This window comes from Sciurus carolinensis, chromosome 11 (assembly GCF_902686445.1).
Source record: "Sciurus carolinensis chromosome 11, mSciCar1.2, whole genome shotgun sequence".
NCBI lineage: Eukaryota > Metazoa > Chordata > Mammalia > Rodentia > Sciuridae > Sciurus > Sciurus carolinensis.
The window spans coordinates 34,436,031-34,504,798 of NC_062223.1; the positions used below are offsets into that span (position 1 = coordinate 34,436,031).

The 68,768-nt window shown below is 62.4% G+C and overlaps 1 protein-coding gene across 2 annotated transcripts; it reads right to left on the bottom strand.

The window, feature by feature from the left end:
- Positions 1-6,033: 6,033 nt before the first annotated feature.
- Positions 6,034-44,686, bottom strand: Cd82 (CD82 molecule). Of its 2 annotated transcripts, none has more exons than XM_047519228.1 (9): positions 44,536-44,686; positions 20,003-20,084; positions 17,205-17,277; positions 13,907-14,031; positions 13,751-13,825; positions 8,177-8,278; positions 7,465-7,668; positions 7,251-7,334; positions 6,034-6,758 (listed from the first exon to the last, which is right to left on the bottom strand). In XM_047519228.1, the coding sequence occupies exons 2-9, from the start codon at positions 20,063-20,065 to the stop codon at positions 6,681-6,683; spliced, it is 804 nt and encodes a 267-aa protein (XP_047375184.1). In that variant the 5' UTR covers positions 20,066-20,084; positions 44,536-44,686; the 3' UTR covers positions 6,034-6,680. The 2 variants fall into 2 exon arrangements, with proteins under 2 accessions (XP_047375184.1, XP_047375185.1); XM_047519229.1 differs by lacking the exon at positions 44,536-44,686 and adding an exon at positions 34,294-34,353.
- Between the last annotated feature and the right edge of the window lie 24,082 nt (positions 44,687-68,768).

Sequence of the window (68,768 nt, forward strand, 5' to 3'; positions counted from 1 at the left end):
CACCGGGGCCCCCACAGCCACGCCAGGAGCTCCGGGGGAACCCATGACCTGTGCCCCGTGGACTGACCGGGTGGAGACCTGCCACCCACACCCGGACAGGCCCGGCCTGGGAAGAGTCGTCCTGCTCACGGGCAGCGTGCAGCGGGAGGCCCAGGGCAGGCCGGGGCGGGGGCCGTTCTGCTCGGATGCACTTCTGACCGGCTCCTGCGCCTCCTGGAGCTCTAAGCCCCCAGCCCCTGGGACTGGAGTCTGGGGCCCTCCTGGAGGAGGGGCTGCCCTCTGCTCCCGACTCCGCACACAGCTGGCTCCATCTGTTTACTGCCCGGGCCCCTCCCCTACTCGACGAGCTCCTACTTCAGGGACCCGTCCTCCTTTCTGTGGGGTCAGGTACCGGGATTGAACTCAGGCACTCGGCCACTGAGCCACACCCCAGCCCTGTTTTGTATTTTATTTAGAGATGGGGTCTCGCTGCGTTGCTTAGAGCCTCGCTGAGTTGCTGAGGCTGGCTTTGAACTCGTGATCCTCTTGCCTCGGCCTCCTGAGCCACTGGGATGACAGGCGTGAGCACCATGTCCAGCAGGGACCTGTCCTTTGTGACCCCGTTCCTTCCTCTGTGCCTGGTGTCCAGTGGTACCCAATCATTATGGCATGACTGACAGAGGGAAAGCGGACTCACTGCCCCGTGCCTTCCCAGAAGGGCTCCCTCTACTCCTGTTCTGAACCAAGGTCTTCTCTCCCCCGGCCTTGTGGCCTAATGGGAAGGATACGGAGTCATCGGTCCCCATTTCTCTCCCTACAGCACGATTGTGGGCATGTGCTGTTGTTCAGGTTGCGCACTGCCAGCTCCAAGGGGAGCCATTTATTTAGACTATGCTGTGAAGGGCTCCTCTTGGATTTTCACAGCGGGGCAGACCTGCAACAATGGTCTCCACCTTTCCAAGCTTTGGTTCCCCAATCACAAGGGGCAAAGGTCAACACCAAGATGGCTCCTGTCAGGAGAGACTGGGCCCTAGGAGGACGCACTGTCCATGCTGGCTGGGACCACAGCGACCTCTGCAGTGGCCTCTTCCCTCTGTCCTCTTGCTGCCTGGCTGTGGCTCCTCTGGAGAAGGGCCTCTCTCCTCCGGTCCTAAAACCCCACCAACCCACCAGGCGGGGTCCCGACTGGCCTCCCCACAGAACGAATCCCCGAGCCACACCAAGGGCCTGGGCCTCCCTGAAGGACCCCAGAGGACTGGCTGCTGGGACCCAGGGTTCCTGTCCAGGTGCATCCAGGTGGGCAGAGGAGGGGAGGAGGGCAGGCCCTGCCCGTGGCCAGCTGCCACCGCACCCCAGCCCCAGGCTGCCGGTCCCCTGCCCCGGGCCTCCGGTCCCTCACCGCCCTGCCCTTGGGCTGCTCCCCTGGCGCTCTGCACGCCTGGGCTCTGTGTCCCTGTCCCCAGTGGCTGCCGCCTGAGGCTCCTGGGCTCCCGTGGTGGGTGCCGGTGGGAGGCTTGGCTCTGGGCCAGCGGCAGGTGCTGGGAACGACGCTGGGGGCGGCCGGGGTCAGCCACGCTGGCAGCTCAGTCCCCGCGGCCCTGCCTGGAGGTCCGAGGCCCCGCGTCCCCGACTGCCTCCTTCCTGTGCAAGCAGGGCGGCCGGGAGGACCCCACTGCGGGGACCCGTCGCAGGACGGGCCGCGGGGCCCCACGAGCCGCAGCCCCCGTTTTCCAGAAGAGACTGAAGAGAGACCCGGCCTGCCCCTGGTCACCCTGCCCAGCTGAAGCCCCGATCTGCGCTGCCGAGCCGTCCGGGGCAGGGCAGTCCTGGGGGAGGGCCAGCGGCCAGCACTCCGTCCCTTCCTGTTTGTCCCGCTGGCCGTTCATTCTTCTACTTCCTTCCGCAGGATGGGCCCCAGCAGCCCGGGCTCAGAGGCGCCGTCAGCCGCGGGCAGTGGGTGGGGGTGACCAGCGCGCTGGCCCGGCCTGCGTGCAGAGCGCTGGGTGCAAGGTCCCTCCTCACGGGCCCGGTGGCGGCGGGCGTGCTCCTGCCCCGTCCTCTCTAAGAGCCTGGACTGCCACCTAGTTGGTGTCCCCTAAGCATGCCCAGGAAGAACCAGGGAGTGGCCTCAGTCCACGGGTTCAGGAGACCCGCAGGACAGCCAGACTTTGGTCCTGAGGCTGGGTGGTGACTCGGTGTCTGTCCCTCTGCAGGGGAAGGAGATGGTGGCAGCCCTGGCTGCTGGATGTCCCAGCAGTGTCTCCCGCACACCCTGCTGTCCTCAGCCTGGGGCAGTGGCTCCTCTGGAAGACGCCAGGGCAGGAAACGGGCTGAGGTGGGCAGCTGGGGTGTCCCGCCAGGCCAGCAGGCCTCGGACTTCCTGCACATCACAGCTACCTGCAGCCACGGCTGAGGAGCGTAGGTGGCTAAGGAGCTTAGGTGGCTGTCCCTGGCCAGGAGCAGACTGAGCCCTTAGGGTTGCCAGGGCACAGTGTATGTGCAAGTGCGCCGGCCCTTTCAACCACATCCCAGCCGCCCACGCTAGTAATTGAAATCGCCAGATAGTTCCACACTGCCTACCCCTCGGGGACCCCGTGCCTCCTGAAGTCCACACACGAGGACCCGTTCCAGCCCAAGCCCTCCCTCCCCATGGGTCAGCGTCCACAGCGGTCAGTCCCCCAGCCCTGCTTCCTGAACACTGGCAGGGCCCCTCCAGGGAGCCCCCATGGCACTGCTGGCCCCGCTTCCTGCCTGGCCTCAGGGAGCAGAGGGTGGGCACCAGCAAGGACACTGGTGCCAGTGCCTGTCCTCTGCACAGCATGTCCTTGAACTGGGTCTCGGCAGGAGACATGGCGGTGACCCTGTCCACTGCAGGAGGCCAAGCGGCAGCTCAGAGGGCCCGGCACGCCCAGAAGGCGGGCAGCAGGAGGGAAGCCCAGGCAGGACCGGCGCAGTGGTCACTTCAGGGATTAGAAAAATGTCTCTACGCCCCCTCCCCACCCGCAAGCCGGCCTCCCAGGGGCCTGGTGGAGAGGGAGGCTGGCCCTGGTCCTCCCTGGAGGCTGACGAGGCCAGCGGGCCAGGGCCCACTGCCACCAGAATCCAGGACGGTGGAGTGGACTTGGTGTGGGCCTTCAGCGGTCAGCCTGCAGCCTGGGGCTGTGCCCGCTCCCTCCTCCTCTAGTGTGGCCGCGTTCTGAGCCCCGGGTCCCCAGGAGGATGCAGTCGAGCTCACTGAGCTCAGCACATCCCTGGGTCCCTGGAATGGAGGCCCCAGGACCCCTGACCCCTCACTCGACAGGGCCACCGTCCCCGCGGGACCTGCGTTTGGCCCCACTGCCCCCGCCGGCCGCCAGCCCATAGGCGCAGGAGCAGGACGGCGCTCACGCCAGCTCCCCTGCTGCCCTCAGGGCGCCGGGCTCCATCCTGGTCCCTGCCCGGGTCTCAGCTGCAGGTCCCCAGCGCCGCTGCCTCTGCCCCCGGAGGCCACGCGGGGGTGGAGGAGGGGAGGTGGGGTAGAGGGAGGAGGAGGCCTCACCCGGACTGTCCCCAGCGCCGGGGCTGAGGGACCCTGAGGGTCACTCAGGCCCCGCCTGCTTCTCCCCAGGTCTCTGGGATGCGCGGGCACCGCTGGTGGGCAGTGAGGCTCCTCTGTCCCAGCCCAGGCCCTCCCGCCACCCCCAGGACACTGCGCTCCTGGGTCCCCACCTCTCGGCCACTCAGCCCCGCACCCAGTGCCAGGGTCTTGTGCCGGGGCCTGGGGTGTGCGCTGCAGAGAGCGCTGGACAGCACAGCCTGGGACGCAGGAGACCCCGGCGCTGGACCCGGGCGTCAGGCACGCGGGGCGGGTCCGCACGGCCCGGTCACGGGTGGCGCGCAGGGGCCTGAGTGGAGCCCAGCCTGCCCGGCCACCTCCTGAGACTTCCTCGTGGCATGGAAGGGCCGCCGAAGCCTCCTCGAGGCCCGCTGCGGGCGCCAGGGTCCCTCGGCTGGCCTAGCCCGTCCCCCAACGCCGGTCAGCGGAAGCCCGGGTCCTCCTCATCTGGGACGAGGCCAGGGACCTGAGCTCTGATCCTGCCGCTCCTGCAGGCCGTCCTCAGGGCAGGGCCAGCACCCGGGGTCCCACCATCCAGCGGGCAGTCCTGAGGGGGCAGCTCCCAGCCGCTCTCCCATGCCTATGCTCTCTCCTGCCACAAGGGGGCGGCAGGGTGCTGAGGACACGGGCTGTGCGCGGTGGCTGGGGGGCCCGGCAGCAGCACGTTAAGATTAGCGCACCTGTCCCTCTGTTGCTTTTTCATTTCCTTTTTGGCACCGGGGATTGAACCCAAGGGGGCTTGACCACTGAGCCACGTCCCCAGCCCTTTTTAACATTTTTTTATTTAGAGACAGGGCCTCGCCCAGTTGCTTAGGGCCTCACTAAGTTGCTGAGGCTGGCTTTGAACCTGTGATCCTCCTGCCTCAGCCTCCAGAGCTGCTGGGATGCCAGCAAATTCACCTGTTTCCCTTCACTGTCTTCATCTGTAAAGTGCGACTAATAACCCACAGGCAGCTGTGGACTCCCCAGGGCCGCGCTGGCCAGGGACCGGCTGCGAGGGGCAGTGCCTCGCGTGCAGTCACGGGCCTCCCCTGCTCCTCCTGGGCAAGCAGCACGTGGTGGGCACATGGGGCTTTCTGCTGGGCCCAGTGCCTTTTCTTGTTCAACAAGAAGGTCCTTGAGGTTCGTGTCTGGGGTGGGCATGCACTTTAGAGTCTAGCCAGCCATTTCCCAGCAGGTAAACAGGAGGACAACTCGGGAAAGGAGAGCAGTAGAGCCATCAAAGTCTCCTCTTCCCGCCCCGCTTTTTGCTTTGGCCACCGGGAAGCTCAGAAGCAAAATTCTGATTCAACCTAACAGGGAGGACTCGAGGATGGCACTCACTTTCACCTCGTGTCCCACCCAGGTTGGTGGGTGGTGCCGAGTCGAGGAGGCATCCGAGGCCACAGAGCCACGCGGGCCGTCAAGTGAGGTCGGGTGCTTCTGGGCTAAGCAGTGAGCACTGGGGTCCGCGAGGGAGCCCACTGTGGGCGGCTGGTGGCGGCCACCGCGGGATGAGCAGCCGGCTCTGCTGATGGCCAGGCCTCTGCTTCCTCAAAGCTGTACACTTTCCCTCTGTTTCATGTTTTGAGACATGTGCTTTCTTGTGGGAAAGGCAGGAAATCAAGGAAACAAGCCGACCGGCTTCACCTGGAGTCCCGGCTCTGGGGCAGGACAGGGGGCGGCAGGAGGTCCAGGTGTGGAGAACTGCCCACCAGCCTCAGGTCTCCCCGACCCCAGCGCTGGGCCTGCCCTGCACATCTCTGTCCTGCAGGAGGCGGGTTCAGGTCAGGGCGGGGACGCGGCCTCCTTGACAGGACCAGGCTTGCTGGCACTCCCACCCCATCTCTCGGGGCGACATCTGCCCAAGGCCTGAGGATCTACAGCAGGACGAGTCAGGGGTCGCTCCAGAGGGCTGCAAAAAGGCAGGTTCCTGTCCCCACCCGGGTCTGCCCACCAGAGTCCACTTCCACAAGTGTCCCCAGGACATGACCGGCCCACAGGCTTGGGGCTGGCCGCAGCCAGGAGTGGCGGGAACCTGGGCTGGGGCAGCAGCGCCCCCTGCTGGGCGCTTCGGAAACACCTCCCGTCTTCCGCCTGGGCACCCAGGCTGGGAGACCCCTTCCCCAAAGACCCCTTCCTCCTCCTCCTGGGACCCCAGGGGTCAGAGAAGAGACGACAGCAGGCAAGTGCCCACCAGCTGCCCGCCAGTGTGGCAGCGCCTCCCGGTGGTGTGCCCTGAGGCTGAGCCTGAGCCCCCTCGGGCTGCAGGACGCTGGGCAGGACTTTCTGGGGGCAGCTTCCCCTGGTCTCAGAGGCAGGACCCCAGACGGTGACCTGTCTTAGCACATGAACAACTGCGGCCACTGCCGTCCTGGGCGGCGGCCTGCGTGGTGCAGGGCTGCCCCGGGGACAGCAGCAGGACCTCCACCCTCCAGCAGGCGGCCCTTCCCAGGAAGAAGCCTCCTCGGGCTGGATGGTCGCAAATCCTGTTTAATAGTCAGCCTTCAACGTTCCAGAACGTCCTGCAGAACTGGGCCGCGGCCCCTCCCCGCTCCCGCCAGGAGGCACAGCCCTGCCCGCCCGCTGTCCAGCGGCAGAGGACGGCGGCTCAGAAAGGCCAGCCAGGGTTCTGGGTCAGTCCCTGGAGAACCAGGGCCAGCTCTGCCCATGCCCGTGGGGGCTCCCGCGGCCCTCGTGGCTGGAGGCCCCCCAGCCGGGCTCACCGCACTCGGGCAGGCCTGGGGCAGGAGCGCCCAACCTCCCGGCTGCCCCCAGTAAGATGTGAGAAACCAAAGACAGGAGCGTCCAGAGGAAGAAAGCTGACCCACCGGGGACAGTCCCGAGTCCCAGGGTGCCCAGTCCAACCTCCCGCAATTCTTAACACAGGCCCAGGGCAGCAGAGGGGCAGCCTGCCCTGCTGGGACTGCAGGAGCCCAGAGAGCCCTCAGCAGAAAGCAGGAGACCAGAGCCACCAGGGCTCAGTAAGGAGGCAGAGAGGGAGGCCCCGGCCCCGGAAGACCCCGCTGCCAGCCAGCTCAGGCAGGAGGGGGCCTTGGAGGGAGGTGGGGCCGGCCAGAAGGAGCCAGGAGTTGGGCACGCTGAGGAGGTGGGAAGAGCAGCTGCCTCAGTACTTGGGGACCTTGCTGTAGTCTTCAGAATGGATGTGCCGGCACAAGCAGATGGACAGCAGCATCCCCAGGAGCTGTAGGGGAGAGACGGAGGTCAGGGAAGGATGGAGGCCAGAGAGGGATGGAGGTCAGGGAGGGATGGAGGTCAGAGAGGGATGGAGGTCAGGGAGGGATGGAGGCCAGAAAGGGATGGAGGTCAGGGAGGGATGGAGGCCAGGGAGGGATGGAGGGCAAGGAGGGATGGAGGCCAGAGAGGGATGGAGGCCATGGAAAGATAAGAGGCCAGAGAGGGAGCCCATCCGGCAGCCAGTGGCCGGCCCACTTTCCAGGTCAACACCTAGCTTTCCGCAGCCTGTGCCTCACAGTCACCCTGCAGTGCAGGCCCAACAGGGAGACCCAGAGAGGGTCAGAGCCTTGGCTGAGGTCACAGAGCCAGGCAGGACTCAGGCCACAGGGCCTCTGGAGGCTCGTGGCCACCTGCCCCGCAGGTCTCGGCCTTCCGAGGACATGGGCAGGGCAGAGATGAACCAGGAGGCGGAGCATGGGGGGGGCGGGGCGGGGCAGACCTCGATGACAGCGACGCCCACGCAGACTCCGAGGACGACGCCCAGGTTCTCCTGCAGCCACGCCTCCACCTTCTCTATGCAGCCCTGCAGGGGGAGCCCCACCGTCACCGCACTGCCCGCCCGCCAGGGGGCCACCCCGCGGCTCTGCCGTCCGGAACCGGAGCCGACTGCCGCGGGAAGGCCGGCGCGGTCGCGGTGGCGCAGGCGCACGCACCTCCTTGTGCACAGGCCAGCGCTCGGGGTCGTTGCCGCCCTCGGTGCCGTTGCTGGGGGCCTGGCAGAAGCCCGTCTGCTGCGAGAGCCCGTCATCCTCCTCCCCGCCGTCCTGGCAGGAGCAGGGGTAGGTGACCTCGGTGCGGTTCATGAGGTCCGCGTTGTCGGTCCAGTTGTAGAAGCTGACCCAGCCGCAGCACTTCACCTGGGCAGCGGGGACAGGCTCCTGGTGACCACCGCGCAGCCGGCGGCCCCTCCCGCAGAGGCTCGGGTCTGCCGCTCACGGGCCCCTGGGGTCCCCGAGGGTCAAAGGGACAGCTGGGCAGGTGGCATGCCCAGGTACCCAGTGGCGGTCGGTCCCAGCTGCCTCCTGCCCTCTCGGGGGGTGAAGTCCCGCCAGCAGCCATTGGCCAGCAGGGGGCGCTCGGGCTCGGCTCCTGGGTTTCTGCACCCGAAGGCCTGGGCCTCCCTCCCTGGGCCTCCCTCCCGCAGAGCAGGCTGACCCCACAGGGGAGGGGACACCCGCAGGTTCCCGCACCCGAGCAAAACGAGGCGGTCCCCCTCCGCCCCTCTAGGGCACAGCGCAGGGACTCCTTTCCGAGGCCCACCACGAGGCCACGCCCCCGGGGGCCCTGTGGCGGCGCGGGTGCCAGGGAGGCCGGGGCGCGTTGCGCAAGCTCGCCAGCCGCCTCCAGGCGCGCGGGCCAGCTCACCTGCGCCTGCACGTAGTCCCAGGCTTCCTGCAGGCTGTCCTGGCTGCTGGCGTTGTAGTTGCGGATCAGCTGCGTCACCATGTCGCCCATGTCCTGCTTCAGCTGCGGAGGGGAGCGCAGGCTGGGGGTCAGACTCCTGGAACCCCAGCCCGCCTCCGCTCGCACCCCTTAAGCCGCCCCCCAGCAACCTGCTCCTGCGTCCACATGCCCAACCATTTTCTTGACACCTCCTGGGTGCCCATGGGGGTCAGTGCTGGCCTCTCGTGCCCTACTATTTTGCCCGCAGTAACCGCATGGCCTTTTTTTGCCGGGGGGTGGTCCTGGGGATTGAACTCATCCGCACTAGACCCCTGAACCACGTCCCAGCCCTGTTTTGTATTTTATTTAGAGACAGGATCTCACTGAGTTGCTTAGCGCCTTGCTTTTACTGAGGCTGGCTTTGAACTCTTGATCCTCCTGCCTCAGCCTCCCCCAGGCTGCTAAATGCACATTTTTCCATGTCACTACTGCAAAGCTTCTGGTGGCCTCCCACCACTCAGGGAAAATGCCAGCGTCCTCTGAATGACCCATGGGCCCTACGCCATTTGCCCCTGCTCTTCCCAGGTGTCTTTGCTCTCTTCTTGCTTCCTCTGCTTCAGTTACACAGGGCTCCTTGCTGTCCTCAGGCTGGGCATGCTCCTGCCCCAGGGCCTTTGCACTTGCTGTTCCCTGTGCTGGAAGGCTCTTCCCTAGATGTTAACATGGCTCTGCTAAACGTCACGGCAAAGCGTCAACCCTTCCCTATCCCCCACCCGCTTCAGCCACCCTTCCCTGGCCCCCTTATTCTATGGGGTAAGTGTGGGGTGCTGTCTTCAGGCACTGATATTACATCCTCCTGCTTCCTGGCTCTGTCACCCCTCTCCTCTGCTGGACTGTCAGCCGCATAGGGACAGGGTAGCCTCACTAGAGTCCCAAGAGGCTGGAGCAAAGCCGGTCAGAGTCAGGCACAGGGTAGCAGGTGGCACAAACCCACGAGTGGCCACTGCCCTGCCTGCACCCTGCCCCCGCCCAGGATTGACCCTCTTGGAGGCCAGGTGCCAGGACCCGCCTCAGAGGGCAGACGGGAGGAGCTGGGCCCACCTGCCTTCTCCCCTGGACAGGTGCAGCCGCAGAGAAGGGCCCCGAGACTGGACACTGGAGGGGGCAGCCTGGGCCCTGAGAGGGTGGCGGGACGGCTCCCCTCCCCTCCCCTCCCCCGCCAGCAGGGCTCCACAGAGCCCACCTCTGGCCTGGACTGGTCGCCCACCCTGGTCAGGACTGGTCTCGGCTAAACCGCAGAGAGGACAGACTTCGAGATGAGGCCCAGAGCGGCCCGGGCACCACGTCCACCCGAGGCCGCCCGCACCAGCCTGAGCTGAGGCTCTGCAGGAGCCAGTGGAGTGCGGGCAGCAGCCGAGCAGAGGACAAGCCAGCGGGGCTCCCTCCTGGTCCCTGTCCCAGGCCCAGGCCCCGCACCCCGGGCACCTGGCATAGATAGGCTGACTGTGGCCACTGCTCAGCCGAGGACCCACGGCAGGACCCAGAGAGGCCACACACCCAAGGGGAAGGGCACACTGGCCTTCCCGGTGCCTGAGGCCAGGACCTGGGGCTGAGGCGGTGCCCCTGGGGTGCGGCCTCGGGGGCTGGCCCTGCCCCTCCAAATGACCAGGCAGCGGCCCCAGAAGGCGAGGCCCTGGGCAGGGTCGTTTTACGGTGCAGAGTCCCGCAGCGCCCGCTTCACCCGCTGTGCCCACACGCCCGTGCGGGGCAGTACCTCGACCTGATCCTCCCGCTGACCTACGGCCTAGGTGTCGGCCCTGTTTCCTCTTTACTAACTCACAGGACACAGCCCAGAGAGGCTGTCACTTCTCCGAGGCCACACAGCCAACGTGAAGGAGCTGGGCATGGGTTCAGGCTCGTCTGATTCCAGAAACCACATTTTACCCTTTAGGCTCCATCAGCTCTAAGCCCCGCGGCCTGCCTTGAAGAGGGTCAGGAAGTTCTCGCTGGGACCCCGGGAAGCTAAGGGTCGCCTGCGGACCCTGGGTCTCTGTCCTGAACCGTCTCCAGGGAGCAGACCTCCCTGGGGCCGAGAGGAGGGTCCCGGCTGCCGCTCCCCACCCCCCCGTCCCGCTGCCCACGACCTCAGCTCTGCTCACGCCCAGCGTGGCCCGGGGACCTCCCCAGCCCGGAGACGGTGGCGGGCAGGCTGGCGGTTTCCAGGGGGGCTGAGACGCGCCCAGCCGCAGGGACCCAGGCCGCAGACTGATGCCTCGGGATCCCAGGGGCCCAGGGGACCTGTGTGGAGGCCAAGGACATCACCATGGCAACCAGGGTGTGCAGGGACAAGAGGGAGCGGGAGGGACCCGGCCACCCTCGCCCGTCCTGTGGGGCTCTCGCTGTGTCCACGTCCCCCCTGGCGGCCGGCAGGCCCGGTGCTGCCCGGACACTGTGGCACAGCCAGGGGTTCCGAGGACGCGTCCTCAGAGCCTCTTAGGGACGTGGCAGGACACGGACCTGGCGTCCAGCTCCTCTGGGGACCCAAGAGGGGCGCGGGCAAGCGACAGAGGCCTGTTGTGCCCTGGAACCAGCACCCTGGGCACAGGGGCATCTGCACGGGACTGTGGGCTTCCTGGTGGGGGGTCCCGGGTCTCCCGAGGGACCTGGGCGAGTGGTCGGGCCCTTCCAGGCCACAGAGCCCTTCCCTCCAGCCTCTCAGCCCCCAGAACAGCCTCTCGGAGCCTCCACAGCCAACCCACGTGGGCTGCTGGGTTGGTAAGCTATGGCCGTGTGCACCAAGCCCAGCACCCAGCACCCAGCACCCAGCAACCCAGCATGCTCACTCCCCTCCTCTCCTTCCTCCCACCCACAGCCGCCAGGGAGGATGATGTCAGAATCCCAGAGGAGGATGAGGATGAATCCCCAGACTGTCAGAACTGGCCAAAGGTCATGGATTGGCTCGAGAGGCTTGGTAACTTGTCCAAAGTCACACAGCAATCACTGGCAGGCCTGCCCCAGAAGCCAGGGCCCCTAAATTACAGACCTGGACCCTGACAACAACAGGAGGCAGAGGAAGCTCAGACAGCTGGACAGCCAGGAGGACGGCACCCGCACACCTGAGGCCAGGTGCCCCGGCCCCTGCTAACACCAACAGTGAGGGCAGCAGCCCGCCTCCCTGCACAGAGCCCGCTTAGCCGTGGGTGGCAGCGACACTCAGCCCTGCCGCTCCTGCCAGGGCCCTCGGCTGGGCAGCCCTGCCTGGTGCCCCCGCGGCTCTGGCTCGACTTTAGAAAGGCGCGGGGGAGGTGCCCGCCCCAGCGTCACACCGTCCAGCCTGAGGGCCACCTGCATGGAGTGGACCAAGAAGCCTCTCTGCCCTCAGGGTCCACGCTGCTATTTGGGGACTTTGAAAGGACTTTTTTAGATTTCAGAACTGCAGGTCCCAGACGGGGGGGCCTGATGTGAGGTGTTGTTTGAGGAGAGGACACTGAGCAGAGAGAGGCTGGGCGACGCTCCCGGGGCACAGAGCAGGGCTGGACACGGGCCTCCTGGTGCCAGGGTTGTGTCTTAGCCACCGTCTGTGTGCGCAGGCAGCTGTGGCCTCTCCCAGAGGCCAGGGAGCCGGGCAGGGGTGCTGGGCAGGGATGGCCCGTCGCCTGCGAAGGCTGCTTGCCGGCCTCCCGGCTGGGCCTCGCCACAGGGGCGAACGGTCGGCGGGCTGCCTGGTCTCCCGGGATCTGCGACGTGCCAGTCAAAAAACCACATCACTGCGTCCAGCCGGGGACCCAGCCACAGAGCTTCCCAGAGCCAGGAAACGTGCCCTGCCTTCCAGAAAGGCACGCGCAGCAGGGCCAGGAGGGGAGGCCAGGAGCCAGAGGAGGGACCCTGCGCACGGAGGGCAGCCCATGTCCCGCGCGCCCTGCCCTGGGGCGGGCCGGGCTGGGCTGGCCCCTGGGTCCCAGCCGCTGCTGGAGGTGCCTGGGGACAGAGGGGTCGCCAGGCCTGGCTTCTTAAGACGGAGATTACAGCCTCGCTCCCGGCTGGTCCCAGTGCCATCTCTACTGGCACGAATCACAGGCGGGAGGCAGGCTGCCCGAGGCCCGGCAGGGGCTCTGGGCCTGTCACAGAGGCCAGTTCTCTGGGGCCTGGTTCCTGCCCACCCGACTGCAGCGTGCCATGACTGGGCCAGAGGGGGCCTGGGCCTGTGACCCCTCTGCTTGGAGGAGTGTCTCTCGCTGACCACAGGCTTCCAGAGCCAAGCAAGCGCGCTTTCGTTTATCAAATCCCCATTTCCTCTTTTGCCCTGGCTGCCAGGAAGCTCAGTGTCAAGTCAGCCCTGAGGCTGAGGGGACCTGCAGCCCCTGGTTTCAGACACAGTAGTTTTCCTGGAGAATGGAGACTGTTCCCATGCTTCTGAGAAACAGTTTGGGTATGGATTAGAACAAGTAAAGCAGATTCATGTCAGAATTCCCCTGGGGAAAACTTTGCCAGCATAAACTCAAACCAGGACGCCTGGCTTCCAGCCCTGGTTCTATTACGTACTCCTGTGTGAGCTTTGGCAAGTTGCTTAACCTCTCTGTGCCTCCACTGCCACTTCTGAATATAGGGATTTTAATACCGCAACCTCACAGGACCGTTGTGAGGGGTAACTGAACACAGAGCGTGTGCACCCAGCTGCCCCCCACGCGCGGTGTGTGTGGACCCCGGCAGGGATGGGGTCCTGGTTACTGGTCCTGACGTGGTCAGTGTTGGCCGTCTCTTTGAGCATCTGTGTCCCATCTGTCAACATAAACCACCCTGCAGAGCTGCTGCAAGGACAAGACCACGCAGGTAAAGCTTCTGGAAGCTGCCACGGGCACACAGTAGGTGCTCAATTCCCAGCAGCCACCCTGGCTCTGTTCTCTCTTGCACTGTCTTTATAGAGTTTGAGGCTCAGCCCCCCGCGAAGCCCTGGTGCCTCTGTCCCCGGGTGGAGGATCTGTTGGAAGTTTTCTTTTCTGAGTAAAAGAATGGCCCTGGCTGGCACTGCCCCTTTCCCCCTCTCTGGCCCCAGCAGTGCAGATGCTATGGCGGTGCCCTGGCAGCCATTTTGTGACTGTGAGGTAGTGGCATGTCGCAGAAAACCCATCCCAGTGAGGATGAGGCTGCTGAGGAGCCGGAACAGGGCCTCCGAGCTCCCAGACCAGCCTTCTGTATGAGTCACCAACAGACGTCCCCCGAGTTTAAGCTGCACAAAATCTTTCTCTTCCCGAACACTCAGACCTCCCTCGGACACAGGACCCGTCTCTCATTAGCGGCCTCCGCCCTGGGCCTCGCCTCTGGAAGTGAGACGCGGGCTTTCACATATGCTAAGGTGTCTTCACAACAGCAAAAGCGTCACTTAGTGAAAGTGCGTCGCGCCGCAGGCCGGCTCCGGGCAGGGTGAGCCTAGCTGGCTCCTCCGGCTCCCGGGACGCGGGCTTCAGGACATCCTGGTTCAGGGAGGGTCCGTCAGGCCCAGGAGAGGGCAGCAGGAGCCCCGCAGCCCGGGCCGCCCAGCCCGAGGGCGGCGCTTACCTTGCCCACGTTGAAGTAGAAGAGGGTCCCGGCAGCCACCTGGGCGACGAGGAGCAGGAGCAGGAAGGCAAAGTACTGGGGACAGAGAGGCTGGTCAGCGGCAGCCCGTCCCTCCCTCCGTCCACCCGGGGCGCCCGAGGGAGGGGCCGCACTCACCAGCCCCAGCAGGCAGCGGACCTCGTTGACGGCGCCCACGCAGCCCAGGAAGCCCATGAGCATGGTGACGGCCCCCACGCCCACGAAGACGTAGGCCCCCACCTTCAGCGAGCTGGAGGAGGTTTTCTGGGAGGGAGGAGGAAGGAAACCGTGAAGGACCAAACCAGGGGGCCCAGCAGGGCGAACACCAGGCCTCAGGCCCAGGCTGGCTCCCCACACCCCCTCTTGGGAGTCAGGGAGCCAGGGTCGCCCAGCAGGGAGCTGCCTCCCTTGGATAAGCCGCATCCTCACGTAAACTGCAACCCGCACCCTGATCCAGCCTAACTGCAGCCCTGCCGAGGTTTACTTCCTTTGCCCTTCTCGGATCAAACCTGTTCTGTGTCTCACCGATTCTCCTCACTCATTATCTGCCCCGACCCCCCAAGAACGCGAGCGGCAGGAGGCCGGGGCTCGGCTTTGTTCCTGCTGAGCCCCAGCTGGCAGGACGGTGGTCTGGCACAGTGAGGTGCCCCACGGATGTCTGTGGGATGCGTGAGCAGCGGGCGCCTGGGGTGGACGGTGCTGCAGGGCCAGGGACTCGAGAGCTTCCTGCCCCTCGACACGCTTCTGGGGCGCTCCACACGCAGCCTCCTGCCCTGGCCTCAGCCTGCCAAGCCTGGCCACTTCACAGAGGAGGAGACCGAGGTTCAGAGAGGCACCCTGCAGGGGCCAGAGCAGGGATCTGGAAACACGATGCGTGGGGCCCTTGTCCACCCAGCAGACGAGGCCACCGGGAGGCAGAGGGAGGGCCTCTGCCATGACCCTGCCCACCGCCCCTCAGTGCCCCACTGCGTGTCCCCAGGAATAACTGCCCAGCGGGGCGGGCGGAGGCTCATCGCGTCACTTCCTGGTCACAGGCAGCGGCCTGGAGCTCAGGGAGAGCCAGGCCCACCCGCTCGCTGCCCACCCGCGTGGTCTGGGGTTCCTGGCGCGGGCCCGTCCCCACAGCCCTCGGGTGGACAGGAGCCTTGGCTCGCGTCTCCTTCCTGTGACTGGGTCCCAGTGCTCCTCCTGGGGACGGCTCCCGGGGACAAAGCAGCCAGCTCGGCCCGAAAGCCACCACGTGCCAGCCCGTGCCGCCCTCTGCCCAGGCCACCGTGTCCCTGTGACCTTGGGCTGGGGAGGCCGTCCCTCTGCACAGCAGGCCCGTGGTGTGGAGAGCACGGCGGGACGAGGCCAGGTGGCCCCTGGGCGGCCGGCCCCGCGGGCCACCTGCTGTCTGCTCTGCGGGCCCAGGTGCAGCTTCTGGGAAGCACAGCACGAGGTTCTCTTAAAGCCCCTGTGGCCACACCACACGGGCCCGTTCACCAGACCGTCCCTCTCTCCACCCGGAGGGGACCACGAGTGTCCCGCGTGACCTCAGGAGGCCGAGAGACGCGCCATCATCTCCCCACTATCTTTGGTTCCGGGGATGGAACCCGGGGCCTCGCCACTCAGTCCTGTCCCCGGCCCATTTAGAGACAGCCTCGCTGAGCGGCTCGGGGCCGCACCGTGCTGAGGCTGGCCTCCAGCTTGCGATCCTCCCGCCTCAGCCTCTGGGATCGCAGGTGTGCGCCACTGTGCCTGGCAGTTATTCCTGTTCTAGAGCTGCGGTGGCTCAGAGGTAAGTGACTTGCTGAAGGTCACACAGCAGTGAACAGCAGAGCCACGATGACTCGGTCCCCTGCATCTAGCTCTTCACCACAGTGGGTCGCTTTTCTCAGAAAGCCCTAACTCAGGGCACGGCAGAGCCGGGTGGCGTGGGGATTCTGGGCACAGGCTTGGAAGCCATGTCCCCTGCTTTCTGCCTTCTGGCTGTGTACCCTTGGACAAGTCACTTCCCCTCTCTGTGCTCTGATTTCCTCTATAACATGGGGATGGCCCAGCCCCACGGGCTCAAGCAAGGATCCCACTGGGTGTGGAAAGGGCGGCGTCACGCGGGCCCAGCACGCAGCAGGCCGGGCGCTCCGGTTCCCCGTTCTGACCCTGGCCGGCTGCGTGACTCTTAGGGAGCTGCCCCCCGTCTCAGTTTACCCAAGTGTTCGGTGACCAGGTCAGCGGGTTCCGATTCGGGCCTCTGACCCCGGCCACCTGAGGAGTCCAGGCGGGTGGGGAGTGTTTTAAATGACAAACAGAGCTGGCCCACGCCCGCGGCCTCAGGTCTCCCTGGCGGGTGGCCTGTACTCATGAACACCCGCGCTCAGCCAGCCGGGCAGTGCGCAGGGCAGGTGCAGGCAGGACTTCGCCCTGAGGCTCGGAGCCTGCTGGGCGTGGGAGGTAGAGGCAGGGAGCCTGGGTCTGATGGAGGCCAAGGAGGCTGTGTCCCCCGGGAGGGCGCAGGAGCCTGGGGACTGTGCAAGAGACCCAGCTCTAACCCCACAGGAGGCCGGGGGCTGACAGTCCCAGGCCCTGTGGACGGTGACTGAGGGCCGGCCGCACTGGCCCATCTCCTGGAGGGAGGCCCGGCTCCCAGGGCCAGTGACAGGTGTGGCCCTGCCCCACTGCCTCCAGCCAGGTGCGGCTTTATTTAAATCAAGCATCTGTCCTGGGCCAGAGTCCAGACCGGCTGCCCGGGCGGCTGCCAGGAGAGAAGGGTGTCCCCGCGGAGCCCAGGACAGCCAGGCAGCCAGCCCCGGTATTCCCTAGGAGACACAGGAAGTCTGTCGCCAGGTGACAGGACCCCAGGCTGTGGCTCCTCCCCCTCCACCCCGCCACCTGCAGACTTCAGGACCAAAGCTCTCAGACGGAGCCCTGCACCTGCTGATCAGGAGCTGGGTGACCTCCAGCCGGTGCCTTAACTTCTCTGAGCTGTTTCTCCATTTGAAAGGCCGGCACAGGCTCGCCCCACCTCCCGGGCTCTGGGGAGCTGAGGCAGGTCACGTGCACCCCGAACCAGCACCAGCCAAGGTGGCCCTGCCAGAACCTCCCTCCACCACGGAGTGCCCAGCAAGTGCCCGGCCACGGCAAGTGCTCCACCAGCACCCAAAGGCTGCCCGCAGGCGCCTCCTGCCTCCATCTGAACCGGGAAGGGGCAGGCAAATGAGGCCGGGCCGGAGGGAAGGGTCGGAGGACCCGCCTCCTCATCTTCTCCCGCTGCCGCTTTTCTCCAGGCAACAGCCGCTTGGCCTGTCCTCCTGGGAGCCCTGGGGAGGGACCCTCGGCACCAGGTGACCATATCCCAGGGGACAGCTGAGAAGCGGCAGGCACTGAACCCAAGGACCCTGGGGAGCCGCTTGGCCTGCGTGGCCCCGACGGACTCCGGAGGCGGCGGGCTCCTTACGCAGGACGGAGATGAAACTGCTCCTGTCGGCCAGGATCCATACCCCGAAGCCCAGGATCACCGCGCCCAGGATCTGGAAGGAGAAGACCGCAGTTAACGGGAGTCCCGAGGGGGCGGGAGGCCCCGGCCCAGCTGCCCCTGGAGCCCAGGGAAGGGAAAAGGGCAGGGGGCACGAGGCTGCCACCTCCCTCGCCCCCCAGCCCAGGGATGTCAAGATGGCCCCTCTCCCAGCAAGAGAGCGAGCAAGTCACGGACCTGGGAGTCCCCGGCCCCAGCCAGGGCAGCCAAACCCACGGGGACAGCATCCTGCCCCACCCCCTGGCCCTCGCCCAGGTCCTTCCCCTCCATCCAGCCCAACTCAGGCCTGAGGTGCCAAGCAGGCCAGGTCGGGGGAGACCCTCCGAGGACCTGAACATCGAAGTCTAATTTGTCCTTCGTTTCTCAGCAAGGAGGCCAGCCTCCCTGACTCCTGCAGGCAGACTAAGGTGCCCCATCCTGCTGTAGCCACTGACTGACCCTTGTCCATTGCCAGCCCCTGGGGCCTAACTCCTGCTGGGTCTGCCTCTCTCGCTGGCCTGCAGCTCCCAGGGTCAAGGCGGGGGGGGGGGGAGGGGTGCAGCTCTGTCGCTGGGTGGCCTGTCCCCAGGCACTGGACGGCGGGGGGAGGAATGAGCCCTGAGCTGGACTCCACAGGTGTTGGTGGCCAAAGAGCCACCTGCCTCTGTCCCCTCTGCTGGGTGATGTCTTTGACCTGAGCTCAACCCGCAGGGGGTCCCAGCCAAGATCCACCCCGCCAGGTGGCAGAGGCTGAGGGCCCCGGCCCTGGGCAAAGGCACCCGCTGGAGGACAGGGCGGCCCTGCGTCGCTGCTGGGCCCACGGGACCCTCCTGCAGGTGACGCTCCTGCAGGGCCCTCCCTCTCTCCAGCCCTGGTGCCAACTCAGCCCAGTCAGGTCCAGGGCCAGCGGCCTGTTCCCTTCCATTGAAGACCAGAGCCCACAAAACCCTGCTGCGCTGTCAGACTCCAGGTCGACTGGACACGTCCCTCCAGAAGTCCTCGAGCCGCGGGCTCCGGCGGCTCCTGCCCCGGGGCCCTCCCGCTCAGCCCAGACCCAAACACCTCTGGACAGGCCGGCAGGCCCTGGTGGTCCCAGGGCAGAGCGCCCGCCCCGGCCAAGTGTGCTCAGGGCGGGCAGGAGGGGACAGTCCTCCTGGAAGGAGCAGGCCACGGGCAAGAGACCCCTGGGTGGACACAACCTCAGCAGATGAAGACCCCGTGCCTGCCCACCCCCAGCCTGCGGAGAGGAACCAGGGAGGGAAGCCCCCGGGCTGCTGTGCAGCCTGGTGACCGCAGTCTGACCCTCAGGTGTGGCCGGTGCGGCCACCAGGCCATGGGGTGGCCAGGAAGGAGGCCAGGCCGGGCTGGGCGGCCTCCCTGCAGGCACGGCACCCTGGCGCCCCACCCTGTGAACCAGGCCTGGCACCTGGGCCACGCTCTAGGCCCACCAACCCTGCCTGCTCTGCCCTGGTCTGCAGACCAGGCCCAGCGGGGAGGGGGCGGGCCCTGCACGGGGTTTCCTGGGCAGTTTGCCAGGGCACGTGGCGTTGGGGGAGCACGGGCAAGGACACCGCGCTGGTGCACGTGCTGGGCCACAGCAGAGGCCACTCCAAGCCCCAGGCATCTCCTGACCCTTCCCAGGCCCGAGCCGGCACCAGCGTCCTTCCCCGGCAGGTGCCCCGTGGTGTCCTGGAGGGGCCCCGCCCAGCGTCCCTGCTGGGCTTTTGCCCCTGACCCGGGACCCCCAGGGCTCTACAGGAAGCCCTGCCCACCCCAGGAGGCAGGTGCCCACCACCCGCCGGACAAGTCACTCCCAGCGCCGCCGTACGATCCACCCGGGTCGTCACTGGACGGAAGCCCGGGGCCTCAGCGTCCGCCCCAGTATGTGACCACGCGGAGGAGCCCAAGGCAGACTGCGTGGCGTCCTGGGGGACTGGCCCCAGAACCCTAGGGCGGGGCCCCGGCGCTCACGCCCCTGTGTAAAGTGGCAGGAGGTCGGCGCCTGCCTGCGACCAGCCATCGCTGGATCGCAGTGACACCCGATGGTGACGCAAAGGCTAGGTGCACAGTCGCCGCACAGCATCGTCACGTCGGTGTGGCGACGTGGGAAGGCTGAGCCGTCACGTCTGCGCGACTACGTCGGGAGGCCGAGCCGTCACGTCGGCGCGACGACGTGGGAAGCCGTGCCGTCACGTCGGCGCGGCGACGTCAGGAGGCCGTGCCGTTACGTCTGTGCGGCGACGTGGGAGGCCGTGCCCGCTCCCTGCAGACACGACTAAAACCGAAACCTTCCTCTGCCGTCGGCTGGGTCCACAGGAGCACAGCCCTGGAGGCAGAGGGCAGCCTGCAGGCCAGCTGTGCGTAGGAGTGACAAAGGGACCAGCCGGCCACCTCCTCTCCTCTCCTTCCCTGTCCTGAGGGGTCAGCCTGGGCCGCACAGAGGCAGTGCCGCCTCCCCCTGCCAGGGCCCTGGAGGTGCGGGGAGGAGGCCAAGACCAGCCCAGGGCCCTGGCCAGAGGCTCCAGTCTTCGTCCACAGGGGCTGGGATGGCCAGAGAGGGGGCCGGCCTTTGCAGAGAGCCACCAGGACATTCTTTCCGCCCCCACTGATTCCCCCGGGACTGTCCTCGGCTCAGCAGTCACCCCACCAAGGTGCCCATGACCCTGACCCTCCACAGGGTCTCAATCTGGAAGACCTGGAGGACCACCTGTGGAGGGGCGGGTGGCCGCGGCCGTACTTACGAAGAACAGCAGGTTGAAGAGGAAGAGGAAGTATTTGGTGACCTTGACACAGGCCGCCCCCATCCTTGGGTCCTGGAGTTCCCTGGAGAGAGGAGAGAGCGGGCGGTCAGGGCGAGGGCTGGCCCTGGAGAGGGAGCCAGCTCAGTCCACCGGAGGAAGCTACCAGCACTGTCCCTGCTTTAGGGAGGGCTGAGGCCCAGAGAGGCCGGATGAGGGTCCAGAGTCACACAGCTGGATGTGTGGTCCTCTGGGTGGCTGCGGCCCCTCGACGCTGGGCAGCCAGGGCCTGGGACCGCTTCTGCTCTGGGCCAGAGGAAGGCCCTCCCCTCCTCGGCCAGGCCCTGGACTGGCCCAGGTGGGCTCTGGTTAAAGTCAGAGGCCAGGAGCTTAGCCATCCACAGACAGGCCCAGAGCACAGACCTGTGGCTTGTCCCTCTGCCCGGCAGACTCCGCCCCGGTCCAGGGCCTGGGGCTCTGGGGATGGCTAAGGCCACAGAGTCCTGGCTTCTCAGAAAAGGGACCGAGAGACCCCCCCCCCCCATCACAAAGGGAATAAACGGGCACCATCAAGTGTCCAAGGAATCCAGAAAACATGACCACCTCACCCAGGGCTGAGATCCGCGCTCGGCCGCAGCGCCGCACTTCCCGCGTGTGTGACAAATGGTTTTAAACAAAATCGGTCATGGTGCATGCAGCGTTTTGTGGCCTGCTGTTTTCATTCCACAGGATGTCAGCTCTGGGCCACCAAAACTGTCCCCCTATGACATGATTTCACGTGCTGCACAGGAGTCGGTCCTCTTGGCTGGTACTTATCGTTACCAATTTTGGGGTCACAGACTCAGCTAGAAAATCCACATATAGGTAACACTTTGCAAACGATTTCTGGGGGTCCATGGACCCATGAAACCCACCGGGAAATTCCATTGACCTCAGGTTGGAGCCGCAGATATGGACAGGCCACAGAGAGCCCAGCTGATGGTCTATGATGGGACGCGCGGGTCATCTCCAAGGTCCCTGTCACCCTGGGTGGTGGACGCTGTGCCCCTCCACACAGAAGGATCCCCAAGAGGGGGACCCAGGAGGGACAGGAACAGGCAGGCGGGCTGCCCTCGCCTCCCCGCTGAGGCCAGGCAGCCCTGGGGGCGGGGGAGCCAGTGCCCAGCAGCTGGGTCTGGACAGCTGGCCTGGGACAGCTGCACTGGCAGAGCTGGGGCGGGGGCAGGGCCAAGCCACAGGCCCAGTCTCCCTCCTGCTGCCCCCTGGAGGGGAGGGAGGCCGCAGAGCAGAGGGACAGGAGGGAGCGCCTGGCCAGGCTACATGCAGGCCCCCCCCCCTTCTGGATTCAACAATGTCCTGTCCTCCCTGTCGAGCGGGGGCTTGACTTGTACGCCACATAGGTGCCCTGGCGGGGTTGGGGACAGGCTGAGGGAGAGGCCCGGCCTCCCACGAGGTTCGGCCGAGCTTGCTGGATGGCACGGCTGCTTCTCTCCCGGAGAGATGGGGGCAGAGCAGGAAGCGGAGATGCCAGGGAGGGGCAGGCCACCTGGGGCAGGAGCTCCCGGCCCCAGCAGGGAGTGGAGGGCCACCAGGAAGGGGCGAAATGGCCTGAAGCCTCCCAGGACCCAGTCTGGGGACACAGGGGAGCCGCCGGGGGCAGGCAGGTGGCCTGAGCGGCTGCCCGCAGTCTCCCCGAGAGGAGCACACAGGACTCGCCGCATCAGGAGAGCCCAGAGCCACGCTGGCCGGGAAGGGGAAGGCCTGCGGGGCTGGGACACAAGGAGGCCATTGTGCTCCCTCCCCTGGCCGCCAGCGCGCCTGGCAGGCCCCAGGCCTCAGAACCTGCCAGAACAAAAGCAAGAGAGGAAGGTTCTCTCCCAGAGCGAGGCCTGCTTTTCTTTCCTGCCAGGGACCTGCTTTGTTCCAGCTTGGCTGGGCCTCTTCCCAGGGCGCAGGGACGTGGGGCACACTCAAGGGACAAGCCTGGCTCTGGTCCAAGCAGCCCAGATAGGGCGTCTCTTCCCCAGGAGGACCCGGCGCAGCTGCCTCTCTGGGTCCTCGTGAAATCGGAGAAGCGAGGACATGGCCCTTGGCAACCCGAGCGTCCAGGGAGGGTTCCAGCCCCGGCCGGCCGCGGGTCCTCTGAGTAGCGGGTCTCCCGGGGGCCTCGCGGGGAGGGCGGGTGTCAGCAAAGTGGCGACTCTCACAGGAGAGGAGATGGGCCACGGGGACGGCCGCCTTCCCTGGCTCCTCGACCAGCCTGAGAGGGGCGTTCCTACCCCGGGGGCCCCTGCGGCTCCCACAGGCCAGGTGACTTGACCCGCGCAGCCCACAAGCCCTGCCACTCAGGGTCCAGAGGCCCAGTTCCTTCCGCCAGGAAGTGCTCCCAGCTGGGAGCGCTGAGACCATAAGGGCGTCGGGGGACAGCACAGTCCTTGTCCAGTCAGCGGGCGAGCGCCAAGGTGACAGCTCCGGAGCTCTGGTTTGCAGGCAGAGAGGAGGCTGGGAAGCCAAGGCCCAGCCCTTCCTGCCAGGCCGCACCCTAGGCTGGCGACCCGATGCTCCAGACCCCGGGGCACCCCTGGGGGTCTCCGTCACTAACACAAAGGGTATAAGGCCTTAGGCTAGAGGCCCAGGGGGGTAAAGGTGTGTGCCCAGGGCCCCCAGAGACCCCATCCCAAGCAAGAGGCTGTGGTCTCCACGCTGAGACAAGAGCAGGAAGCCCTCGCCTGGCAGGCGGCTCAGGCAATCGGGAGGAGCCTGGAGGCCACAGAGACCCACCTAAGGGTGGAGAAGGGAAGACTGGGCATGAGGCGGGGGCGGGGCAGCTCCAGGGCAGGACAAGGTCCAGTCACAGGCAGCAGGAGACAAGGACACTCTCCACCCTGAGCCAGAGAAGAGCTGTTCCACCCAGGCCAGGGGCCAGCTCGGCTCGGGCGGGGACGCGCCAGCTCAGCCCACCGTGGAGTGCGGCACCAACCTCAGAGAACCCCCAACCACCACCAGGAGGAGAGGCTGAAGCTGGACCCGGGAGCCCAGGTGTATCCCAGCCTGGCCTCCCACGCTGAGGGCTGCGCCTCTGCCTCCCCCAGGACACGGAGCTCAGGGGTGGCAGAGGCGGATCAGCAACCACAGCCTCTGCACAAACCGGCTCGCTGCCTGTGGCTGGAACAGCTCCTCAGCTACCAACAGATTTCTCTTTTTTTTTTTTTTGGTACCAGGGACTGAACTCGGGGGCACTTGGCCACTGAGGCACACCCCAGCCCTATTTTGTATTATTTAGAGACAGGGTCTCACGGAGTTGTTAGCGCCTCACTGTTGCTGAGGCTGGCTTTGAACTCCCGATCCTCCTGCCTCAGCCTCCTGGGCCGCTGGGATTACAGGCATGCGCCATCACACCCGGCCAGATTTTACATTTTTGAATAGTTGAAAGATTAAAAGGACATTAAGTCATGGAAATGACATGAACTGCAAATTTTCGTGTCCATAAACAAAGCTGTCTGGGGCACACACAGCCACACCCAGCAGCCTAAGACTGACTCCCTGGCCCTTTACAGGGAAAGCCTGTGACCCTGGCGTAGGGCATCTGATGGGCCCATGCCAGGGCCAGGCCCACCCTCAGCCTGGGGTCTGGGGAGACAGGAACTGACTGCAGGGGCCCTGGTCCAGCGCTCACATCCTGGCTCTGCAGCCACACGGTCCCGGGAGGGGCTCCTCTCCTCCCCGTGGAACGGGCACTGGCACCTCCTGCTGGAAGAGGGAGTGAGTCGGTGCCTGGCACCACTAGGGCCCAGTGGGCAGAGCCAGGCTCGGCGTCTGGCTCGCCGGCGGCCGTTGGCCGGGTACTTGCAGACACGAGGGCTGGGCATCTGGTCTGCCGATGAAACGGAGCCAACTGAACGTCCCCAGGTTGTGCTCTCTTCTGCACTTCCTGTGAACTTCGGAGGGGTGCCCACGCTTTCCTGCTGGGGTGCGTTACATACTCTGACAGCACAAGGGGACACAGCACGTCCTGGGGGAAGGTTCCGGAACAGCCATGGAGTGCCAGTCGGCTCTACTCTGCAGCAGGTCAACTGGCCATTTCTAGGCAGCGATTTCAACTGACCAAAGGTATCATTTTCTGCCAGACCACTCGGCACAGTGAAGTGGTTATCTGACCTCTCACTACCTTCTCCAGGAAGCTCCTCCTCTGGCCGCGCGTGTCCACTGCCCCGCCCCGACCCCAGGACCACGTTGGTGAAGGGCTTGCTTCTGAAGGTGCCGCCACTGGGCAGCTCAGGACAGGCTGCAGCAGCACGGGCCCAGCTGGAATGCACAGTTCCTATCACCTCCTAGCTGCTGACCTTAGACAAGCCACTTGATCTCACGAGCCCCACTTGACTCCTGTACAAATGAGGAAGGGAAAATATATGTTGCAAATTTTCCAGACACTAAACTAGACAGTTGGGTAGAACGCCCAGCATGGGACAGGGTATCAAACGCAGCGGCTGAACAGTAACTTCCTACTCTGTCCATCTCCCCTGTGGACCACGAAGCCTTGAGGGAGACTATGTGTTCTTCATGAGATCAAAGTAGGCACCCAACGGTGTGGCCAAGTGGAGGACTGGATGGGCGGGTGGATGGGTGGATGAATGGGTGGACGGGTGGATGGGTGGATGGGTGGACAGGTGGATGGATGGACGGGTAGGTAGATGGGTGGGTGGATGGGTGGATAGATGAGTGAGAGGTTGGGTAGGTGGATGCGTGGATGGATTAATAAATCGATGAGTGAGTGGGTGAGTGGGTGGATAGGTAAATGGATGGATGGATGGATGAGTGGGTGGGTGGGTGGGTAGATGGGTGAGTGGATGGATGCATGCGTGGATGGAAGGATGGGTGGATGGATGGATATGTAGATGGATGGATGTGTGGATAGATGGATGGATGGATTAATAGGTGGATGGATGGATGGATGGATGGATGGGTGGATGGGTGGGTGGGTGTATGGATGGATGAATGGGTGGATGGATGGGTGGATGGATGGATGGGTGGATGGGTGAGTGGGTGGGTGGATGGATGGGTGGGTGGATGGATGGTTGGATGGATGGGTGGATGGATGTGTACTGGTAGAATGGAGGTTAGATGGGTGGGTGGATGGATAGGTGGATGGATGAATGGGTGGATGGATGGGTGGATGGATGGATGGATGGATGGGTGGATGGATGGGTGGATGGATGGATGGATGGATGGATGGGTGGATGGATGGATGGATGAGTGGGTGGATGGATGGGTGGATGGATGGGTGGATGGATGGGTGGATGGATGGGTGGATGGATGGATGAGTGGGTGGATGGATGGGTGGATGGATGGGTGGATGGATGGGTGGATGGATGGGTGGATGGATGGATGGATGGGTGGATGGATGGGTGGATGGATGGATGGGTGGATGGATGGATGGGTGGATGGATGGATGGGTGGATGGATGGATGGATGGATGGGTGGATGGATGGATGGATGGGTGGATGGGTGGATGGGTGGGTGGGTGTATGGATGGATGAATGGGTGGATGGATGGGTGGATGGATGGATGGGTGGATAGGTGAGTGGGTGGGTGGATGGATGGGTGGGTGGATGGATGGATGGATGGATGGGTGGATGGATGTGTACTGGTAGAATGGAGGTTAGATGGGTGGGTGGATGGATAGGTGGATGGATGAATGGGTGGATGGATGGGTGGATGGATGGATGGATGGATGGGTGGATGGATGGGTGGATGGATGGATGGATGGATGGATGGGTGGATGGATGGATGGATGAGTGGGTGGATGGATGGGTGGATGGATGGGTGGATGGATGGGTGGATGGATGGGTGGATGGATGGATGGATGAGTGGGTGGATGGATGGGTGGATGGATGGGTGGATGGATGGGTGGATGGATGGATGGATGGATGGATGGATGGGTGGATGGATGGGTGGATGGATGGATGGGTGGATGGATGGATGGGTGGATGGATGGATGGATGGATGGATGGGTGGATGGATGGATGGATGAGTGGGTGGATGGATGGGTGGATGGATGGGTGGATGGATGGGTGGATGGATGGGTGGATGGATGGATGGATGAGTGGGTGGATGGATGGGTGGATGGATGGGTGGATGGATGGGTGGATGGATGGATGGATGGATGGATGGGTGGATGGATGGGTGGATGGATGGGTGGATGGATGGATGGGTGGATGGATGGATGGGTGGATGGATGGATGGATGGATGGGTGGATGGATGGATGGATGGGTGGATGGATAGGTACTGGTAGAATGGAGGTTAGATGGGTGGGTGAATGGAAGGATAGACAGATAGATGGGTGAATGGTGGGACGGGTGGACAGATGGCCATGTTACTGAATGGGCAGGCAGGTAGGGCAAGGGGTAAGGAAGAGGAACTGCCACCAAGCAAGTCAGGATTCTACCCACTTAGCGACCTGAAGGGAGCCCACGATCCACTGTCCCTGATCCGCTGAGGCTACTCCAGAGGAGGCCAGAGAAAGGCCCCTCCACCCACCAAGCACTCAGGTGAACCCGAGAGCCCTGCTCAGGTCTCCTTCCCGCCCCGTGGCAAGGGGGTGTGCCCCCACCAACCACCTCATGTCTCAGCCACCACCTGCTGCCTACTCAGCCAGTGTCCAGCAGGTCACAGGGGCCACCCCTGCCCTCACCAGCTCCTGAAAAGAGATGCTACCTGCATCTGTCCCTCTCCTGCCTGCAGCCATCCAACGTGATGCAGTCGACAACTTACTGACTATAAAATCCGATGCTTAAGTGGCCGGTGAGGCCCTGTCTGGCTTGCCCTGCCCCTCCTCTGTCCCCCTTATTTGCACCGCCTGTCTCCCTGCACATACTCATTTGGTCTCCTTTCTCCTGCCCCCGCACACCCGGCTTTATCTACCTCAGGACCTTTGCACTTGCAGTTCCCCTGCCACCATCACTCTTCCCAGAAACCCTCCTGTAGATCTCAGCCTTCTCCACCTCGGAAGGCTGCCTCCTCCCAGGGCCTTCCCTGAATACCTGAGCCCTACAGAGGGCAGCCCTCCAGCTGCCAGTAGAATCAGACCATGCCGACGCCCAGTGCTCACCTCTGTCCTGCCTGAGAATCACGAGGGGTGGGATCAGGCTAAGTGACCCTAGGGGCAGCCAGACTGGACGCGTGGGTTTGTCACACAGCCCTCACTGCAGCCACCAGCCGTCCGCGGGCGTGGAGGTCCCCGGCTGGCATGCAGGTTCCCTGAGAGAAGGGGCCTCCCCTGTCCCAGAGCCCCGAACCTGCCGGGTGCTCGGAGCGCTCGGGACGCGTCGCAGGAGCACAGAAGCGAAGGAGGCCTGGAGAGGCCGGAGGGTCTCCTAGAGGAGGCAGCTCGGCTCCTCCGCAAGTTGAAGACTCTAGACGAGGGCAGGGCATCCGCAGGGCCAGCGGCAGGCTCGGCCCCTCCCTGGAGGCTGGACCTGAGCCTCTCTCCTCAACAGCAGGCGGCGTCCCGGGTCCCACCACCAGGTGGCAGGCTTGGTCCCCACCCTGCCTGGGGTCGCAGGCCCTGGAGAGCCCCCCGGGGACCAGGCATGGCCCCAGTCTTGGTGGAATTCCCCGGGCACTCTGGTGACTGCTCTGGGGAGAGCCCGGGGCCAGGCCAGGCCTCCCGGGGCCTCTGCACAGGTCGAGAGGCACTGCTGCAGCTGTCCCCAGAGAGCCTGGTCCCTCTGCTCCACGTGGGCTGCAGGCAGACACCGGTGTCCTGGTACGCGGCGCCCAGTGGGGACAGCCGGCCGGAAGAGTGTCACGCAGCTCTGTCCATCCCGGCCTCCGGAAGGCCCGTTTCCCTCAGCATCGTGGGGCAGGTGACCTGTGGGGTCAGGGCACTGTCGGAGGGGCCCAGAGAGGTCCCAGCCAGCCGGGCGGAGCTCCAAGAGGAGGACCGAGGCTCCTGCCGAGTTCACAGGCCACCTCCTGCCCTGCGCTGGCCCACGGGGCTCTGCGGGGACAGGCACAGGGACACAGGCTCAGCACGCAGTCCAGCCGGCCCACCGTGGCTCTGGGAGTCACCATCCGCCCAGAGCACGGCAGGGCTCCATCGGGGCAGCAGCCCTGAGCCCGTCCTCCCGGCCACCGCCCCGCCCCGCCCCGTGGCCCTGGACGGTCGCCTCCGTGCTCCGGCCTTCCCACCTGGAAGGTCAGGACAGGCTGTGAGGCCCAGGGGCAGAGGGAGGGGCCGGCACTCAGTGGGGTCAAGTGCATGTGACATGGTGACCGGAAGGGGCTGATTCCTCACCAACAATGGCGGCCACTGAAGGCCCGTCCCGGCCTGGAGGCCACTGTGCTCCGGGGCCAGGGCACAGAAAGGCTGGGCAGCCTGAGGAAGGACACTCTGCCCTGCTCTGGGTTGGACCCCAGGGGCCTGCCCAAGGCCGGGAGGTCCACCCTGGTGGGCAAGTCCATCCAGGGGTGCGGTCTGCCCACTGGGGCGGGAGGTGGGGAGAAAGTGGCCTGGCTGCCAGGCTCTGGACTTTGTCCTCATCACCCCTGGAAAGCGACTGGTCACAGGCGGCCTGAAGCCCCAGCCGATTCCAGGGCTGACCTCTGACCTCGCACTCTCTCATTCTCCAACTGCCTGTCTTATCTTGTTGTTGTTGTTATTAAAAACAAAACTAAACAAACATAAAAACAGAAGTGGTTCCCCTGGGCAACGGGAGAAGCCTGAGGTCACAGAGCAGGAGGAACCTTGGCTTTCCTTAGACCTCCTTGAGTCCCAGCTCTACTTCCTACTTGCTGTGTGACGTTGGGAAGTTACTGAACCTCTCTGAGCTCCAACGTCCTCGCCTCCAGCACTGAGATGCTGGTGAGGCCCTGTCTCCTAGGGCTGCTGGAGGTTTGAGGAGAGCGTGGGAAGAGCTTTGGGGGCCACTCAAACACAGGGAGCACACCCCTCGCCGGCCCCACCGTCATGGGCTGGACTAAACACGTCATCACAGGATTTCAGAGCTCAAAGTGCCGCTGTGTGTCCTGCACGGATGTGGAGCCAGAAGCCCCCTCACAGTATCCCACCAGGCAACTGGGTGGACTCCTGGCACTTGGAGGACAGAGGCCAGCAGCCACCCTGTCCACACTGCAGCTCGAGTGACGGACTCCAGCCGGCACGGGTCCTGAACCACTGCTGCTCATTTAGTCTCTGGAAGACCCTCCCCCACTGAGACCATGACTCCACTTAACAGATAGGGAAACTGAGGCTCGGAGGCTTGGGGACGTGCACAGGGTCATACGACCACCTAAGCCGTGACTGACACTCAGGTGTGATGGAGACCAGGGCCCCTTCCTCACCCGCCAGCCAGGTGGGAGAAGCGGGTGGCGGGGCCGGACCCCCACCCTGCCACACCCTGTGGCTGCCTGTCCCCTCCTGTCCTGGCCCAGCTCCCTGTCAGCAAGGAGAACACCGCTATGCCAGTCCCGGCCAGGACGTGCCCAGGGTGGCTGGTGAGGCCACAGGCTGGCCCTTGGCAGGAGGTTTTGCTCGAAAACCCAGCAAGGAGCCTGGAGAGCCTTTGGGCGAAGAGAGAGGACGCTGACGGGAAGGCGTAGAGGGGAAGAGCGCCTTCTCCTGTCCTGCCTCCCCGCCTGGCCTCCGTGCAGCCAAAGACACACGCGGAGGCTGAGCCTAGCCTCCGACCTCCCGCTCCCCAGCTCCCCTTCTGGACGGTGCTCAGCTTCTCGGCTGGCTGCCGGGGCCCCGCAGCCCTGCCCCTCCGGAGGCTGGGTCCCAGGGTCACGCGCTCAGAGTCACAGTGCCACAAAGGCACTGGCCTCACCTCGTCCAGCCCCCATCTTTAAGAAGAGACCGAGGTCCAGAGGAGACAGTGCACTCCGCCTTCCCGGGAGATGTGCCTCTCCAGGTGGGTGTTGGGCGGGGCTCTGGTGACAGCGGTGGGTGCCCCGCCTGTTCCGTCGCGGCCTGGACGAGGGTCTGTTCTGCACAGACGGAGCCACAGGACTCCACTCGGCCCAAAGCGACTGGCCCAGGGCGCCCCATGGAGGCCGAGGACACGGCCACCTCAACAACTAACTGGACATGAGGTGGGAAGTGAGAGGACACGTAGGGACACAGGAGACGCGGTCCAGGAACGCTGAGTTCCAGGGCCCTGGGTGACAGTCCCCAGATCGCCAGGGGCCTCTCAGCAGGCAGCCATCTCTCGAGGACCTCTCTCCAGCCACGGCTGGGTACAGAATAATGAGGCAGATCATGTGCACTTCAGATTGAAAGAGCCCTAAATTCCAGTCTCATTTCCCAAATGTGTCAAACGTGCGACATTTGACAAGTCGGCGGCCCACCCTGAGCCTCGGTATCTTCATCTGTAAAATGGTCTCTCAGGACTTTTCCAGAAAGAAGTCAGAGCGAGTCTCCCTAAGCCCGGCGGGTGAGGCACAGGCTGAGGACGCCTGGGAGAGGTCGGGGCTGAGAGCAAGGCGTCCCCTCCTGGCATGGCAGGAGGGCCTGCACGAAGCCGTGGCAGACCGAGTTCCTGCGGACGGCCCCAGGAGGGTCGCCAGCACCCAAGCGCTCGGAATGGGGTCCAGGGGGGGAGACTGAGCAACAGAAAGACTGACGGAAACCCCCCACCACGGAGCCGCCTCGCTACTTTATCTCATGTAACCCCCGAGGCATGTCGGAGCGCTGGGCTCAGAGGGCGCTGGCCCTTGCCCTGGTCACACAGGGGACAGTGGCCCAGCTTTGCATTCCGGGCCCTCTGACTGGAGTCTGAGGTCGTATCCGCTGTGTGACTGGAGGGGACACTGGTCAGGCGAGGTGTGAGTAGTGCCCAGACCCCAAGGCCATGGGCTCCTGGGAGCCGAGGGTGAGGCCCCGAGTCCACCGCAGCTTCTCGGAAGGACTCTCCCCTAGCCGGGGGGACAGGGGGCGCAGAGGCCAGGCCGAAGCAAGGCCTTCAACCCCAGCTTCCTGCTCATGGCCACCCGGAGGGCAGCAGGTGTCCCCACCCAGAATGAATGGCTGGAGGGGAGCTGCCTTCCCAGGGCCTCCCTGGGGTCGTTCCCTGCCTGCTGCAGCTTACGGAGTCCCCACGGGGACTGACCCCAACCTGGACATGGCAAACGGGTGGACCACCTCTGTGCTCAGAACACACCGTGTCAGGAGCCGACACGATAGTGAACAACCAGCCCTTACACACCACAGGGTCCCCTCCCCGCTCGCCGAGGGACCAGAGGGGCTCCTCAGAACTGGGCCCCAGTGTCGAAAGACAGGGCTGGCAGCTCTGCAGTCGCTGCTTACCAGAGATGGCGCCGAGCGGTCACCTGGCTTGGCTGGCCCTCACAGTGACCCCATGAGAGGAGCACTGGTTTTGTTTGGGGGTCCCGGGATTGGACCCTGGGGCACTCGACCCCTGAGCCACACCCCAGCCCTATTTTGTATTTGGTTAGAGACAGGCTCTCACTGAGCTGATTAGCGCCTGGCTAAGTTGCTGAGGCTGGCCTCCAACTCATGATCCTCCTGCCTCAGCCTCCCCAGCAGCTGCAATCACAGTCACGCGCCATCGCGCCTGGCTGGTTTTGACATTTTACAGCTGAAGACACTGAGCCCCAGGTGACACAGCTGGCATTGCTGGGAATCAGACAACAGGCTGGCCAGAGCCCCTGTGCTCCAGGGCCAGGCTGCACCGCCTGCAGCGAGGCAATAAAAGGCGGGAGCTAGAACCGCCCTGCCGGGCCCAGCCGGGCTGGTGGGTTTGAGCCCAGCTCACGCTCGAGCACCAGGCGACACCCTGGGCTGCCACCAGGAGCGGCTCTACGCCCATCGCAGAGCCTGGCCAGACGGGCTGGCGAGGGTCCCCCCTGGGCCAGGCTGGGAGGCCTAAAACTGAGACCGGCTGTGGCCCGAGTGGGTGACGGAGAGCAGGCACTGACCAGGGACCCGGGGTCACCCCGCGCCTGGGTGGGCAGATGCGAGGCCACGTCCCCCAGGGCGCCCTCCCCCACAGCCCCTCGGGAGCACTGCCCGCGGTCACGGCCCGCTGTCCGCCCCTCCGGTCACCCCTCCTGAGTCTCCGCTCCTGCCTCTGGGAAATGCGGTCCCCGGCCCTGCCTCCCAGGGCACAGGTCTTGGCCCCCCCGGGGCATCGGGCTGCTCTGGCCTCAGGGGAGGTGACGGGGGACAGAGCCAGGGAGGGTGACGGGCCTGCACACAGGCCAGGGCCCGAGGACCCCTGGGGCAGGCTGGCCTCTGGGCACCAGCTGGGGGCTGCCCAGGCCGCCCCTCACCTGCCTCCTCCAGGCGTCCTCTGTGGTCCTCTGGGCCTTCCCTCCACGGCGTCCAGGACCGTCTCTGTGACACGTGGGCAGCCCATGGACACCAGGTCTCCTCGCCAGCCCTGCACAGGGAGGAGCCGCCCTGGGACCCCATCTCCACATCAGCTGCGTGGCCTGGCCCCCTGCGACCTGGAGGAAGGGCCGTGTCCCCCCGGCACGTTGCTGGCCTGCGGTGGGACAGCGGCCACATAACCAGCCCAGGCACTTGGCCGTCCAGTCAGGCGCCCTCCCCAGGGCTCCCGGCCTCTGGGCTTCCCAGGAGGCAAGGCCACATGGCCTCTAGCCCCAGGGTGTCCTCGGCAGGAGGCCACGGGCTTAGGTTCCACCAGGGCTCTCAAGAGTCCTGCCGGGCGGAGAGGAAAGGGCAGCAGAGGACCAGGAGGAGGGAGGGAGGAGGGAGGGAGGAGGGAGGAGGGAGGAGGGAGGAGGGAGGAGCGCGGGGCTCCCACCGGCTGACCTGGGCCTGAGGTCTCTGCAGGGGAGACTGGGGCGAACCCTGGGGTGGACGGAAGCTGGCCCAGGCTGGATCCCACCAGCAGCCAGGTCCACTCTGCCCCCCGGCCACCCAGAGGCTGCCCTGGGTGCCCACCCTGACCGGCCCATTTTGTAGCCAAGAGCCCCGTGTCCCTTGGGGCTTCCTGCACCCTGCAGCTCTCTGTCCCTTACCAGCCACCAGCCATGGCCCTCCCCAGCCCACTCTGGTCAGCCCAGGCCCCTCCCAGATCCCAGAGACAGCAGGACGGAGCCCAGTAGAGCCCGCACCCCCGCCAAGATTCCCAAGCTGGCCTGGGTCTCTGTCACCAGAAGGTGCTGGGTGCTCCCTGAGGAAGCAGAAGCAGGCAGAAGGAACCTGACCTCGGCCACCATGGTGAAGTCACGGTCAGCACCGGGTCCCAACAGCCCCAAGGAACCCCTTCGGAAGAAAGGAGCCGCCCACCCCCCACCCACCCCCTCCTTCTCCGTGAGGTGGGGACAGCCCCTGCGCAGATCCTAAGGCAGGGGGCAATCAACGCCACCCGACCCTGGCCTCCCTCTTCTTGCTCCCGTGGAGGGACGGCCTGGCCAGGGGCAGGGAGTCCTGGCTGTGGGCTCAGGCAGGCTGCTTCTCTGCCTGGGGTGGCCTCACTCTGTCCCTTAGGAGGTGGGAAGCCTGAGGAGCAAGAGGCTCCAGCACAGTAAGAGGAGTGTGCCGATGGCTACCACTGGGAGAAGGTTCTGGGCCACACGGAGTGGGGGAGCGGGCACGCAGCCAGCCAACCACGCAGAGAGAAGGAGCCTGTGTCCCCAGTGGACCCCAGGCGCCGGGCCTGGGACGTTGCTGACCAGCTCAGTCACAGATAGTCACTCAGGCTCCCCCTCCCACAGGAAGCAAGGACTCGGAGGGAACACAGACTGCATCTTCAGAAGGCAAAGGGACGTGTCAATGGGCAGCAAGTGGCCGGGCTCAAGGGCTCTGCAGCGGAGCCCTCGGGGCCTCGGGTTACCTGCATTCCCACCCCTGCCTGTCCAGCACAGGAAGCCTCCCGTGGGCTCATCACGTGTGAGTCTGAGGTTGGAGGAAAGATCTGGAAACTGAGGCTCAGAGAGGTGGGTCCTGGGCCAGGCAGGATCCAGCGAGGGCCTGCAGCACCCGGCCAGTGGCCTCTGCAGGGCCGGCTCGTCCCTGGGGGAGTCTAGGACCCCCACTACCGGAGCAGGTCTCAGGCCCGAGACCAAGGACCAGCCCGGTGCCCGTGGGCGGCTGGCACTGTCCTCCCAGGAGCCTCACAGGTCATCGGTGAGGACAGTCCCCTTGTCACTCTTAGGAGAAGACAGTGACTTGTGCAAGGTCCCAAGCGGGAGAGTGGCGGTCCTGCGGCCGGCCAGCCCCCGGCACACAGACCCGGCGGCCCAGGGCCCTGCATGGCTCGAGGGCGCCAGGCCCACCTCCGCCTGGCTGCTGGAGTCAACTAACCGGGTCAGCCGGTTCTCCTGCCGCTGGACAGACAGACCCAGGACAGCGGGGTGGGCTTGGCCAGAGGATCCAGGCTTCCCCGAGGGGAGACGCGCCGGAGCCAGGCCAGGAGGAGTGCGGAGGCCAGGAGGAGGAGTGCGGAGGCCAGGAGGAGTGCGGAGGCCAGGAGGAGTGCGGAGGCCAGGAGGAGTGCAGAGGCCAGGAGGAGTGTGGAGGCAGCCACAGGACCAGGGCGGCTTCAGGCAGAGCTGCCGCCAGCCCGGGAGTCTGCAGGACTCTGCCAGGAGCCTCAGAGCGAGCAGGGCGCCCAGGAGAGGGCGGGGCAGGGGAGGAGGGGCCCTCCAGGGCCCAACGCAGGGCCTGCGGCAGCTGGGGACAGACAGCCGGTGCCCGTCTTCCCTCGCCCTGGCTCCTGGCCCAGCGAGGATCCCGGCCCAGCCTTCCCTACTGCCCAGGCGCCTGGCCCAGGACCCACGGCCCGGCCAGCAGCACGGGCCCCTGAGGCTGAGGACAGAGGAGCCTGGAGCCTCTCTCCTCGCTTAGGGAAGCAGCGGGGGTCAAACTCAGCGAGGACAAGGCAGGCCCGGCCTGGGTCTAGCCCTCCTCAGCTGCAGGGCCCTGGGACTCTCACGCTGTCACCCTCTGGGGACACAACTCGGTGATAACGCCCTCCTGTCTGTCCCCGGGGGTGCTGGACGCTGGACGCTGGACGCTGGAGGAGCAAGAGCATGAGAAAGCGTCCACCGCCCATGGCTGTGAAAACCCAAGGGGTCATCAGGAGGAGCGCGACTCCGTGCCCAGGGGCGCCTTGTCCCCGAGCCCAGAGCCAGGCAGCAGGACCGAGGTGGGTCTCCCGCCAGGCCTGCACCCCAAGCGGGCGCTGTCCCTGGGCTGACCCTCTCTGCGCGATGCGGGGCTGGGCAGGGCTGCTCCCTCCACCTCCAGGACCCTCCAGCCCAGACCAGGCACAGCCTGGGAGCTTGGATGCAGGCCCGCTCTGCCCCTTTCAGCTGGGACCTTGGTCAACCGCAGCTCCTGGACTCTCGGTTCCTCATCTGTAAAATAGGCTGGGAGCTCCGCCGGGGGCGCTGGGGGCCGCGCCGGGACAGGACGCCACGGCTGCCCGCACACATCCCACGCCCGCCCTGCTCCTGCCAGCGCAGCCCAGGTTGGGCAGGAGGAAGTTTCCGGCTTCCCAGAAAACCTGCCACAACAACTGGAAAGGCACCCTGGCTGGAACCCAGCCTTGGGGGAGGATCGGGTTACAGAGAGCTGGTGGGCTGGGGCGGGGAGCCCACAGGGGAGCCGCCTCCCTGCTGCCCTCGGGGGCCTGGGGCAGGTACAGTGGTCAGGGAAGACCGGCCTGCAGGGAGAAGGCGGGTCCTGGGGCACAGGGTCCCAGGTTCCAGTGGGACCTCTCCTGCCGCCTTCCAGGGTAGCCTCGGACGCAGCAGGTGCCGTCAGACCTCAGTTTTTCCTTTCTGTAAAATGGGGGTGGTGATCATCATCTCTTCCTGCTGCTCATTAAGTTTCCATATGTATGAAGCCCACAGTGGAGAGGGCGTGGGAGGTGGTGGGTCAGGGAGGGGGTGGTGAGCTCGGGCCTCACCGGATGAGTTCCCACTCTGGGCAGGAGCCAAAATTCAACACAAGCCCACCCCTCCCTCCTTCCACTACCCTGCTGGTTCTCAAAGTGCGGTGCTGCAGTCCTGCCGGGATCAAGTGTTAGGAATGTTCGTTTTCAGCCAGGAACAGGGGTGCACACCTGGAATCCCAGTAACCCAGGAGGCTGAGGCAGGAGGATGGCAAATTGAAGGCCAGCCTCTACAACTTAGCAAGACTGTCTCAAAATAAAATAAAAAGGTGTAGCTCCGTCTAGAGTGCCCCTGGATTCAGTTTCTACTATGGGGAAAAAGAAAGAGAAAGGGAAGAAAGGAGGAAGGGAAGAAGGATGGGTAAAGGAAAGAAATGAACATTCTCGGTGGCGCCCCAAGCCAAGAGAACCAGCCGCTCTGGGGGTAAGGCTTTGAGGCTCTCCAAGTGCCTCTCGCACATGTCATTTTGGGAACCACGGCGGCACCACGTCCACCTCCTACTCCAGAGACACTTCCTCCCACGGCCTCCTCTCCCCGGTTTCCATAAGGCTGCTTGGAAAGGAGTCATCGCAGGGATGGGCCATTAAATAGTAAAGAGATCCCATAATTAGTTAATGGGATCGTAGGTGCCAGAGAGGACGGAGGAGTCAAGTCAGACCGTAATTGCACCGGCGTTCTCCCGCTCTCCATCCCTTTGGCTCACTGAGCACACCCGAGCCCGCGCCTCCCCCTGGGTGGCCAACCAGTCCCTGTGTGTGCCGAGCCTCCCGCCGTGGGGCTGGGGCTACAGCTGGGGGTGTTTTTATGTGCATGGAGGAGAGGGCTCTTGAGACTGGTCCTGAGACGTTGAGTTTAAAGACCACCCAGCCGGGAAGCCACTTCTAAGAATGCACTTCGTGAGCTCAGGAGATTTAAGCACAAAGTAAGTGAAAGGACAGGTGGTCACTATAGCAATGTGGATGCTAATGAAAAATTCAGATGGCCCGCCTTGCAAGCCGGCAACACTCTGGCAGGTCACAGGAAGCTCCTGTGCTCTGATGATTGGAGCTGGGAAGCTCACCGTGGAAGACGATTGAGTCACACGGGACCCTTGTCCCTGTGCCCCACACAGTAAGCCGGGCAAGGGGCTCACGTGGTAGGATCCCAATCTGGAGTGTGTGCACTTTTTTTTTTAAAGCCAAAACACCAAACCGCCTGCAGTGGTTATCTCTGGGTGGTTATTTCCTCCCATGTGTCTGGTTTTCACCCTACAAATTTTTCCACAAAAACTTTCCCCCACAATTAGAAAGTTTGGGGGGTTTTTGGGTGGCCATTTGGTTCAGATGAAGATGAACCTTTTTTTAAAAGTTGACAAGAAATATCTGTTTCCTGTATTGGAGTCGCTGGCCTGAGGCCCCTGCTCTGAGAGCTGGAACCATCTTGAAGCACCCACATTCTACATGGCCCGGACAAGCACGATTTGGAATGATAAGGGGAATCTGAAGCAAGCTATCAGTGTTATCTCATTTAATCCTCATGGTAACCAAAGCTCGGGAGGCTGAAAACCTGCCCGCAGGTGAGCGGACACCAGGAGGTAGAGCTGGCCAGTACCAAGGTCTGGTTGACCTTGACGTCAATGCCCGAGAGGCTGGAGGAGCCCCCCCCCCCCCCCCGCCCCGCAGTGACAACCCCAGGGTTTCCCTCCGTGCCGCTTACACAAAGTTTGAGAACCGCAGCTCCATGCTATTCTGTCTCCTGACAAAAGAGAAGCCTGCTGGTCACTCTGCCAGGCAGGGGAGAGGACACAGAGAAAGGGGATCCCGGGCTTTGGGGCAGATACTAAATGCAGAAGACATATCCTTTCTGCCCCAGTTACTCTGTTCAGAGAGGCCAGGGGTCAGGGAGATAGGCTGTCTACCTGTGGGAGGGTGACCCAAAGCCTGGACACCCACTCGCCTGCTGCGTGACTTCAGAGAAGTCGATCCTCCCCTGCTGGGTTTCTATCTCCTCTACAAATGACAATTTACAGATTCCACTGCAACCGCCTTGGGACGATCCATCTCCTAAGAGTGACAGGAGAGGATCTTCCTCTGCAGCGGTGCGCCTTCTAATTATGATTATTATCACTGCAACAAACCAACGTTTATGGCGTGCCGACGGCGCACCAGGCACCACTCAAAGGGCCTCCAGTGAGTGCGGCTGGGGACGCCCACTCCTCCCTGTGTTTGACGCCTGGCCAGGGACCTCTACCAAGGAAAGGCCTCCAGTCTCGCTCCGCCCCCTTCTCCGCTCCCCGCCCCAGACCCCAGTGGCGTATCTGATTGGTTCCTGGGAGACGCCCCTCTGGGGAGCTCAGCCAGTCACCTCTCGCCTCTCCCAGGGCCAGGGTGCCTGCAGAGAGCCTGCGATCCGCGGGTTCCCGCTCCTGTCACCTGGTCCCGCGTGGAAGCAGGCTCTTGTCCAGCCGAGGAACTCTGCCAGTCCAGCGAACTCTGCCAGTTCTAGGTCAGAGAGGAAGCCCTGGGGCCCCGGATCTAAAGCCACATTTCTGGTAGGACTTCTAAGTCATGAGCTTCCTTTTGGCGCTCCATCTTCAACTACATTTAGTTCACTGAACCCTCCCGAAGCCCCCAGGTGTTTGTATCCTCCGTTTCTCAGATGAGAACACTGAGGCTCAGAGAGGCTACCAGCCGGTTCATTCCAGCTACTGTTGAGCTGCTTTCCGAACACCACCCAGCGCCCAGGGTGGGTCCCCGCCTGCAGAGCTGGATTACCCTCCCTCCATATCTGACTCTGCCCTCCCAGCTGCAGTGGCCTGGACACTCCCTACAGTTTCTGAGGCTCAACGCACTGATAATTCGCTTCCAACCAACACTCTCCCCTGCCTTTGGAAAGATAGGATTTATTAGCAACGAAACCTCAATGTGATTCAAGTTCACATAACACGTTGTTTACATATGTAAAAATATTTTTATAGCTTTACTGTTATGAGTATTTTTTTTCTTGAATATAAAAACTACACCAGCTCACTGCAGAAGATTCAGAAAATTGGGAAAAGAAAGGATAATAGTCTCTAATCTACCCTCTATAAGTGTAGGTGGTGATACCTGTAGGGGGACCTACCCACATTCTGGCCTTGTTGAGTGGGGAGCAGCTCTGCGACCTGTGTTTGCAGTGCCTCCCTGGGACCTGCCAACCTCCTGTGTCCCAGCCTGCTGCAGTGCAGGGGACAGGACAGGCACACAGAAGACCTTTTGCTGGGGAAAAAACCCTGCAGCTGCCCAACACTGCCTCACTGGCAAAAGCCACGTGGAACAGGATGGTAGTTATGGTTTTGCAATTCGAGAAGAGCGGAAACTTGCCCCAGGTCACATGGGTGAGCTGGGACCTGAACCCAGGTGTCTGGTCCCCAGACTCGAGCTAGCCCCCAGGTTCTCCTTCTCCCAAAGCCTTAAATCCTGCTTCCTATTAATAACAAGTTCCAAAATCCACAGGTAGGCACTTACTGGGTGCCAGGCACTGTCCTAGATGTGGCACAAAGAGCAGCTCCTGTATCCACGCCAAGCAGCCCTGTAAGGCATGGATGGTGCCCCTGGGTGCCCGTGGGGGCTCAAGTCGCTTATAAAAAAATGGCATAATATTTGTATATAACCTACACCCATCTCGATACACTTTAAATCATCTCCACACTACTTACAGTTCCTGCTAGGAAGTAGATGCTGTGTAAACCGTTGTTACACTGTTTTGTTCAACAAGATGACAACTTTAAAAAGTCTACATGTTTGGAATAGACAGCAGTTTGTTCCCTGATATTTCTGATCTGGAGCTGGTTGAACCTGCAGATGGGGATCCTGTGGACAACGGGTGCAGATCTGACACAGAGCGGCTGAGACACTTGCCCAAGGCCAGGCCCCGCTGCCCAGAGGCCACAGTGGAACCACCTCCAGGAGCTTGGTCTGAGGTCTGTGATCTCCCGGGACCCCGAAGGCTCTGGAGCACTCACTGAGGAGAGAGGCAGCAGCCAGGGCGCCTCGCCCGCTTCCCCCAGCCAAGGGCACCGGGCAGCTCCACAGCAGAGCAGGACGTGAACAGCCTTCCTCACGCCATGTCCATCCCTCTGCAGTGGCCCTGACAGCCCAGGCCCCTCCGCAGGAAAAGCCAGCGGTGGGCCCCCAAAAGGGCAGGTGCCTCCACAGGAGGCCAAGAAGTCAGAGGAGAGGGTGCACCCCAGCCTGCGTGGACCGTGCCCTCGTGGGCACCTTCCCCTCCTAGCCCATGCCCACGGGCGGCAGCACCACCCACAAATTGCTGACCCCAGGGCGCCTTCGCTGGCTGAGTCAGGGTTCACTGCAGGCTGCGGGCCCCCCACGGGGCTGGGCTAGGGAAGTCAGGCTGTTCCCCTCTCTGCAGGGTAAAGGCCAGGCAGCAGAGGGGAAGCAGAGGGCCTGGCCAGGGTGACGGGGGCCAAGCAGCCGCTCCCGGCACCCGGGCCCAGGTTCCAGGTGTGGAGGGACAGCAGAGGGCAAGGCAGGGGCACCGGGTCCTGCTTCTGGCTCCCCAGTTCCTGAGTGCCTGCCAGGTGCCAAGCCTCACGCCAGGAGTCCAGGCTACTGTCCCTGCCCAGCAGGCCTCCCAGAAGCCAAGGCCTCCACACACTAAGACCAGCAGAACAAGGGCGAGGGTGCCTGCGTGGACACGCACGGGGAGGGAAGGGAAAGCGGTCCTCCTGCCGGCCAGCGACGTCCAGACTGACCCCCCTCCCGAACCAGCCGCCCCGGAAGAGCTAGGGCGCGTGGCACAGATGGACAGAACGGATGTTGGAGAGGCAGGGACGGCATAGAAGCTACCCTGAGGACCGTCGCGGGGACCTGAGGAGCAGCGAGGTACCAGCCAGCCTGGTGCAGAGTAACGGCCCCTCTCGTTTATTGAGCAATTACTACGTGCCGGGCAGAAAGTGCAGGGTACGACAGTGGCTTCTGTGTCAGCCTCATGACGCTCCACGAGGTCACTGCCATCAGCCCCAAATTACAGATTCAGAAACCGAAGCTCAGAGGAGTCCCACAGCCAGGGACGGGGACTCAGGATTCTAGCTGGAAGGCTGGCACTGCACCACCCTGCTGTCCCCTCCCTATGCAACTCAGAGAAGGCAGGGGCTTCAGGAAGAGGCCAGGATGGAAGAGCAGGGAGGCAGGACAAGTGTGTCCCAGGAGAGTTGCCCGGCCCTGCTCTGTGCTGCGACTTAGCATATGTGTGTGTGCACACATGTGCACAGGTGTGTATTCACACATGGGCCCCACGTTGTAAGGGAAAGATGCCAGGTTCTAGAACCCCCTGAAAACCAAGTAAAGAATAGGCCATCAACAGTGTAGGGAAGGGAAGCCCAGAGAGGGAAAGGAACTTATCTAAGGTCACACAGCATACAAAGCGCAGAGTTGGAACTAACTGCAAGATCAGAATCCAGGCCTCCTTGCACCCCTTGGCTGCTGCTCCATGTCAGCACAGAGTGAATCAGACACAGACAGGAAACCACCGTGACTAGGGGAATCCCGGGGTGAGTGGGCAACAAGTCAGCCCCGAGAGATGCCAGTTGGCTCTCAGAGGCACTGGGTCTGTGGCTGGCTGCCTCTTCGCAGGGAGCCGGGGGCCAAGAGGAGGGAGCAGCACACCACCCGGCCTGTTTACCTCTGGGCTTCCCCTCCAAGCTCCTCAGGCCAGGCTCAGGGGAGGGGAACCGGTGGGCAGGACGGTCCCTGCTGGGATGAAACGCTCCCCGAGCCTGGCCTGGCCCTCTCACACGGGGCCTGGGCAAGAGACCTGGACCTTCCCACCTCTCGCCAGAGCCAACTGCTGGCTGTCTGAAGCTCGTGATTAAAGCACAACTTCCATAGGAGAGAGGAAGCCGGGGCCGGGGCCAGGGCCAAGGCCAAACCAGGGGTGCTGACAGATCCACATGCTCCGAACTTAAGGGAGGCCCAGGCTTCGGTCGGCTCAGACGTGTCTGGTCCTCGGCAGACGGGATGGTCCCCAGGGGCAGAGATGGCCAACAGGGCTTCCTACTCTCCTCTGAGGCCTCCAGAGAGGGCCGCCCCTGCTCGGCTGAGACTTCGGGGGCCCAAGGGAACCAAGCCCCTGTCCCCTCCCAAGGACAGCACATGGCTGACCGGTGAGCTCTGCCCCTCTGGGCTGGGTGGGGAGACCTGCAGCTGCTTCTTTGCACCCACTGGGACCTTAACCACCAGCCCGCTGCCCTGGGCCTGGCCCGGACGCCTCTCCTTCATGGTGAACAAGGGGCCTCTGTGGGTGGCTCCCTGCTGTGGCTGGACACCCCACCCACCCAATTCAGCTACCCTGCTGAGCCCCTGCTGAGCGCCTGGGGCTGGGCAGGGCAAGGAGCAGAGAGAAGTGCAGGCATTTCTATCCCCTCATCCAGAGGCCAAGGGGGTTGAGTCGCGTGGGGCTGCTGCCCAGGCCCCTCGGTCCCCATCCCCCTAGCCACTGGTTCTCTATCCCTTCACCCCGGCGCATCTGCCACAGATGCCCTTCCCACGGTGCCACCCACCACGTCACTCGGGAGACTTCAGTGGCCCCCGCTGTCTACAGCTTGAATCTGAACTTCTCACCTTGGCATTCGGGGCCCTCCAGGAGCCCAGCCTACCCGCCAGTCCTGCCTCGCACCCCACAGTTCCAGGTTTCAACAGACTGATCAACCCAGCAGCTCCTGAGGAGCCAGAACGGGTGACCTTGCGTTTGATACGACCTTTTTTCCTGCCCAGTGCACCATCTCGCCACTCCTCAGGGCCCTGAAGATCCTCTGGCCCTTTCTCTCTGCATCTTGTAAGAGAGGCCGGAAGGCGTGGCTGAGCCTCCTCCTGGGGTGGAGGGAGGGGGAGGTGTCCCATCAGATGTCTGCTGGGTCTAATGGCACTGTGTGTCTCCCCCTCCCCACTCAGAGCCCCTTCTCCCCGCCACCACCACCAGCTCTCACCTCCTGCCACTGAAAGAGGAGTCTGTGCTCCAGGTTGACCTGAGCCCTACGAGGACCAGGGAGCCCAGGCAGAAAGTACTGCTCAAGTCTCACCCCTGCGCTGGTTCTCAAGTGTCTCACCCCTGCACCCCTCGGCTCCTGAATGCCTCCCCCCGCCCCGCACACACACACAGTCCCCTTCCAGAGCGCGGCCTTCGATCTGTCTCTACTCTGTGGGCCTTTCCAGCGGTTCCACCGCACACAGCTCATCTCCCCAGCAGTCGCAGGCACCTGACGTGAAGCACCTGGTGAGACCCTGCCCAGGCAGACACAGGGCCCTCCAACCCACACCTCCACCCCAACCAAGCTTGCAATGGAGTAGCGAGGCCCCAGTCACCAGGACGGCACAGACCCTCACAATCCCACGTGTCCCTGGGTATAAGTGACCTTCTCCAGCAGGGACATGGTGGGAATGTCAGCAGCTCGGGATGAGGACAGGGCCAGGTCTAGCGAGTTCACCTCTGCCTCCCCTAGCTCTGTCTTAGAGATAGTAGGTGCTCAGTAAATGCGTTTTGGTTTATTTAATCGAACCCAGCAACCTCAAACAATATGACAGAAAACCCAGCCACTCTTTGATCCAGATGACACAAACCCCAACCTCCTAATGAACCAAGTGATGATGGTGGCAGGTGGCAATTACTGGCTCCCACAAGATCAGGCTCATTTCCCGGCAGGAAACCAGTCAATCACCTGCCCAGCCACCTCTGCAGTTATCCCATAATGAGTCCTGCCTGGGGGCTGGCACCTTGCTAGGCACTGTATACACCTTATCTTGTGCAGTTCTTGCTACTTCTCTTGGGTTCTGCCATTACCCCCAATTTACATACCAGGAAACTGAAGTTTGAAGTGCAATTCAAGTTGTTTGGTCCCAAAGTCCTTGACCACAAAACTAGGATCCCAGCTAGCAGGCCGAAACAGGGCACACACAGGGACAGAGCCTTTCAGCCCACGCTGCCGTGTCACAAGAGCCCCAGGAGCCTGAACTTGCCTCTGGGCACAGAGTTGGGTGGGGTTTTCCCTTCTCTTCCCCCTTCACCGCAATAAGAGAGTTGTTGGTAGGTTGGGCTGTGGGACCCGCGGGCCAGATCACCTGGAAAAGCCCCGCTGAGTTTCCGACTTGAAGTCTTTGGGGGCCCAGCTCCTCCGCTGGGCTCAGAATTTGGGAGTAGGGGAAGAACGGAAACCCCCTGCTCTGGGTCCCCCTTGCCGTGGCTCACGGGTTCGAGACCCATCCGAGGAAGCAGTGTGAACTTTAAAGCAAGTCGCGCCTGGTTCAATCCCACTTTGCAAGGAGGCAATCTGCGACGGAGCAGCGCGATCTGCAAACCCGCGGCTTCACCGCAGGCCCTCACCTTCCGGGGTTCTGGTGAGAACAGGAGACGAATCACCTGGTTCAACTTCCTGCTACCGGACCCGAGAGAGCCAAAGCCCGGCGCAGGGACCGGCTCGGGGCCACCCAGCTGCCGTTGTGCATGGCGGAAACCGAGAACCAGGGGCTTCAGGACGCAGCTAAGGCTTTCTCACCCCCAGCTGCACTGCCCTGTCACTTGGAGAGGCAAGCAGCCGCAGCCGGCTGCGGAAGTGGGGACGAGCACTAACTTGGCCTCTGGTTGTCCGACCGGCCTCCCCAAGCCCCCTTCTCACCTGCTGGCTTCGCTTTTGGCTCCGCGCTGCAACAAGTCCCGCGTCGCTCGCACGTCCCGGTCCGCGTCGGACTGCGCAGCCTGGGCTCAGTCTCTCCTCGGGCCCCCTCCGGAGGCTGTCGGGGAGCGCAGCGGCCCCGGCCAAGCCCCGCCCCGGAGGCCCCGCCCCGACACGCCCCCTGGCCGCCCTCCGCGAGCCCGCCGGCCCCGCCCCCCGGCCCTGCCGGAGGAGAGGCCACGCCCCTTGCCCTGCCCCGTTATGGCCTCCCTCTGGGATCCCGGCCCGTCCCGCCTCCTGGTCGCGCAGGGGGTGAGGCCACCCCGGACTACCTAACGTTCCGCTCCCGTCGGCCTCCCTCACCCTCATCCGCTGGCGGCCTTCTCAGGGCCTCCCATCGTCCCTGCTTTCTTCTCCTCCGAGCCCACCCCTGGCCCGCCTGGACGAGGCCACGCCCCGGCCACGCCCCCGCGGGTTCTCGGCGCCTCCCTAATCCTAGCAACCCCAACTCGGGGCGCTGGCCTGGGGCCCCCACGCTGGCATTCCAGGGCGTCTGTATCCGGGTGCAACCGGGAACGGCGTGGGAGCGGTTTGCGTTCCAAGTCCCGGCCTCTATCAGGAGGCGGCCTGGGCCCAGGCGCTTTGTGAAAATGCTAACAGCCACCATTGATTGAGCTCCTGTCGGGGAGTAGGCTCCGTGCCAAGCTGCTGTAAACGAACTAACCCTTGAATTCCCACCACTCGTGCCCTACTCAAGTTGCGCCCATTTTACTGATGTGCAACCTGAGGCTTGGAGAAGGGAAGTCGTGGTCTTAGCGTCTCATGCTGGAGGCGGTGGTGAGAAGGATCCAGCCCCAAGCCCTGAATCACAGGCTTCATGCTGCCCCAGCTTGCCCGGACTGGCCCCTAGAGAAGTGGCCCGGCCAGCCAGCTGTGGTGGAGCAGGCTGCCCGCGGTGAGGGAGGGGGCGGCAGGAGGGGTATGTGCCTGAGCTCTCAACGTGAACTTCCTTGAGAAGTGGCTTAGAATTAAGGTGGGCTGCAAAGGATCTCCAGGTGGCCATAGTGCCCTGCCTGCATCCCAGCCCTCTGCACTCCCAGACGCTAGATGACCAGCCTCAGGCAGATTGCCACGTTAATGACCAGGACCATTAACCTGTGCAGCTGACAAAGTTCTTTCACCCCATTATCTCATTGGCATCTCACAACAACGCCATTGTGGGCAGGGTGTGACTGCCTGCTGTGCTTGGGTGGAATAGGGCAGGAAGCTGGATCCAGCCCAGCCCAGTGGCCCTGAAAGCACGGTCTTCGGTCTTCGGACCAGAGACGGTCATCAGTACCTGGGAACTTGTTAGAGATTTATATCTGGAGGCCCATCCCAGTCCTTCTGAATAGGAGACTCTGGAGCAGTTGGTTTTAACAAGGCCTCTGGGTGATTCTGAATCATACTGGAGCTTGAGAAGCACTGTTGAGTGATGGTGAAGAAGCTAGGATCCCCCAGGCCAGGCGGCCTCCCAACAGCTCCTCCAGGTCGAAGGGTACGTAACCTCCCCACAACGGGCCCTGAAAGGGGAACAGGAGCAACACCAGTTCCTGAGGATGGCCACAGCTGACCTAGCTGGAGCACACTCAGGAAGTGTCTGGGCCTCCATGGGACATGTGCCTGCCCAGTGAATGTTCTCTTTCCAGCAAAATGTCCGTTTTCTATAATTCTCACACTGAGTCAGGCAAGTGGAGCTAGGGAATCCCTGTAGTCCCCTGAGTTGTCCCACAGATGGACACCGTCCTTCCTGCAGGAGGTCAAAATCCTAGCAAGTTTCCAGATGAGATACAGATGCTGCTGGTCCGGGGACCACCCTTTGAGAACCACTGTGCTTTTCTGTCTTGGGCTGGACCCTACCCAACACTTGCAAAATGGGCATAAAATACCCTCCTCTTCCCCCTGCTCCATATCCTGCAAGCTCGGGGTGTTTGTGATGGTGACTTGCAGCTGGCAAAACAGCTGGATCTCATCTGCCCTCTCCTACTCCCTGGGCAGACATTCCTCACATTAGTCCCAACTGCTACCCTTTCTGGATTAGAGATGGAGGCAGCTCTGGCAGCGTGCAGGGCAGTCTGCGGGCGGCTTCCAGAATCTGGACTGTATTCCACCCCCGCCACTCTCTGCAGCCCATGGAAGGGGGTCTCCCTGCAGCAGCTCATAGCCTGGGCACTGGTCCTGTTAGGGGGACTACACTAGACACCCAAGTTGAGACTGCAAATTAAGGCCCGCATACCCTGTATCGAAACATTTAACAGATGGTTAAAAAAAAAAGGTCTATCCTTGTACCTTGACAAATATTCTTTAAACAATTAAGAAGACCATGTTCTAAGTTAGGATCCATGATGGTCAGTCAGACCCCGGCCCACCCACCCCACTTCTACTCTCTCCATCTCTGTCCTGTGTCACAAAGGAGGGGACGAGGACTCAGGTATGTGAACACTGCAGCCCTGTAGCCAGTGCTTGGCCCCTCCAAGGGACACACACCAGGGACACACACCAGGGACAGGATCATTCTAAGGAGGACAGATCTGGGCAGGAGGCTTGTGTCAGCCTGGAAACTGGGTTTGAAACCTAGTCCTTGAAAGCTAGCCGGAGAGTTCCAGGTTTTGAGATGCCAGATCCAGAAAGGGCATGGGCTCTAGGTGGACACAGAAGCCCCTTCTCACTGCCATGGGGCCTGGTCCCCAGCACAGTGCCTGGAACCTTAGGGGACAGCTGTTGAGTAGGTGTGCCTGAGTCACTGCTGGAGTGCCCAGTGGAGATGGCTCTGGAGCACTGTGCTCACCCCTCTCCCAGGAGAAGCCAGGCTTCCTCTTGACCTTGGGCATTCTGTCAGGTGGAAAGCAGAGACACTTCTGGTGCAAGACTGGTGTGAAATTCTTCAGCTGATTCCAGGGGCGCCAAACAGCTCCTTGAGGTGGGGAGGTGGGGTGCCAAGACCTCACAAGGATTTGTCCACGGGGCCCCGGCCTTTCAGACATTCTCCTGCACCTTGCAATCCCCTGAGACCTTTGCCCAGTCCTGGGGTGGGAGAGGAAGAGTGTGATGCTTGTTTCCTGCTGCTGTTGTCTTAGTCCAAGTTGCATTACTCGAATGAAATACTTGAGGTTGGGTAGCTTTATAAAGAAAAGAGGTTTATTTGAACCCATGGTTCTGAAGGCCCAGGGTCAAGGGGTCACATCAGGTGATGGCTTATTATGTGAGTGGCCAGGCAGCACATGACAAGGGACAGAGGGTGTGCATGTGTATCTCTCTTCTGCTCCTGCTCGCTCCCTCTTATAGAGCCACCAGTATTCAGTCATGGGGACTCCACCCTGTCACTTTATCTTCATCACTTCCAGAAGACCCTGCCTCCAATTGCCATGGTCAGATTAATGCCTCCCCTCTTTATGCCTCAGAGTGGGGACTACATTTCAACGCGATCTGAGGGACACAGAGACCACATCCCGACCATAGCCCTTTATTCTGCCCCGAGTCTGCTATTAGGGTGATCTCGGGGGCAGCGGTGGCCCTCTGCTCCGTGCCATGTCCGCTGGCCTGCTTGGGGACAGAGTGTTCGTTTTCCAGAAGGCGCGCTCACAGGCCAGCAGGCGTCAGGGGAGAGCCCAGCTGAGCCTGCTCTCGGGCTGCGCGTCCTCTCCCGACGCTGCCACAGGTGGCCCGGCCTCCCCACAGCGAGCCCGCTGGGTTTCAGAGCAGAAGGAGGTAGAAGCAGGGCCGTATCAGGTGGTGTCGCTCCTCAGCTTTCCAAGCCTGGGGGTCGTCCCCAAGGCTCACCCCGTTCTCAGGGAGGAGGCGTGGCCTCGGTCCCTGTCCTGACTGCGGTGTGGCGGGTGGTTTTGAGCCTCCTGGGGGACGGATGCTGTTGCAGAACACACACCTGCCCAGGTGGGTCGCAGCACGACCTCTGAGGGCGCCCGGAGTCTGAACGAAGTTGACTTGAAGAAAGGAGCTCTTTCTCAGGGCCTCTCGGCTGGCAGCCGGCACCTCCTGCCCGGGCCGGTCTCTGGAAGTTAGGACTCGAGGGGCCTGACAACCACCCGAGCAGGCTCCGTGCTGATGCCCACCGCCCAGACGCGGAAACGGAGGCACCGAGAACTTAACGGGCCCACCGTCAATGAGAAGCGAGAGAGAAGAGGAGCGGGAGTTGATAGGCCGCTCGGGGTTCAGTGCAGAAAGTGAGCCCCAGGGAAACTCATTGGGCCGTCCAGTCCCCGGGGCCCGATCCTGAGCGGGGACACCGGGGAGATCCTGAGCGGGGACACCAGGGAGATCCTGAGCGGGGACACCGGGACCCACCCCAGGCCAGCAAATGTGAACTGCAGTCTCTCCCACCTGGGTCCTCGCCTCCCTCCCTCCCTCCCTTCTTGTTATTTTAGTGGCTGGGGACGAACCCAGGGTCGCAGGCTGCTACCACTGGGCCAGCCCAGTCTGGCCACCCTGCAGCATAGCGGCTCCTGCATTCGAGTGGACCGGGCAGGGCCGCTGACCTTCTTTCTTGCTGGGGGACGTCAGGCGACCTGAACAGCTGGGTCAGGGCTGGGCGGGCCCAGTTCCCAGGCCGAGGCTGAGCTGGGTTCACCTCAATGCCGGTCATTTAACGAAGCTGGGTTGGGGCCCTGCCCCCACCAGCCCTGGCCTCCAGGGACTCTCAGCGCCTGGGGGACCTTCCCTGCCATGCTCCAGTGGCAAGGGTGACGACGATAAGGGCAACCTCATTGGGACAGGGAGCTTCGCCCTGCGCCAGGCACTTTTGGAAGGACTGATCTAAGCACGGGTAACTCCTCGGATAACCGGATAACCCGCACTGCCCGACGGGAAGCTCGTTTGCTCACTGGCGTGGTTCACAGCCGGTGGCGCTCTGGTGACTGGCGGGAAGGCTGGCTGCTCTCCCCTTCCCACAGTCCTGCTGCGCCGGCTCTTTGCCCTTTGGGGGGCATGAGCTCAACCTCAGGATGTGGGGTGGGTACCTCAGTCACGAGCCCACACCCCCATTATGTTACACGTTCTTTCATTTAGAATTGATAGGTACGCATCCGTCCTTTTGCAGAGTACGAACCACAGGCAAAAGGAAAACTTAAAAGGTAAGCACAGAAACTAAAAGATAAATAAATACAAATCTATAAAATCAATAAAGCAATAAAACACTTTTGTGTATTTCATAGATTATATTTTACACTGCTGTCTTGTCACTTCCTGTGACCCCCCTGGACCCTTTGGGGAGCCGGTGTCACGGCCTCCTGCGTGCACGGAGGAGAGTGGCTGCAGCAGCAGAGCAGAAGACAGAGGCGACTCCCTGCTCACTTGTCCCATGTCCCCAGATGCTCACAAGCCCTGAGAAGGACAAGGAGGTGCTGCGGGAGGAAGAGGAGAAAGGCCAGCTGGCACACCTAAAACCGGGGGCCACCCTCCCCTGAATCAGGAGGAGGGGACAAAGAACACTCCCACGGCCCACGAAGCCCCCGGCGAGACATCTCCCCCTTGCACCGCTAAGAAGGCCAAGGCTCAGAGTCCAGTTGAAAACGTTTCCAGTGTGTGGCCAACACTTAAAAATTGGGAAACTTCACGTTCACATTTACATGTATGACTTCTGTTGAAAAACAGGAACACCAGACATCTTGACGTGTGTTTGGACAGGTCAGGGCCGGGTTGGTCCTGAGTCCCAGCGGCCCCCTTCAGTTCAGCATCCATCCTTCGCTGGCCGCACTCCCCACCACTCCCTATTGCTCACCCAGCTTTGTCCCTCATTTCTGCAACTTGCCTGGTTCTGGTGGGCACCTAAGTTTGCCAACAGGGGTCAATAGAAACAGCTGACCTTCAGACCGAGAGCAGTCTGAGCAGCCTCAGTGCCACACAGGAAGGCAAAGACCCCAACCCCTTTCTTTCCTCCCTCTCTGACCCTCCTAGGACAGCCAGGGCATCTGCACAGCCCTCCTCTGTGAGCCATGGCTGTGATCTCAGTCCAGACTCAGCTTTCTGCCAGGTAACTAACCTTGGGCATGGTCCTTCTCCTCTCTGGATTTGTTCTCTTACCTGTAAGCCAAGAGCACTTCACACACAATATTTGCTACTTTAAAACTGTAAGATGGCCTGGTTAATTGTGTCCAAGTCATTTTACCTAAAAATTTGGAGAAAAAGAGCTAGAAAACTAACTTCCTGCCTCTTCCCTCTAAAGTGAGCATGTATCGCCCTCTGGTGTCCACAGTGCACAGTGCAGCCAAAGGAGAGCAGCCTGGACAGATGGAAAGCCAGGGGTGGGAGGAGCCGGCACCTGTCCTGGTCTCAGGTTAATTCCCCTCCGCTCAAGGACCAGGAGAGGGTGGGTGTGGAATTCGGTCTCTGCACCAGCTTCCAGCTGCAGACGCCCCACGCTGCGTAGACGAGGACCCTTGGGTGGTGGGATTGACAGGCCAAGGCTAGCTGGTGGAAGTCCCCCTGGGTGCCTGGAGGCCTGAAGGAGCCGATGACTCTTCATGTAACACTGGCAATGAAATAAACCACCGCAGATGCGAGTCGCAAGCCCCGCGAGGGAGATCCAATAGCTCCTGCAAAGCACTTAGTAACTGGCTCTTGCAAAGCCCTCTAAATTGCTCTTGGCTGGAGAGTCAGGGTCAAGCTCAGGGTCCAGGAAGAAAACCTCCGACTCACTGCAGCACTGGCTTCATGAGGTGACTGTCCCTGTCACCATCCTCCCTCCGCTGCCCGCTGCCCTGGGGAGGCAACTTTGCAAGTCCCCAGGGAACACAATGGCGGGGGGAGACCCTTTCTAGAGTCAGCTTCTTCCTGGTGTTCACCTCCAAATTCCAGCCTGGCACGGGCGCGTCTGCTCAGAGGCCCCAGGGCCACTTGCGGGCAGGCTGGCTTCGAGGCAGGCCGGGGACTGGAATTCCTTGCAGTCTTTCACCCTGCGACGCCTCTGTCCCTCCTGAAGCTGCTCCATCCTTCCAATGCCTCCTCCGTGGCAGACGGTGGCACCAGTGGCACTTGTACTGTCCATGGAGTCACCACAGGGAGAGGGGCTGTGTAAGTGAGGCCACAGAAGTGGGGACATCACCAGCTGGCAGGGCCAGCACCTCAAGGAACTGGGCATTCAGGCAAGAAAGCCGCTCTCCAGGGACAGCGCCGCCTGACCCTCATCCCCGCACATGTGAGAGGAAGCCAGGCTCCTCAAGTTGGCGAGGTTTTGGGGACCTGCAAGGGACCCGGTGTTTTACTGTCCTCTCTTCTCCAAGGACGACACACCTCCTGAAAACACATTCTTCCGGACCCAAGTCCCACGGACTGAGAGTGAGCTTCAGCGTCTAGGTTGAGGGTGGGGCGCTGCCCTTGTTCTGCATCCGTTTTCGAGGTCACCCTGCAGCAAGACGTCCCCAAATCTGACTGACGGATGACAACAAAGGTTTATTTCTCACTTAGGTTAAATGACCACCCATGATTCCACTCCCGGTTGAAGGCAAGCTGCTGACTGAGCTCTCCACTAGAGGGCAGTGCCCTTAGGGCAGGTGCTGACAGTCACATGATAGTGGGGGGCTGTCTGATCTTAGAAGGATGCAAGTGGAGAACTGGAACTGAAAGGACACTGCTCACTGGAACCGTGGCAGCCGGATTCTGGGCGACAGAGTCCCACAGGCAATGGTTAGAACATAGCGGGATGTAATAAATCATGCTTAATACTATAAATGCAAAAAATCATGCTTCTACCTATGCATAGGTATAAGTACCAGGTACTAGGCAATATATTATATATAGGATTTATGTAATTTATGCATATAATAGTATACAAACTACTTACACAAAGAAATATATTTGTCATAATTATTTGAAAACATATTTTAATTCCAATATTTCAAGGATTGCCATAATGATTTGAAAAATTATCCAAAATTCACTCTGATTATATAGTCCACTGAGGCTGCTATAGAGAAATATATCAGACTGGGTTATTTATTTGTTTATTTGCAGTACTGGAGATTGAACCCAGGGTCACTCTACCACTGAGCAACACCCCAGCCCTATATTTTTTATTTTGAGACAGGGTCTAAGTTGCTGAGGCTGGCCTTGAACTTGTGATCCTCCTACCTCCGCCTCCAGAGTTGCTGGGATGAGCGGCGGAGGCCACGGTGCCCGGTTCTTCTGAGTAATGTATAAACAACATAAATGTATTCGCCACAGGTCTGAGAGCTGGGAAGCCGAGGCCAAGGAGCCAGCAGATTAGTGTCTGGTGCTGTGCTGCTCTTGGCCTCGAGAAGGCACCTTCTAGCAGCATCTCCCCGGAGTGGGAGGGTGAGCGAGCTCCTTCGGCCTCTTTTCTAAGGGCGCGGATCCCACGCAAGAGGACCCCATACTTGTGACCTGGCCACCTCCCGGAAACTGCCCCTCTCAATACCGGTGCACGGGGTCAGGTTCCAGCACATGGCCTCAGGGGAGACACCGACGTTCAGAGCACAGACTGACCAGCGCACGAATCGCCTGCTCTAAGGATTTGGGCCGCGGAGCGCGAAGGCAGCTGTGCGCACGCGCGGCCGTCCCGCCTGGGTCCTCGCCGGGGCTCGGGGCTCAGGTCCCAGGCCCCTGCGCGGTGTGCAGCTCTCCTCCCGGCGCCCCACCTCATTAAGCGCAGTAACTTCTTTCTAAGAAAGCGGAAAAGCCTCTAGGGCAGGGAGGTGACCTGGACATCTAACCGGATTGGAGAACGAAGGGCACGCGCGAGGGCGCCCGCGTTCGTCCCTGCGCGGCCTGGCTTTTCCAGGGCGCGCGTTCCCGCTGTGGTCAGGTCGTAGTCCCCAGAGGAATGATGCGCACTGCTCACGCTGTCACTGCTGCCTCCATGGCCGTGACGGCCGGCTCGTCGCCACCAGAGCCGCCGCAGTCCCGCTCGCTGTGCGCCGAGGGGTCACCCTTGGAAACCCCGATTTACAGATCGGAAAACCAAAGCCTGGGGAACCCGCGTCAGAGTCGCGGGGGAGCCTTTGGGCCCAGCCGTTCTGACTCCAGAACCCCCTCCGCCCTGCGTGGACAGTGCGCAGGGCTGGCGCCTGGTGGCCAGTCTGCCGCCTGCCAGGAGAGCCCGGTGCCCGACCCTCCCGACAGCGCCTCCCCCCGGTAAGAGCAGGGCCTGACTCCGGAGGCTGGCAGGGGATCGCGGGCAGTTCTAGGCTCCAGCCCGGCCTCCTGGCCTCCGATGCTCACCAGCCGACAGCAGGTTTTGTGAACTTCGTCAGTGACAACGGAACCCAGGCGCATCGCCGCGGAACGAGAACCCCTCCCTGGCCGACAGGCGTGAGCCGCCGGTCTGCCTGCGTCTTCCCGGCCACGTCCTTAAAGGAGGCAGAGGGCGCCTTCACCTCCCTTCCCTCCATCTGCGCTGCCCCGATGGGCACATGCCCCGGGAAGGGGGCCATCTGTCTGGACTCTGAACAGAAACCGCAGGTTGAGGACGATGAAGAAAGAAGAAGCCTAGGTCCTCCAGGACGGTGAGCGGCAAGGCCACGCGGGTGGGAGGGAGACGGCGCCCATCTGCTGAAGCCACGGAATTGGGGGTCTTTTGCTAACAGAATGACAGTCCATCTTTGTGGCTTCTCTTCATGTCATTGGGGTTCGATGGATACTGAGCGTGACCTTTTCCCCACACTCATCTCCATATTCTGAGGCGTTGCTGTGGTTTGGATGCTGAATGGCCCCCTGGTCCCCAGGGTGGCCCTGCAGGAGGAGGGGCCTGGTGGCTGCCCCTCAGGTCACTGGGGGCATGCCCCTGAAGGGCACCGTGGGACCCTGGCCCTTGTTCTTCCTCTCTTGCTTCTTGGCCTGGAGGTGAGTGGTTTGCCCCACCTTGGGCTCCCTACCATTGCCCTTCAGGGGCCCAAAGAAATGGGCCCACCCAATCCTCAATGGGTACCTCCAAAACTGTGAGCCAAAACGAACCCTTTCTCTTTATAAGTTAATTATCTCAGGTATTTTGTTACACTAACAGGAAGCTGCCTGATACAGGAACCCTGACACCTCCATCTTTCACTCCTTGTCTATTTCTGTTTAAAGTACCCCTCCTTGTGAGCCCCCTCACCATCTGTAGAGCAGGAAGAGTGAGCTTAACTTCACTGAGGGACAGACAGATGAGTGAGGCCACAGGTCAAGGACTTCCGGCTTTACAAAAAGGATGCAGTTTGCCTGGCAAAGTGACCCACGCCTGTAATCTCAATGACCTGGGAGGCTGAGGCAGGAGGATTACAAGTTGGAGGCCAGCCTCAGCAACTTAGCAAGGCTCTGTCTCAAAATAAAAGTAAAGAGGACTGGAGATGTAATTCAGAGGTGGAGCATCCTGGGCTCAGTCCCCGGCACCACAAAAGAAAAATAAACAAATAAAAAAGGATGATGTTCCGGAACAAGGACACGGAGGTGACACCTATGGAATGATGGTGGTTAGGGTGACTGGCGACAGAGACTGAGATTCTGCTGGCGCTGACGCAGATGCTCATTACCGCCATTGCCATGGAGATGATGTGGCTGCTGGTGGTTCATGGCGCCAGCGGTGGTTCCAGGGAGGATGGTGTGGCGGTGTGGGTGGCTGGGCGCTGGCGTGGCCGAGCTGGGGGGTTCATGGCTCAGCTGTCCTTGGTGAGAGGACACCAGGTTTTGCGGTGGCAGGTCTGGTCTGCTGCAGGGTCTCCCGCCCCTTCCACGCACACCCGGGGAGCCTGGCTCTCTCTGCCTCCCTCCCAGCTGTTCCTCGTGCGTCCTGTGGGGCGCACCCCACTGCCCCTCCCGCACCCTCCCCACTTCTATCCCCTGAGGCATCGGGATCCTTCCCTTCCTCTCCGGCTCTATCCCTCCACCCCGCCGCCCTCGCCCAGTCTCCCTCGGGGACACATGGCCCCCGCTGACGCCCTGCTTGCTTTCACTCTGTCTCTCCACTCAGCGGCCAGAAAGTCCCTTTAAAAACGCAAACCAGATCCCGTCCTGTGTCCGCAGCCCATCTTCCTAGGGGGTCCAATGGGCGACTTGGGCGGAAATTCAAGTCTGACGGCAGGCACGTGATCCAGCGCCTGCCAATCACCGACTCCTCCGGGCCCACGGTTGCGCCACGGCTTCAGTTTCCCTATGTCCCAAGCACCTTTCCACCCCAGGGTCTTTGCATTTGCTGTCCCTTCCTCCAAAGACACTGGCCCAGACCTGCACAGTCAGCACAGTGTAAGAGTTCAGACCAGGGGCCCGGCTCCTAGGTCTCTTGAGCCCGCAAGCCCCAGGGGTCTGCTCTAGGGGGCTCTGGAAGAGGCCTGAAAGCCATTGGTTTTCACAGTCCTGGCTGGGATCGTTGTCACATGGCTTCTCTCCTCAGCCGGAAGTCTCTCGAGGAAGAAGACCTCCTCTGGTGCCTATCCTGACCCCTCAAACCATGCCCGGCCACAGTGGACCTCCAGCCCTGCGGCAGCAAGGGAGGTGAACTGCCCTGCATCTTCCAGAGCGGCAGCCCAGCGCGTCATGCTCAGGAGCCTCCACCAGGGGTCGCCCTTGCCTCTGAAACAGGCCCTGCTGTCCTGCGCAGCGGTCCAGGCACCAGGCAGGGACCCGTGGGACACCAGAGGATGCGCGGCCCCAGCAGAGCCGGCCGCTCCCCGCAGAGGGACTGCAGAGTGTGAAGGAGCTCGCAGAGGAGACCCTGGGGGTCGCAGCCCCAAGCCTGGGCTCCAGGCCTGAGGACGCCAGGAGGACCCGTTCTCCCTGAGCCCGTTTCTACACCTGCAGAGTGGGAGCCACCCTGCTCCCACGGGCCGTGGGTCAGCGCCGGAGCCGACCTGACAGTCAGTGGGCTTGATTTGCGTTCTTGCTTGTGCGTCCATCTTAAGTCGACTCCTGCATTTTCTGGGGCAGGCAGGGCCATTCCCAGCCCTGGCCACCTCACCGATTCCATCTCTCTGAGTGGAAATAAAATGGAAACGCAGCACCGAGCACTCTGAGGAAGAAAGCAGCGGGAGCGGAGTGTGTGGAAGACGCCAGGGAGCCGGGGGCCCAAGGGGACCACACCTCTGTGACTCCCTTCTCTACCCGCTTGAGCAGATCCCGGGGAGATGGAAGTTCTTTCCTGAGGGGCAGAGGCACTGAGCTAAGGAGATAAGGGGTTGGATCGGCACGCACCTCTCTCATCCCTATCCCACACCCTCCTTGGCTGTGTGACTCAGGCCGTCCCCCGCCCTCTCTGTTGAATGGGATGGGCCTCCACCAGGCCTCTCCGGGCGACCCCTGAGCAGGGGAAGCTGTTGGAGCCACACGCCATGTGGAGGTCAGATGCGGAAGTGAATGAAGAAAGGCTGCGGAGCCTGGGTGGGAACACCCTGCCCCGGCCGCCATCCCCGCGGTGATCCCGGGTGGCTCGGCCCGGCTGGTTGCCCTCGGCCCCTGCAAGTGCCAGTCTGGGTGATGCTGCAGTCCCCACATCCCCCCACTGCCCTCCTGCAGCCCAGTCCCCTCCTCTTGGACGTCCCACCCTGACCCCTCCACACCCACAGGCCCAGGGGACCACAGTAGGCTTGGGAGGGGACCAAGGAGGGGACACGACTGCATCCACACCTTCCCGGGGGTGAGGTTAGTGCAGAGAGGACCCCAGGGCAGAGCGACTCCTCCCAGCCCATCTGCCTCCCTCCGGGACCAGTGAGGGTGGGCCGGATGTCCACGGCCAGGGCTGGTGTTGGGGCCAGCGGAACGCCCACCCATCCCCCGAAGGCCCTCGCACTCCCCTTGCCGTGGTAATTAACTGCAGGCCAGGCCTGCGGAGGGGGCTCCTCGGATGGACTGCACTCCCGGGGGACCCAGCCTGCCTGCTCTCCAGGCCCATCTCTCACTGTCCAGCACCTTCTCCTGCAGCTCCTCTCACTCCTCACAGAAGGACCCAGAAGCTCCCAAGGTTCTGCTCCTTTCCCTCACCTCCCAGCTGTGTGACTGAGAGAAGGTCACTGGCCCTCTCTGACCCTTAGTCTCTTCATCCCTATCCAAGCCAATGATCATGGTTCATAACAGGAGTTGTTCTGAACTGTAAGTGGGACGGTAAGTCTACGCACCCGGCCCGTGACGTGCTACTGTCAGACCCTGCCATCGGTTTTCAAGTGCGGCCAGTGGAACAAACGGAAATTTCGCATCCTGGAATTCCAGCTCTTGGGTCTAGTTCCGGCCTCTGCCGTTCCTCCTTCCGGCCTAGCCGCTCTCCTCCCGGCTCCTTTGCTTTCCAGTGAGCACCCAACTCTTCCCCACTGGACAGCCGAGCCGCTGCTGTCTGGTCCTCTGCCCAACCCCACTCAGATCCGGTGTCCCCTGCCCACTCCTCCCCTTCTCCATAGGTCCCTACTCTGCTGTCCCCTGTGCCACCCGAGATCGTTTGGGGCCTTCCTTCTTACCCAGCACCCTCTCTGGCTGTCTTCCCTGTTTGATGTGGAGCAGCCCGTGACATGCTCCTGCTGTGTCCCCACGTCCAGCTCGGGGCCAGGCACGCAGGTGGCGCCACCTCCCCCCTCCCTGTGAATGGAGGCACCGAGAGAGGAAGCAGCTGGTCCTAGGTCACACAGCGGGTGTGGAGTGGATCAGCTTCGGGGACGGGGACGCTCTTCTCAGTAGGCGGGTCCACCTGACAGCCCTGCCCCCACCTCCTGGCCAGCACTGGGCAAAGCAGGACTCGGGATCCCAACCTGGCTGAGCACCACCAACCCTGGAGAGTCGCACTCATCACAGGGACTCCCTGGGTAGGGGCAGCGGTCCCTGCCGCCTCTGGCCGCTTCTTCTGCACGTACCGCGGTTCTGCCATCTTGTGGCCACTTTGGGAATTGCGGTGCTCTGGTGGGTTGCAGGCTGCTCAGTGGTCTCCACACAACCTCCAGAAAAGGAGGCAGGCCCAGGATGATTAGGACCCAGTCCTGCTCTCCAGGTGCCCAGCCTTCCAGGTGATCTATCCATGGCATGTCCATTCAGAACTGCCCTCCACGGTGGACGCCTCGTGAGACCCTCTTTCCATCCCATCTGGGCCACCTCCAGCGGGATGTCTGACCACCTAGCCTGGACGGCTGGGGTCCCTCCACGCTTCCAGTCCATTCTCAGCGTCTGGAGCCACTTTGAAGATGAAGGTGGCATCCTGCTACAACCTGCCCAAGTCCTTGCCAAGGTTCGCCCCACAGGCCCAGCTGGGCAGCAGGAGGTGCCCAGCACATGGACAGAGCTCAGTGGAAATCAGCAGATGAGTGGATGCAGGGAGAGAGGAGCCTTGGGACCAGCACCTTGGGCAGGGAGCAATTTCTAGAGAGGTTAATGACTTCGTTCTTTCCTTTTGCTTTTTTTGTTTGTTTGTTTACCTTTTATCTAACATGGCAAATATAGATACTTTAAATGCTGAAGTGATGTGAATTTCCTCTTAATTTTATTTAGCTGTGGCGCATGCCTGTAATCCTAGTGGCTTGGGAGGCTGAGGCAGGAGAATTGCAAATTCAAAGCCAGCCTCAGCAACTTAGTAAGGCCCTGAGCCACTCAGCGAGACCTTGTCTCTATATAAAAATATAAAAAGGGCTGGGGATGTGGCTCCATGGTTAAGCGCCAAAAAATTTATTAATAAAATAAAGTAAATGTCTTTAATTTGAAAAAGCACATTTACTTAAAGAATAACATTCAGTACATAGGCTTCCAGGTGGGTTGCAGGTATGGCTAAACTTGGAAGCTGGGCAAGAAAGGACATGCCGTGCGCTTGCTAGGGACCAGCCTCCTGTCGGATAGATGGGAAGCTGAAGTGGGGGTGAGGGGCTCACTCCGGCCACACAGCAGGTCAGTGCAGGTGACCACGTGCACCTGGTCCTCTAAGAACAGGCGGGGCCTCCTAGTCCCTGTCTCATTCTCGGTCCCATTCTTGGGGCCCCGGGGCAGGGCTGGCGGGTGCCAGGCTGGCAGCTGGCAGGTCTGAAGACGGCAGGACGGAGGCCAGTGACCTGAACAGCCTCCTCTCCACCCGCAGCACAGTGTCCGGCAGCCGTGGGGCTCACCCATCCTCACCAGATGCGTGAATAGAAGAGAGAACGAAAGGCCTGGAACCCCAGTCCTGCCCCAAGGGGCTCCCAACGACCCGGGGAGACCAGGCCCACGGCAGCACAGCCAGGCCATGAGGTCCCCTGCTGGCCTGAGTCTGCAGCGAGTGGACGCCCAGCGCAGGGGACCAGTGGAGGCGGGGGCACTGGAAACGGGGAGGTGGGCGCAGAGTGTGGGGCCCGGGGAGAGGTGCGCCCCGCGGGGCCGGCGGCTGGGAGCAGAGGGAGGGGAGGCCTCGGCCTCCTGAGGACTCCCTGGGCCTGGCGCCTGCCGCTCGCCCACGCCCTCTTCACCATCCTCACGGTCACCCAGTCTCGTCCTCTTCCCCGCTCTGCAGAGCGCTGACGTCGGGTCAGGCGACCAAGTCCCCAGAGGCCGAGGGCTGCTGCCGCCCTGGTCCCTGGACAGCTGAGATGCTGATGGCTGGGGATCCGGCATCGCGGGGGGGCGGGCACCAGGGCCTCGGGCGCTGCTCACCTCTGAGTAGCAGCTCTGCGGCCACTCACCTCCCTTTCCCTTTAGAAGGGAAAGGTCCTACTGTGGGGTTGGGGCTGGGGCCGAAGCAGAGTCTGGAGAGGGCCCAGGGTAACCCAGGTGGAGACGGCTCAGAAGGGCCACCCCACTGCCATGACAGGGTGCGGGCAGAGCTGGGAGCAGAGCCAAGCTGGCGGGTCCCCTGTTCCATGCTCTGTCCCCGCCTGCCCGGTGGCTCTTTCTAGACTCAAGCATCAGACCTTGGCTGTCCTGGGCCAGGCCTCGGAGGCTGGGCAGCGTATCCTGGCGTCGTGGCTGAGCTGGCCTTGACTGACTCTGAACTTGAACTTGAGCTATCCCCTCTGCAGCATGGAGACAGCGGGTCTCACCCCGTGTCCTGAGAGTCCCTGAAACCCCTGTCCTTGCCCCCCTACTGTCTTCTGATCTCTGCCAGGCTCAGCCTCTGCCAGGAGACTCCTGAGTGACGTCCCTTTCCCCTGGAGACTTGGGAGCTGGGGTCTCAGAAGCCAGGCCTGGGGGCCGGAGGAGGATTTCGGGTCTGGCCTGCAGTGCGGGGAGCTGTAAATAAGAACGGGGTTGCGGAAAGCGGCCAGGTGGCCTGGGGGTGTTCGAGGTCTGGCGGGGGCCATGCTGCGGGTGGGGCCGCCGCTCCAGATACGGCTGCAGATGTGCCTGTGGCTCTCGGGAGGGTCACAGCTCAGAGGCCTCCTCCCACCTCACTCTCCCGAGGCCTCCAGGCCTGGCTGGCTGGGCTGCTGGACCCTGGGGAGCAGCCACCGCCTCCCTCTCTGCGCTGGCTCCATGAGTCTCTGGACAGGAGAGGAGGTGGCAGAGTGTGCTGAGGGGCCTGTAATTGTTCAGAGGGGAAACCAAGGCCAATGGCCGCTGAGCAACTGGCGCCGAGGCCACAGGCCGGTCTGTTGACCCCCTGCCCTGGGCCAGGGCAACGCAGGCCGAGGGAGCTCCATCCCTGTTCCAGCCCCCCGGTGACGCAGGTGGTCTTCACACAGCTCCTCAGGGTCACTGAGATGCCAGAGCCCGAGGCCATGGACGCTGGTACTTCTCCACGGAGCTGGGAAGAAGGCAGAGGGCAGGAGCTCCTGAGCCCCAGGGTGGGATGAGACTCTTCCACTGGCTGGAAATTTTGTGGAAAATAAACCTGGGCAGTTTAGAGGAGAGGAGTCGGATGTTGCCATGTTTTAGGGGAAAGATCAGCTTGACGAAGCTGGAAAGGCACTGAGGTCCCAAGGAGTCACCTAGGGAAGGGAGCCGCCCTCCAGTTTTCAAGGCACAGAGAGGGCTGGTAACTCACTCAAGGAGCACAGCCGCGGTGGCTTGGACTCCGCTAGGGTTGGGGGCAGCCACAACTCTGGGCACTGTGTCTCCTCCCTGCCCCGAGCCTGGGCCCCTCCGGGACCAAGGATCACACAGGACAGGCGTGCAGGAGCGCAGCCCAGGGAGAGGACGGAGCCCCGCCCTCCCGCCCTCCTCTCTGGATCCCACACATTTGGCCTCAAGGGACCAAGATGGCTGCAGGGAAGCCTTAGAGGCTCAAAGAGGCGGGTGGTAGGGATGCAGGGCAAGCCATCCCCAGGAAGTAAGGAGGGCGGCAGCCGCTGGGGAGTGACCCGGCCCAGACCAGGCGAAGGCGGAGGCAGAGTCTCCCACCGGACAGCAGTGCTGCCAAGGCCAGGGTCCCTGCCTGTCCCCGCCTCCTCCCCAGCAGGGTGGCTTGAGGATTCCAGTGGCGTCCACATGCCACCCTGAGAGTCATTCCCCTGCCCGGCCCTGGGTGGCATTCTCAAGAGGCCATACGCTAGGCATGAGCGGACATCAGGCGCAGGAACTGGCATCTTAGCTGTGTGACCTTGGGCAAGAAACTTAATTACTCTGTGCCTGTAGGATAAGGGCCTCTGGCTGGGCGCGGTGGCGCATGCCTGCCGTCCCAGAGGCTTGGGAGGCTGAGGCCAGAGGATCGTGAGTTCAAAGTCAGCCTTAGTAACTTAGTGAGGCCCTAAGCAACTCGGGGAGACCCTGTCGCTAAAGAAAATATAAAAAATGATGTCTTAGGAAAATTAACCGGATGGTAGGAAAATTAAGGAAGATTGGGAATCTAGAAATGGCCTTGAAGAGTTTCATGCTTAAACTCAAAAGGGCTTAAACCAGGGATAGACAACTCTTCCTGTAGAGGACAAGACATTAAATACTTTTGAATTTTCTGACCAGAGAATCTCTATACCAGTTACTTACCTCTCCTGTTGAAATGTGAAACAGCTAGAAACAATACTTAATTGGACGCACATGGCTATGTTCCAATAAAACTTTATTTACAGAAAAAAAAATGGACTGGGGAGGGACTCAATGGTTAGGCGCTCCTGAGTTCAATCCCTGGTACCAAAAAAAAAGAGAAAGAGAGATTAGGGATTAAGGGCCTCTGTGTGCACAGCGCATAGTAGGCGCTTTGTTAAAATGGCCATTCCCTTCCTTTGTTTCTGCTGAAGGGGAAACTCCTGCTGTTCGGCCCCACCTATTGCCAAGGTCACGGAGGCTCCTTCTCCCCGCAGCTGGCCTCTCCTCAGGGATAGCAGACGAGGAGAGGGGATAAATAGCATCAGGAGCCACCAAGCACTGTGCCGGGAGTTTCCACCACTGCTGAGGAAACGGAAGCACAGAGAGATGAAGTCACTTGTTCCAAGACACACAGCAACTGAGGAACCAAGGAGGCTGGCGTCAGGTACTTCCAAGGGCAGGTCTGTGGTCTCCCCAGTTCATTCTGCCATTTTTCTCTCGCAGTGAATCAGAGCTTTCAGACTGGCCCAGAAGGACAGTGAGGTGGCAGCAGTAGGCTGGGGGGAAGTGCTGGGGCCTTGAGAAGAGGCTAGGGCTGGTGGGGTCCTCCCAGAGAAGGGGACGGGGACATGGGGGGACACCAAGGTCTCTTCATGGTTTTGCAGAAAGATGCTCCTGGACGATTCACAGGAAGGGGGGTCCTGGGAGGATCAGGCTGGGACTGGTGGGGGGCTGGGTAGGGCAGCAAGGGCCAGGGTCCCCACGCGCCCAGCCCTTTGCTTGAGGGAGGGAGGAATTCCTCCTCTGCGGGGCGGGCGGGACCTCAGGCTCCTGAGCCATTAGAGGCACCTCCAGCCCGGAGCCTGGGAAGTGGGGAGCCGCCCCACCGGCTCGCAGCAGAAGGCGGGCCTTTCATCCCAGGAAGGGACCCCGCAGACCCTGTAGCTGTGTTGAATTCAGCCGAGCCTTTTATTTCTAATTCAGGAAGTGTCCTGACAATAAAGACATCATCGATATATTAACTCACCTCTTCAAGATCTCCAGCACTTTCGGGGAGAGATTTTCCAAATGGAAACCAACCCTGTAATAAAGCCAACGATGTGTCCCTGGCAGTCGCTGCGTTTACGGGCGGCCGTGGGAGGGGCGCTGGGGGAGGCTGGGAAGGAAGGGGCGCCCCCGCCCCCGCGTTCCAACCAGCCTCCGCTGCCGGGTTGCCTATTCCATCTGCTTCTGCAGAACTTGTAAGACGTCACAGGATGCAGGGGCGACTTGTGGAGTCTTTGGCCACGTTCTCAAACCAATTGACACCCGATTGACACCTGATCGACAAGGTCGCTGGTGTCTGTGAAACCCCCCCTTTTTTTGGCACCAGGGATTGAACCCAGGGCCGCTTAGCCACTGAGCCACATCCCAGCTCTTTAAAAATTTTTTTATTTAGAGACAGTCTCGCTGAGTTGCTGAGGCTGGCTTTGAACTTGCCATCCTCCTGCCTCAGCCTCCTGAGCCTCTGGGATGACAGGCGGGAGCCACCACGCCCAGCATGAGGCCCTTGGTCTGCGTGGGGGGCTGTGCTGGGTTCATTGGAGGCACCGGCTCTGCTCGGGCCTCACAGCACCCCGTAGAGGAGGTAGGACTTCTCATCTGACAGGTGAGAAAAGCTAAGGCCTGCAGAGGAGACCGGCTTGTTCGATGTCACACAGCTAGAAGGTGGCAGTCATGATGGGTCAGACCCAAGTCCCTTTGCTGAGAGGAAGGGGAGGGAATTCTGGCAGTGAGCGGGTCCCCCAGCCCAGCACCCCCTTCACCCTCAGAGTCAAAGTCTAGCGACTTCTCCTGAGTGGAATCGGCATATTGATCATGGAGAATCTTCTAGAAGCTAAGGTGTGCTAGCACAGGGATGAAGTATGCACACGGCCTGCAAGTCTGGAAAGGTGGAAAGCAGGTCCTGGCCTCACTGATTTTCAGTGGTCAGGTCCCTGTCCCTGTCACCCGCGGGCCCCTCCTCACTGGAGAAGGGACAGCCCTAGCCCCTGATGGCCTCAGTTCTTCACCCACCAGTTGCAGCCCCAGACAGGGGTGGGTCCAGACCGCAGGTGAGCATTCGCTGGCCCCTCCCTCACTCCCTGGCCTCTGCCCCAGATCCTCCGGGTTTCCGCGCTGCCTGGGACAGGCCAGGGGCAAGGGAGCCCCAGGGAGCCTGGCTGTGCTCCCAGAGGGGGCAGGGGGAGCTCAGGGCATGCAGAGGTGTGTTTTGAAATCTGCTTCCTTTTGGCCACGCTTGAACTTCCAAGCTGCCGGGTTTGACTGACAGGCGGGGAGTCCGCGCCGGCTCCCTGCGGAGCCCTGGGGCAGAGATGGAGGGGCTCCGCGGGGGCTCAGGCGCTGGCTGTCCTCTGTCCCTCCTCCTGCTGCTCTCAGGACCTGGGGGAGGGGGCCTGGGGTTGGGCTTACAGTGCCCAGTGAGGCCAGGTGCGGACGGGGATCTGGAGGCAGAGACAGAAGGGTGGGGATCCCAGCAGGTCTAATGGGAGCCTCGGCAGGGAGAGAGCCATGCTCAGCCCTCGCTCATACTCACCACGCGTACTCACAGTGAGTTCATCTGTGCAGAGCTCGGGCTGTGCTGTGCCGGCTCAAAGCTCCCACACGTCCGTGAATGAACACGCCCTCTGAGCCCCAGGCCTGCCGTTTGTGGGTGCCCTGCGCCTCCCCGGCCCTGCTCTGCATCTCAGGCAACTCTTGCCAAGCTACCCTTCCCAGGCTCCCTTGCCAACCGGCTTCCTGTCCACCTTGGCCAGGGGAGGAAGCAGGGGCCCGGCCACCCCTGCCTCTGTGCTCCTGCTTTGGTGGCCTCTGGGGCAGGGTCTGGGCCACCGCTGTGGTTCCAGGGCTCAGCCCCCGCCTGACTGTGGGTGCAGCTTCCCCACTCCTGGCTCCCTGGATGCTGTGTTCCTGGAATGCCAGGGACACTACAGGCCCCCGCCAGAGCTCGTCCCCGGGTGGAACTGGCTCCTGCGTTCGACTCCTCTGTTGAAACACCTGGCCCGAGCTCCGGTTTCCTCCTGGATCTTTTTTCTTCTCCATTTTTATTGGCTCTAATTAGTCATGCATGACAGCAGAATGCGTGCCGATTCATGGCACACGGTGGGCACGGCCATTCATTCCTCTGGTGCACATGACGGAGTCACACCGTTCGTGGGGTCATACAAACACCTGGGTTAATGGTGTCGACCTCCTTTCACCATCTTTCCCAGCCCCGCCCCCTTCCCTCCCCTCACTCCCTTCTGCTCAATCCAAGGTTCCTCCATTCAATCCCCCCACCCCCCATTAAGGGTCAACATCCACTTAGCATGATAGTCTCCAACTCCGTCCATTTACCAGCTAATGTCCTAATTTTATTCTCCTTTATGGCTGAGTAGTATTCCATTGTATCTATGCCACAATTTCTTGGTCCATTCATCTACTGAAGGGCACCCAGGCTGGTTTCATAGCTTAGCTGTTGTGAATTGAGAAACTTGGAATGGATCCTCCTGGATCTTGACGCATAGAAGACCCCACCGCGCTCCAGGCTCAGATCCCTACCTGGAGGGTACGTGTCAGGGGCGCGGGGAGAAGGGCATTCATCAGATGGTGACAGAATACAGAGAGACGCACAGACACAGCGGGAGGCAAGACCCCCCAGAGGGCCTGCTCTGGCCTGGTCAGCAGGCATCAGGGAAGTGCTGTTTCCAGGCAGGGTGGGACATGCTGTCCTGCAGCATCGGGAATCTTGTCCCCATCCTGTAGCGGAGGAAGTGAAGCCTGGCGAGCGGGCCTCTGAAGCAGGCCGCACAGGCCTGAGGAGCCTGCTGTCCTGGGATGGCCCTGCCTGCCCTTGGCACCCCAGCTCCGGGCTGCCTACTCTCTGGAACTGACATTTTGCAGAGGAGGGAATCAGCCGAGAGACAGAGAGTGACTCCCCTGGGGGCCGCCAAGCCAGGGGAAGCTGGGTCACCTCGTCCTGGTGTCGATTCCAGGGCCGCCTCTGCGTCGTGAAATTCTCCACGTCACTGGCCAGCTGCAGCCTGGGGCCTCCTCCTCCCCTCCCTGGCTTCCTCCCAGCTCCTGGCCCAGGCCCATCAGAAACCACAGCCCTGGGCCCCCACCAGGGCCTGCCCCTCAGCGACCCTCCTCCTGGGACCTTTCAGAGATTGCTCTGGGTCTCGGGGGCCGCGTCAGCCCTCCTGAGCTCGAGGGTGTGTGTGTGTGTACCTGGGCGTGTCCCCCCTGTGGTGTGGGGTGAGGGCAAACAGCCCCCTCTCTAAGCTTGGGGTGCCCCTAGCCTGCAGGGCGGTCCCGCTCCCTACACACAAGGCTGCAGCCTCTTCTGCAGAGGGCCGGGCTGGGCGGGAGGGGGTGCTTGGCCTCCTTGGGCTTTCCACAGGACAGAGAGCAGGCCCGAGAGGGGCAGGGAGGCAAGACTCCAGGACATCTGGCCTGGGGGACGGCGCAGGCCTGGCGGGCAGGGCCCGAAGCCCCTGCCTGGAAGCGGGAAGCCCCAGGGAGCAGGAGCTGGGCTGGGGCTGGGCTGGGGGAGGGAGCGGCAGGCCCGGGGAGAGGCTGGCTGGGGCCTCCTCCAGCAGAGCAGACGGGGACACTGAGCCGAGAGGCCTGGGAGTGAACTCACGCCCTCACCCTCCACGCTTCAGCGGGAGCGTTCCTTAGACTCTCATGGGCCCCGGGTCATGGAAGCAACCTGACGCGCCCTCAGTTACCCCACGCGGTGGGCGCTGCACTCATGCCCATTTTACAGAGGAGGAGACTGAGTTCAGAGAGGTTCATACTCGCCACAGATCACACAGGAGAACCTGGACTTAAACCTGAGGATCTAGAGCCTTGGAAGGGCCCCCCGAGGCCGTCCAGGTGGTGCTTCCTCTGTGCCTTTGAGGCAGCTGCCGGTGACCGTGCCTTGTGGGAACACCTCAGGGACCCACCCGCTCTGCCCCAAATGCCCTTCCCAGCTCTTCTCCTGTGCCGGCCCCGCTTGGGGCTCAGTCTCATCCCAGCTCCTGCTCTGGGGGCAGCTCCCGGCCCCGGAATGGGCTGGCTTCCTTCTGTCCTCTCTGAGCCTGCGTCCCCCTGTGGCGCCCATTCCTTCCTTCTTTCCTCGCCCAGCCAGGACCGCTGAGCACCTCTCATGCCTGAAGCTGGATGCCGGGCACAGGATGGTCACCGTCCCCAACCCCACAGTGCCCACCGTCCAGAGGGACAGCGGGAAGAGAAGCCCAGCAACACCTGAGCTCTTATCAAATACGCACACAGCTAGTTAGGGAAAACCAGGACGGGGAAGAGCTTGGCGGTGTGGCCTTTTACACTCCGGGAAGGTCACTCGGAGGTGACATTCGGGAAGACTTGCTGCCCTGGGAATGAAGTATTCTCCAAAGCTCCCTTAGTGTCCGTCTTATCTGCCGGGTTGTAGCTCCGTGAGGATAAGACGCTCACCTCTCCTGTGGAAGGCGTGGTGACGTCGGAGCTACGTGCGCAGTAGGTGCTCACTGGGTGCTGCCCTGCGCACAATAGGCGAGAAGCAATCCACCCACTGCAGGCGGCAGAGTCTGGGCAGGCAGCTGGGCATGGAACTCAGGCCAAGGGGAGCCGGCTTGGTCACCCGGCCCTCCCCAGACAGCCTCCAGGACCCTCGCCCACAGCCTGGTTTGAAGCGGAGCCATCGGGAGTTGGGGGTGGTGGGAGAAGCTGCTTCCACCCTCGGGCTGTGGCCCTGGCAGGGCCTGTCCCCTCTTCATTCATCCTGCAAGATGGGTTGGTGACGATGATGCTGTGGTCCAGGACTGCTCTGGGGATCGAGAGGGGGACGCACGTGAGGAATCCTGCAGATGCCAGAGGGCACCCTGGGTGGGAGCAGGACCATGGTGGCAGGGGAGGAAGAGAAACCTTCCCGGGCGGCCGCCCTGCTCCCCGCCCGCCCGGCTCCCGGTGGCTTGGAGTCAGACAGGTCTGCGTTTGACCCTGGCTGAGGGTCCTCCAAGACTGTCCGGGTCTCCGTCCCTACGTCCGCAGGTTGGAGGGACACAGCAGACCGTAGGACATGGAAGCCTGAGCCAGCCCTCAGCACCCAGTGAGACTCAGCGCACGTTCCACCCACCCAGCAAGCGAGCCTGGCTCTGGGCAGACGCGGGCTGCCTGCGCCTCCACAGGCCTCAAGGATGGACTTCTGGGGACAAATGGCCAACAACCCTGGAAGAGCTTGGTAAGGACCAGGAGGGAGGAGGGAGCCCCACGTTGCCTGGACAGAGCAGCCGTGCCCACAGGAAGCTTCCAACAGCCACGACCCAGGTGCCAAGCTCCCGGGACCAGCCAGCTTCCTC

Coding starts and splice junctions, on each gene's coding strand:
- Cd82 (XM_047519228.1), bottom strand. CDS start 20,065: ATGGGGGCGGCCTGTGTCAAGGTCACCAAATACTTCCTCTTCCTCTTC. Junction 8,279..13,750: donor TCTACTTCAACGTGGGCAAG/GTAAGCGCCGCC, acceptor TCCCCTCCGCAG/CTGAAGCAGGACATGGGCGA. Junction 6,759..7,250: donor TGGGCGTCGCTGTCATCGAG/GTCTGCCCCGCC, acceptor TCTCCCCTACAG/CTCCTGGGGATGCTGCTGTC.